General features: G+C 35.9%; 3 protein-coding genes and 1 pseudogene across 6 annotated transcripts in view; 2 read left to right on the forward strand and 2 right to left on the reverse strand.

The window, feature by feature from the left end:
• Window positions 1-579, forward strand: part of LOC146884253 (uncharacterized) — a 3,332-nt gene extending 2,753 nt beyond the window's left edge. The window contains exon 2 of the mRNA XM_085665918.1: window positions 1-579. This exon is cut by the window's left edge and continues 2,306 nt beyond it. Coding sequence (XP_085522044.1) covers window positions 1-579 — 579 coding nt within the window.
• A 17,012-nt stretch (window positions 580-17,591) lies between these two features.
• On the reverse strand, window positions 17,592-23,797 carry LOC146884254 (uncharacterized; annotated as a pseudogene).
• A 2,988-nt stretch (window positions 23,798-26,785) lies between these two features.
• LOC114194974 (uncharacterized) lies at window positions 26,786-28,435 on the reverse strand. The gene is made up of 3 exons (XM_028085374.2): window positions 27,942-28,435; window positions 27,203-27,779; window positions 26,786-27,094 (listed from the first exon to the last, which is right to left on the reverse strand). The coding sequence occupies exons 1-3, from the start codon at window positions 28,433-28,435 to the stop codon at window positions 26,786-26,788; spliced, it is 1,380 nt and encodes a 459-aa protein (XP_027941175.2).
• Window positions 28,436-34,846: 6,411 nt separating this feature from the next.
• LOC114193520 (sulfite exporter TauE/SafE family protein 3-like) lies at window positions 34,847-52,573 on the forward strand. 4 transcript variants are annotated; one of them, XM_028083351.2, is made up of 13 exons: window positions 34,847-34,958; window positions 35,186-35,431; window positions 36,182-36,341; window positions 39,538-39,738; window positions 39,815-39,879; window positions 40,680-40,707; window positions 40,783-40,862; window positions 40,943-41,029; window positions 41,121-41,171; window positions 41,550-41,771; window positions 51,288-51,381; window positions 51,491-51,631; window positions 52,253-52,573. In XM_028083351.2, exons 2-13 carry the CDS (start codon window positions 35,243-35,245, stop codon window positions 52,336-52,338), a joined length of 1,404 nt encoding a protein of 467 aa, XP_027939152.1. In that variant the 5' UTR covers window positions 34,847-34,958; window positions 35,186-35,242; the 3' UTR covers window positions 52,339-52,573. The 4 variants fall into 4 exon arrangements, with proteins under 4 accessions (XP_027939152.1, XP_027939151.1, XP_085521757.1 ...); XM_028083350.2 differs by lacking the exon at window positions 34,847-34,958 and having other exon boundaries at window positions 34,965-35,431; XM_085665631.1 differs by lacking the exon at window positions 34,847-34,958 and having other exon boundaries at window positions 34,965-35,431; window positions 51,524-51,631.
• Window positions 52,574-72,089: the final 19,516 nt, after the last annotated feature.

Consider the following 72,089-nt stretch of genomic DNA (forward strand, 5'->3'; position numbering starts at 1 on the left):
CACTCAGCAGATTTGGCAGAAGCCTTCAACGCTTTGCGAGCATACAACATCAGACTCAACCCCGAGAAATGTACCTTTGGGGTCGACAGCGGCAAGTTCCTCGGTTTCATGCTCACGCAACGCGGAATCGAGGCCAACCCCGAAAAATGCCAAGCAATAATCGACATGAGAAGTCCCACGAACGTCAAAGAAGTGCAACGCTTAGTGGGCAGGTTAACCGCTATCTCACGTTTTCTCCCCAAGCTGGCTGACAAAACCAAACCAATGATCAAGCTCCTAAAGAAATCAGCCAGGTTCGTTTGGGACGAAACCTGCGAACAAAACTTCAACACCTTGAAACAGCTGCTAACCACCCCCCCAATCCTCACTAAACCAGACCTCAGCCTTCCCCTCATCATATACATAGCAGCATCTGCGGGCGCACTCAGCTCCGCTCTCGTCCAAGAGAAAGCCAACACCCAACAACCCATATATTTCACCAGCCGAATCCTCCAAGACCCGGAAACGCGCTACCAGATGATTGAAAAAATAGCCCTCGCATTGATAACTGCAGCACGACGACTGCGCCCATATTTTTAGTCCCACACCGTCATCGTCAGAACGGATCACCCTGTGCACAAGATCCTCCAAAAACCAGATTTGGCAGGGCGGCTATCTTCGCGGGCTATCGAATTGTCCGAATTCAACATCCTCTACGAGCCACACGGCCCCATCAAAGCACAATGCTTGGCAGACTTCACCAACGACCTCCAGAACCACCCACCCACCCAAGACACTTGGTGGACGATGCATGTAGATGGCTCCTCAAACCCCCAAGGTGCCGGGGCAGGAATAGTGCTAGAAGGTCCCGGCGACGTCCTTGTCGAGCAATCCCTCCGCTTCAATTTCAAAACGTCCAACAATCAAGCAGAATATGAAGCCATAATAGCCGGCCTCAACCTAGCACGCGACGTTGGCGCAAAGAAGCTACTTTGCAAAACAGACTCCAAGCTCACAGTAGGACACCTCAATGGCGAGTATCAAGTCAAAGACGCCTTACTCTCACAATACTACCACGCGGTGACCGCCCTAATCGAACACTTCGAGGCTTTCAAGATCGAACACGTCCCCAGAAGTAACAACACCAAAGCCGACATTCTCTCAAAGCTTGCCAGCACCAAGAAGAAGGGGCGATACAAGTCGCTTTTGCAACACACCCTAAGCATTCCATCCATCAAGCAAACCAATCAATGCCTCAACATTACCACCTCCGGCACCTGGATGGAACCTTTTGTCACATACCTCGAAGACGGAACCACCCCGGCAAACGCAGACAAGGGATGGACCCGAAAAGCAGCGCGCTATATTTTAGTCGACGATGAACTATTTAGACGCGGCTTCAGCAGACCATTGCTCAAGTGCATTACCCGCGATCAAGCCGAATACGTCATGCAAGAAATACATCAAGGCATTTGCGGCTATTACTCGGGTCCCAAGACCATGGCCGCCAGAATATTGTGAGCCGGCTACTATTGGCCGACAATAGAGGGAGACTGCACCACTTATGTTAGAAAATGCGCTTAATGTCAAAAGCACGGCCCCGTCACGCACGTACCCCAGGAAGAACTCCACCACGTATCCTCACCATGGCCATTCTCCAAATGGGGAATGGACATAATCGGGCCTTTTGCACTAGGGAAAGGACAGGTCAAATTCCTGCTTGTTGCCGTTGATTACTTCTCCAAGTGGATCGAGGCAGAACCCCTTGCCACCATAACTGCCAATCAGGTGCAGCGTTTCGTCTGGAAGAGCATCATCTGCCGTTATGGTATCCCTCACACCATCATAACTGATAACGGCCGCCAATTCATAGACAAAGGCCTCACCGAATTCTACCGCAACTTGAAAATCACACACGTCACCAGTTCCGTCGAGCACCCCCAAACAAACGGCCAAGCAGAAGCCGCAAACAAAGTCATCCTCAGCCAACTCAAGAAGCGGCTTGACGGGGCAAAGGGCAAATGGCCAGACGAACTCCTCGAAGTACTTTGGGCATATAGATGCACGCCCCAATCCTCCACCCACGAGGCACCATACACCCTTGTCTACGGCAACGACGCCATGATTCCCGTGGAAATCGGACAACCATCCCTGCGCCAGCAACACCATAACGACCAGACCAATGACGATTGTATGAACACCCATCTCGACCTTCTATACGAAGCACGAGAAAAGGCACGCATCCATGACCTTGCGACCAAATTAAGAGCCGCTAGAAGATACAACTCCAAGCTCAAACCACGCTCTCTCCACAAGGGCGACTTAGTCTGGAGGATGACCAGCAAAGCAAGGAAACACGAAGGCAAATTCTCGCCAAACTGGGAAGGCCCATTCCGTGTACTAAAGGACGTCGGCAAAGGAGCATACCGTCTGGAAAAACTTTCTGGAGAACCACTACCCAGCACTTGGAACATTTCGCATTTAAAGTTGTATTTTAGCTGAACAATACTTGTAATTGGATGTACTATTTCCTCCCCTGGCATTTTTCCCTAAGGAGGATTTTGGCCAGGAAGGTTTTAACGAGGCATCCCCCACCAATATATCAAGAAATCCATTACTCAACATTGTCCTGTTGCAACTCCCAGCCACTACTCTAAGTGCCGCTGGTCGATATTAAAGCTAACACTCCCAGCCACTACTCTAAGTGCCGCTGGTCGATATTAAAGCTAACACTCCCAGCCATTACTCTAAGTGCCGCTGGTCGATACTAAAGCTAACACTCCCAGCCACTACTCTAAGTGCCGCTGGTCGATATTAAAACTAACATTCCCAGCCACTACCCTCAGTGCCGTTGGTCGATATCAACCACTAACATCCCCAACCACTACCCCAACTACTACTGGTCGATAGTAAAAACCAAACACTCCCAGCAGATACTCTGGGCACCGCTGGCCATTAACGTGCCCGGTTAATAGCCCAAGTATCGCTGGTCGACGTCCGTTCAAACTCATAAACAAATGCCTACATGCCGCCAGTCGCAAGCCGAAACAACTCTCCCACACCACCATCGAAAAGCCAATTTACTAAACAAAGCATACCCACCCAAGCGCATCATATATTGATTAAGCGAATCACGTCACCCCTTAACTAACCGCGTAAATACACATACAACAGATATCAACTAAGCAAGAAGTATAACAACATGCAGCGTAAAACAACATATGAATAAACAAACCTAACATTAATTTCCAAACAAGTTCCCATTACAAACCAATACATAGCGGCCCTTTACGATTAACACAATGCAAAGAGGCCCCAAACACAAACTAAAATTCAGTTCTCAAACATTACAAAATCACAAGATGTCGGCGTCCTCGCCCCCAAAAAACAAAACAAAAAACCTACTCCTCCCCCGCACCATTACCCCCATCAACAGCCTCGGCCTCGACCTTCTCACCCACCTCTTCCTCGTTGGAAGCACGATCATCACCAACATGCAGTGGAGTCGTCATTAAAGTCCCCTCCTCATCCCGCGCCACCTCCTCGCCCTCGGCAACCGCCTTCAGCTTGCTGATCTCTGCCACATCCAACATCTTGTTATCGTAGATGTCCAAATTTACGTTGAAACGGCAGTCGGTGACAGAGACCTCTTTATACAAAAACTCCGCTTGCCTCAGCGCCTTCTCAAAGCCCTTCACATGTTCAGTATACACGACCTGCTGTAGGCCGCTAATTTCGTCCGCCGCCTCCTCAGACTCCGCCTTCCTCCTCGCCTGCAACTCATCTACCTCCACCTGCTTTAACTTCAATTTTTTCTCTGCAGCCAACATGCCTACCTTCAACTTCTTCACTTCCGCCTCCAACTTCTTCTTCTCCTCATCCCACGTGCGCTGGTCAATCTCCACCTGCACTTTCAAAGCAGCCAGCTCGTCGGCCAAACTCTTCTTGTCACCTGCAGCTATCTCTTCCTGCAGCATGGCCGACAACCGACGCCCCAACACGAGCCCACGAGACGTATACTCGTTCCATGCCCTCATAATCAACCCAGGGTCGGCAGCCTCAACAAGTGCAACCTCCGGGTCTGTTAGCTTAATCGCCACTCCCTTCCTCATCTGCACCTTCTCCTTCTCAAATCCACCCAAGTCTGGATTGTTCGTTCCACCAAGCGCAACACCTCCCGTCTTAGCAAGAGCCCTTAACCTTTTCCGATCTTTACCAACCCCCTTTAGCTTTGAAACAGCCGGTCTTTTCGCAGCAGGACGAACCGTCTCCACCACAGGACCCGCCAAAGCAGCCGCCTTCGAAGAACCCTCCCCTTTCGAAGAAGCCGCTAACTGATCCCTGATTTTAGCAAATAAATCTTCAGAAGCCCCCACCTTCTTCGCGTAATGAGCCATCACACCTGCAAAAACGCAACATATTCAGATTAGTCCAACGAGAACCCCTATGGTTACAAGAGAACATACCACAAACATCTCGCCCCGGATCATCCGTCAAGTAGCAACACACTATCCACTTCCCGGGGGCCCTAGGCGGCAATCTCTCCAACACTTCTACAACTCGCCTACTGCTCGCATCCAACATATCCCTACTCACCACCTCCAACTTAGTAGGCGCACTCGTCCAATACAGCGGAAACCTCGCCACACCCGCCCCATCCAAGTACCACGGCTCATGCCCTACCTTCATCCGCACACGGAAGAACCCATCTTTAAAATTTTTGAAAGATTGGGTGAAGCCATCCAACACACAACTCCTTGGTCTGCCCACCAGCGACAACCAACTACACGGATCCCTCGGCCTCGTTACGTAAAAATACAAGAAGCTCTCGGCTGTCGGCTCCAACCCAAGCGCCCTACACAACAGTCTGAATGCTTGCAAACTACCCCAGCTGTTCGGATGCAACTGAGTAGGCGCCACGTTCAGAAGCTTCAGAACACCCATCGTAAAAGCATCAAACGGCAACCGGATGTGCAACTTCACGAACATACACGAATACATGTAAAAAAAGTCAGAAGAAGCCCCCTCTCGCCCATGGTAGACACACTCCACGGCACTCACCCGCTCCACTCTCATCGTATCCGGATCAAAACCCCTCTCAAAAAGGTATATACTATTCAGCTAGGATTTAAGCAGCTGAGACCATCTATACTTCGAATAACAATTCCTTACACCCTCGGCCACCCAAAAGTACCCGTCCCGCTTCGGCCATAGAGATTCGGCATGCTCGCTTGGCGGATCCTCCCGCACCTCCCGCTCCACCTCAATCCGCAAAGACGAGCTGCTGAGAAACTCCAACCTCAATTCCCCATAACTCGCGTCCGACTCCCCGGAATTAGAACCATGAGAAGAGGACGACATACCTTCACAATAAACAACGCGGCTAATTCACGCAACTGTGCTCAATTCTCTGCCGATTCCTCTCTTCGCAAATTCAATAACGCAGCTACTATGAGACCCAACCACCACCCACGAACCTTAAAAAACAAGCACGCACCCTTTCACACCCCACACCAAACAGTGCAAGCCCAAGGCCCAAAACCCTTCGAAAAACGCACCCTAGCGCGAAACAGTGCAACCCAAACGTCCCATCAATTAAATGCACCCTGACACCCCTACAACACATTCTGACAGCTACCTACAAACTCCCACTCACCCCTGAAACACCCAAACCGGCGCATACATAGCGGCCTCTCCGCAACAAAGCCCTTTCCAACCGTCATCTCGTAAGTCTTTACATCACTCCGTTTCCTCAAGACTGGGAGGCTGGTATAGCCATAACCGACAAATGAAAATTGCAAAATGGCACGACACCGGTAAGTCTTTTCGTCAACATCTCCTCAAGACTGGGAGGCTGATGTCCCAGCCCAAGTACACGGCCCCCAACGAAGCCTGATGGCCGCTTACTCCAAACCTGGGGCCGCTTACCCCAAGCCTTGTGACCAGCTCCCCAACCAAAGTCACGCCAACCTGCAGGCATTGACTAAGCACCCTCCCTAGTACACGGCCCCCAGCGAAGCCTGATGGCCGCTTACTCCAAACCTGGGGCCGCTTACCCCAAGCCTTGTGACCAGCTCCCCAACCAAAGTCATGCCAACCTGCAGGCATTGACTAAGCACCCTCCCTAGTACACGGCCCCCAGTGAAGCCTGATGGCCGCTTACTCCAAACATGATGCCGCTTACTCCAAGCCTTGTAGCCAGTTGCCCAACCAGTCATGCCAGCCTGCATGCATTGACCAAACACCCCCCCCTAGAACACGGTCCTCGGCAACCACCATACCCCACGTTTCAGATATCCCTCCACCAAATAGCCCAGATCCGCGACGCTGCCAGTCAACCCCCATAGATCCTCATAGCCGAGTATCGAATACCGAAAACCCCCAAAGGACCCTCTGGTAATTTCCTCCCGCAAGAAACACTGGATCCAAGAATAGCCAAAAAGGGGATGATTGGGCCAGAAAGCCCATCCCAGGTAGGACCCACAGGTAAAATAGTATAAATAGCACACTGTTCTATGCATTGATTACGCATTAAATTATTCAGATACTCTGACATCACCAGTGCTGACTTTGGCATCAGAGTGTCTTTTGCAGGTCACCTGCTCCGCCCCAGAATCACCCTGAAGCGACAGAAGAAGGACCGAGATCAGCCATCCGAAGCCCCCAAGTGATTTGTGAACTACAACCTTTGGCCTCGTAAGAACAATGCCAATTGTTTGTTAATTTAATTGTATGAGATTATATGAATTAGGATAATTATATGAATCTTTGGATGATTTGGGAATTAAGGGGGTTCATGTTAGGATTAAGGATGTGTAATTGTGGTCTCTATTGCGATTGGTGCGCTGTTTTCGTGGAAATGGTTTTATTTGGAATGAACATGAACTCTAAAATTTAGTTAGAACCATAAGGATATGCCAAAATATAAGTTGAATGGATGAGTTGGGGTTTGGGGTTCGCGTAGGTGCAGGAAAATCTGGGCAAAACCCAGAATTTGTATGCATCGCCTAGCGGCGTATGAATTGTCGCTAGGCAACACATTAGGTGCAAGCGGACACGCTGATTTTGATTCACGTTGGGTTTCTGAGTGAGGTTATCTAGAAATTTTGTACATAATATTGAGTAATTGGGCATGAGGTATGAAAAGGAAACATATGTATGTGAATAAATTAAGTATATGTGTGAATGTGTCATGATTGAAATTAAAAGAGGTTAAAGGTGATGTGATTCTGGAATGTGATGTGGTATAATGTCTGTTTTAGAGCCTTTACTTGTGTGCAATGGGTTGTAATTCATTGTGGCATGTTTATTTGGTAATAGATTATGTTTGAGAAAATTACATTGATAATTTATAATGGAATGATTGCATGACCTTAATTGTGAAATCAAGAAGGTGTGACTTGTGATCCAGTCATATGATTATGACTGGATAATTAAATTTATTGTGAATTGTGTGGGAAGTGCTTGAAGTGTTGACATGAGAAGTCAAGGTGGTTTGCTTCTTGAAGATTTGATGAAGATTGAATGAAGCTCTTTTGAACTATCTTGAAGCGATTACCATTGGAATGAAGCCTACATTGATGAAGGAAAGAAGAATTGATGATATCCATGGTGATCAAGGCTGGAATGTGTGCTCTCCATGTAGTTACATCATTAAGAAAGTGTACTTGTAGTTTGCAATTCATGTTGTAGACCTTAAAGCATTAATTACATGTAGTTTGGTCTTTGTTGTGTTTTTAATTTGTTGAATGGTTTTTCAATAGGTTAAAATGTCTCTTTTAAGCTGTTGAATGGGTTTTTAATAGATTAAAAGGTTAGTTGTAGTAGTCTTAAACTACAACAAATTCAATCAGTTGATTTAGTTTTTGATCGACTGATTTCACTTAAGTCAAGTGAAATCAACCGATTGATTTGAAAATCAACCTGTTGAATTTCGTAACAGTTTGACTATAAAAGTTGTGATTTTCGAAAGAGAGGTAAGTTGATCATTTTAGAGCACGATTTGGTTCTGGAAACTTGTGGAAACTCTCTCCTTCGTGATCATAAGTGTTGCAGTTGTTGAAGATTGATCTTGGATCTATTCTTGGAGCTTTTGGCTTGGTTTGAAGCTTGGAGAAAGTGGTTTGTGGTAGGCAAGGTTGTGCTACCACTAAGGTTTGATCTTTCTCAAGCTTTGTGTGTGTGCTTGGTGGTTTTCCAGGTCTGCAAGAGGGTTCTTGCTGTGCTGGTGTGATTCTTGTATATTCAAGAGTCTTTTGTGTTGTTTTTGCATATTTTGGAAGTGTAAGGGTGGATACTTTGTAAAACTTTTGAAATAGTGCAAAGTCAAGCTAAGGTTGCCTTGACAAACTGGATGTAGCTCAGGTTTGAGTGAACTAGTATAAAAATTCGTGGTGTCCTCTCTTCTCCAACCTTTCTCTCTTGCATTTTCATTTTAAAGTTTCAAGAACTTGTGCTTTAATAATCTTTTTCATGTTCTTGCATGTTTTCATGGCATCTGCAGCATTGAGCATGTTTGTATGATCATTTGGAACTGGTCTTGATCATTCTTGAGCATTGTTTTTGGTTTAAAATTCAAATTAGCATTTCTGCATTTTTCCTAGTATTTTAGTTGACTGTTTTTCAGTTTCAATTGATTGATTATACCAGAACAGAATCTGTTTAGTAAAATCAATCTGTTAACTCTGTTTTTGATCAATTGAAAGTGTATAGTTCAGTACTGTTTGCATCCTAACTTGGTGATCTATTTGATTCAATTAAAGGTGGCTTTTAGCTTGCAAAGATAGCCTAAATTTCTAACTAGCCAATTCAACCCCCCCCTTCTTGGCTTTTCAACCATTTCAAAACTAACATGAAGTTCATTAGAACTAGTGCAAAAGTGCCAAAAACTAGTACCATTGTTCTACTGGTATGGCGTCTGGCGACGTGGGACGAGCCGCCAGGCAATAAGGACCTAAAATAGTGGCAGTGACCACTTTAGGTTGTAGCTTGGTGGTTTTGGAAGTCTAGTGGAGTATGCGAGATTGTGGCTCATATAGATGGGTTTTGGAAGATTACCCTCCTCAGTGTTACCCGACGAGTTTGGTAGTCCTAGGACAAATACAAATTGTGGTTCATATTGGGGAACTCCACTTTGAGCTCACCCTATATGTGTGTGCATAGCGATGATCATATAACTCGTTACATGGGAGCAAATGTTGATGCAGGTGATGATGTGACCCCAACAAGCCCAAGCTCAAGTGCATCAACAAGCCCAAGCCCACATCAAGGCCCAATCACTAGAAGCATGATGAGAAAGATTCACATGGGCCTCTCACAAGATGATCAAGTCAATCATGGGCTTTTTACATTATTCACATGGGCTAAAGAAATCTCTAAAATATGAGATTATGCATGAAGGAAGTAGTATAGATTTAAATTGGGCCATTGTTTAGGCCTTGTTTTTCTAGAATAATAAGTCAAACATTGTGTAGTTAAATTGATAAAATTGGGCTTGACTAAGCCCAATAGGAGATTTGGCCATGATCTACCAAAGGTCAAAGGTAGACTAAGTGGAAGTCAACATTCCTTCCCACACCTCATGGATCATGCATTCCATGGAGCCAAGTCCACACTCCACCCATGTGCCTCCTTCATCCAAGGGCTAAGAGAGTGTCTTCTTTTCCAAGCCTTCATCCAAAGGCTAGGAAGATGCCTCCTTCTCCAAGCCACCATCCAAGGGTGATGATTAAAGCTTCTCCTCCAAGCTTAATCTAAGGGCCAAGAATTAGTCTAGCTTTTAGGCTCACATATAAAAGCCAAAAGTAGACCATTTGTCATTTTAAACTCTTGAAATTTCTAATAGAATGTTTGTGTTGAGATCACTCCACTCTTCTATTATTTTGAGAGCACACATGGCTAATCTTCTCCTTCATCTCCTCTAGCCACCTTCCATACCATAGCTTCACTTCTACTCTTCATCTTCACCAAAAACCTCCATTGCCTAGAGCTCTTCTTGCTCTTATCTTCATTTCCGCTGCATTTCATCTTCTTTTTGGTGTCTTCCATGGATCTCCTTCCTCTCCTACACCAAGGACGTCCATCAGGTGAGCCCATGGACACTAAGAGTTGGAGAGAGGCCATCCATGGGAGATTTTACATGAGATTTTTCTTTCTGGATTTTATATACTATTTTTTTTTGTAATCAGTCATTATGAATTGTTTTATATTTGTAAGCGTTGAACGTATTTATAGATTTTAAATTTTGGCGCGTATAAATCAAAGTTTTCTGTTTTCTATGTTTTTGGGAAGTACTTCAATAATAAAGGTAGTTACTAATATTTTTATTATTTTTAATTTAAATAAGTATTTTCCGACTAGGACATTACACATGACAATGGTGTGTCGTGACCTTAGCATTTTGTGCGACGAAGATCTGTTGGATGGTTAGCGAAGTTGTCGATCTGTGAGTGGCATGACGCTAGTTTCGCGGTTGTGCATGGTTTGTGTCGTGGAGCTTGCTTGATGAAGTACTCTGAATGATGGTTGGTGTTTTTTTGGGTTCATGAACACAGACCTGCTTCGTGCGGATGTCTATATCCTTCCTGGCGAGATTCGTGGTGAATGGTGGTGGCGACGTAGTGGCTGCCAACATCAAGGTTGATGTTGGTGTCTAAGGTTTGAGGGGGCGAAGATGAGATGACATGGCATGTTGTCATTGGTTTAGCTTGTTTACTAGTGGATAGATGACATGGCGTATTTTGGTTCGACAGTTTAATTAATGAAGGACTATCACATGGAATGATCTGGTTGAGTTGAGTTTAAGTGATAGGATGGGTAAAAATAAACATATTAGGGGGTGCATAAATAGGTATTGTGTGGTCCATTTGTTGGAAGAAGGGAGTGTATAAGTAATGTAAGGGGTGCAAAACAACATTTCCCAGAACTTGTTGTTTTTTGCCTTATTTTGTAACTTAGAACAATTCAATTTCACACCTTGAATGAACCAAACTCAACTTTAGTTGCATCAACAAACATTAGAACATCCAAGAATATTTTATGCAACTAAAATCACTTTTTAACCCGTTTTTATCTCGCAAACTCAATTAGGCCATTTATCACAAATCCTTTTAAGCACTAAAATTAAATTAAATCGCCAAATTTAAATATTAAATGAGGGCAACAATATGCACTCATCAGTCGTGTCAAGCCAAAGGTTGAGAGGAGTCATCCCAAGACGAAGATCATGATCTGTCGTCTTGTGTTAAAGGTCTAAACAGGAGGTTCTGGGATGAAGTTTGAGACGGGTCATCCTGAGCCAAAGGTTGAAACTGGTTGTCCAGTGCTAAAGTTCGAGACATGTTGTCCCTAACCAAAGGTCGCTGGCCGAAAAGTCGAAATTAGTTGGCCTAGCCCGAAGGACGAGAGAGGTTGACTTTAGATAAAGGTCAAAATAAATGGACCTGTGTTAAAGGTCGAGACGGACAGACCCAGATCAAAAATCGATTCGAACTAAAATTTTTTATTTTCATATTGATTATTGTTTATATATATATATATATATATATATATCCAATTATGTATTTTTAAAAAATTAATATTTTTCATATTTAAGAAAAAACTTTGGACTAATAAACCGATGGGACTTTTGTGAGGATTTTGACCCATGAATTTTTTAATAAAAAAAAAAATTTGATCCTGGGAATTTTTTTGTCCGTGCATATGAATAAGACCAAATATTATGGAGTTAACCAAATTGATAACTCTAAGATAAAAAAAAAAATTGAGAACTTGACCTTTACGATAACTAAATTCTCGACTACCAGAATGAAAGGATTCATTTAGGGAAAAAGTCTATTTTGTATAATTTCTCAAATTTTTTATACAGTAATATATTTAATCAGTCTTTTACCCACTCTATTATCATTATCAACTCAGAGGTACCAGGTTGCAAGAACTTTCTAGGTTTTATTTCCTGACTTGACTCGATGAGGGCCATGTTAACGACAATAGGTTGTGGTATGTGATTCCTGTCCTAAATTCCGAATATAGAGTACTAAGAATATTATCAATATAATATCCAAGTGGCAGCTTATGAAAAAAAAAAAAAAACTCAATTTTCCCAAGGTTGACGGCGATAAGTTCTTCACGTGGAGGTAGGGTTTTGGTCATGTGAGATGGAATGAAGATGTTTGGAAATTATAGTGGAAAACAAAATCAAAGGAATGAATGTTTCGAGGAATATGAACCAATTTGATTTTATAAGGTATTTTTGTATTGATTATCTTTTATAAACCATTTTCACAATAAGATAATTTCTTTATTTTTCCTGTAAAGATCGTGAAAAATTATTCTTAACATATTACGTTTTCAGGGAAAAATATTTATACTTCAAATTCATTATTAATTTTTTTTTTACAAAATAATGAACATTAAATATTAAATATTAGAAAAGTTATATTTACCTCTTATGATATACTAATAACACACCCTTTTTAAAAAAAAAAAAAACTAATTATATAAAATTATTCCTACTTTAAAACAGATAACAATTATATTTTTACAATGTTGATGTATACTTTGCAAAATCTTCTTAAAAACTTCAAAGGGTTCACGAACTTGGTCTCAAAGGGTATATGTCCTCTAACATCAAAGGGGGGAGGTGCCTTTAAAAGAAACTTGATAATGTTATCGTTGACACGATCAAATTAATATTACTTAATTATAATAACGTTAGTATTACTAAGATTGTAGTCAACATAATAGAAATGGTAAAGTAACCCAAAGTCGTCTCCCAACGAACACGGAATTGATTTTTAACAAATTAGTTGTTATAAAAACTATACAAAATGATTAATCAAACAAAATAAGGAATAAAGAACTTTGTAGATTTATTCCACTGCTTTTTCAAAATAGATTTAGATTTATTCCACTGCTTTTTCAAAATAGATCCATCATCGATTATCTAAAGATTATTGCTCAATTAATTATTGTTGTAGATTTACAAATTAATCAATGTAAATTCTGAATTAATTTGTTGGCGTTCTAACTATTAACCAAAGTAAAATCTTAATCAAAAGCTAGAACTTTGTAGACTAATCATAGTAAATTTAACCAAAATACATTCTCAATTCAATATTACTATCCTTAATCATGTCCATTCTTTTACCTCTCAAATCAAGCAAAAAGCTAATTAACCAAAGTACATTCTTGATTAATTCTAGTAAAAGTTTTCACCTATAATCAAAGTACATTCTCAATCATTGGTAAAAATCCATTCACTAACATGAAAGTTTCTAAATTTAATCAAAGTAAATTCTCAGTCAAAATTAAAAACCTTTGAACTCATATGATTGATATGCATATAGATTAAAACATATCACTAATTAGCTATGATGTAAAAACCATTACTTTTCACGTGATTCAAAGATAAAAGACATAGATGAATTAAAACTTCAACAATAATAAAAAGAACAAAGAAATTATTTCATTCTAACCTCAGAATCCATAATAAAATTACAATGGAATCAACCCAAGAAGTTTAGTGTAACATCCCGATAGGATATTACAGGTTTTAATTAATAAAATAAAAAATAAGAAAATAAAAATCACATTTATTATGAGTCCATTTCCCAAAACACGGGAAATTTAAAACTTTAATATAACATAATTCATATGTTCGCAATTACATTATTACAAAATCCACCAAAATTCAACATAATAAATTCTACATCAAAAGCCTAAATATGAAAATCCTTTCAAAAGCCCAGGTAGCCCATGCACTCCGCCTCTAAGCATCTCCTGACTCACCTGTCAAATCATCTGCTCCCGGATAACAAGTTATCGGATCATCGCCACACACACAGAGATAGGGTGAGTTATGCACAATATATGAATATATACATGAAATAAATATTCCACCATCCCAAAAATAACATGATTAAGTATTTCATTGTTTTCAAATTTCCCAACCATGATCTCATAGTCCTTCATGAGTCATATACATGAACTAGGTCTTGAACTTCAATGTGCTCCCACGAAACTAACTCATTCGTGGTCCAACCCTATGAGCCTATCCTGCTCATAATCCTACCCGACAGACTCCTCGTCTGTCGTAAAACATCCAAGCCTACCTCGCTCGGACCATGGCACGTACGTAATCACCATACTATGGACTCCTCGCCCAATAGCAGCCGACGGGAACATAACAGTTCCTTGCCCATCGTGCGCCCGACGCATGTAATTACCATACTAAGGACTCCTCGCCGACGGGAACTACACAGTTCCATGCCCATCATACGTCCAACCATCAAGCACATCTTAGACCTCTAATGGACTTAGTCCTTCAAGCCCAAACACCACAAACACATGCAAATAATTTCCTTAGCCTAGGAAACACCAAGCAATTCAGTACCACAACACATAAGAACCTGGCTCCTCGCCATTCTCGCTTAAGCCATGCATGTTTGCCCAAGCGATTGCATTTGTCTCACCCAAGCTGAATCACCTCACTTGAACGTGTGTGAAATAGTGGCCTCACCACAATATCTCGCTTAGGCGAGGTCTGTTCGCCTAGGCGAGGTCATCTCTCGCCCAAACACACAATTTTGTCTCGCCTGAGCTACAATGCAAGCAACACCTCAAACTTGATCATGATATCTCGCTTAAGCGAGACCTTCTCGCCTGAGCGAGACCCTGGTTCGCTCAAACCCACACAACTCCTCACCTGGACGAGGTTTCGCGCTCAGAACACCCAGGTCACTTTGCGACCTCGCTTAGGCGAGTGTCTCTCGCCTGAGCGAGAGACCAAGTCGCTCAACCCTGTCCTTGGTCGCCTAGGCGAGAAACGCGAACCAAAACTAAAAACGAGACTCTACAACTCTCGCTTAGGCGAGTTGGACTCGCTTGGGCGAGACTTGCAGGGTTTCGACTCTATTCACGCACACAATTAACCCAACCTTGCCCAATTCACACAACAAATCGTACCATTCAATTGAAAAACAATGCACAACCATATAAACATAACTTGGGCACAATTTGGTTCCCAAAGATCCAAGTTGAACCACCAACCCTCTGTACAGCATAGAAAATACTCACATTCATACAATTGATTGAGAAATTTTTTAAAGCAATTGTCACAGCACCCAAACCCCTAATCTCTATCATATATAGCTCGAATTTCATGGCATAAACCCATCAGAATTTTATACATATCCCAACAGTACGAAAAAATAGGATTTCAGCTCCCCTAACCTGAAATCTTGGTACCAAAGTAATAGGCTTTGAGGGTTCTTCTCCAATTTCCCAATCTGCCTAATTCTTCCTCTCAAGTCTTCTCCCAATAGCACTCAATTCTCTCCTCACACTCTCAGAATTCGTATTCTGCTCACAAGCCAATTAACAGCACTGCCAAAACCCATTTTTTTCCTCAAAATGACCTTTTATATGCGTCTCATTTAGGGGTTTAAATGTTAAAACGAAATTAGGCTTTATGGTGGGTTTAATTTCTATTAAAGAATCATTATATAATGGTTTCCAGCCCCCTCCTTGGCAGCCCCTTCTAGGCTTACTGTTGCCTTCTCATATTCCCTCCAAAACTACACTTAAAAAAATAAAGTTCTAGTTTTTTTCCCAACCATGTTTGAACCCACAACCCATCAATTAGCAAGCCAAATGCACAACCAATTCAACCAATTCATATTTGTGATACACTCCAATCAGTATAAGCTTACATTACGAATTCCATGCTCATACATATTATTAAAAATTAATAATAAAACAACAACACATAATTGGCATACATAGTACTCCAACCCAAGTCCTCTCACACAATTAAAGTACTCTCAACCACTTGAGCTAGTACTTTTCCACGTCACATCAAACAATAATTAATGCCATAAAGGTTCTTTCAACCCGCATTTATTAATTAATTAATTAATTTTCATGGGTCTTACATTTCTCCCACCTTTAAAAGTTTTCGTCCTCGAAAATAGGACTTACCAGCAAAAAGGTGAGGATAAGACTTCCTCATGACATCTTCCATCTCCCAAGTCATCTCCTGGGTTGCCTCGTCCCAAAGAACCTTCACAGTCCGAATCTCCTTCCCTCTAAGTTGTTTGACTTGAGAATCTAGAATTCTCACCAGTTCAACTCCCAACGTCAGATTCTCACGCACCTGGACATCATCCTGCTACAACACATGAGTAGGATCCGCCACGTACTTCCTCAGTTGTGATACATGGAAGACATTGTGCAGGTTTGCCAAGTGAGGTGGCAATGCAATCTCGTACGCCACCGGTCCAATTCGCCTCGTAATCTTATACGGCCCGATTAATCGAGGAGTCAACTTCCTCGACTTCAATGCTCTCCCAATACCTATTGTAGGTGTAACCTTGAGGAACACGTGGTCACCAGCCTCAAACTCAAGTGGCCTCCTCCTCTTATCTGCGTAGGATTTCTGCCGACTCTGAGTTGCACACATCCGATACTGTATTACCCTTACTTTCTCAGTATTCTGTTGTAAGAATTTTGGACCAAGTACCACAGACTCTCCATCCTGCTGCCAACACAAAAGCTGTCCGACATTTCCTGCCATACAAGGCCTCGTAAGATGCCATTCCAATACTGGAATGGTAGCTATTATTATAAGTGAACTCCATCAGCGGTAGCACATCACTCCATGTCCCGAGGTGATCCAGGACACATGTTCTCAGTAAGTCCTCCAGAGACTGTATGGTTCTCTTAGACTGGCCATCAGTCTGAGGATGATATGCCGAACTCATTCTCAACTGAGTGCCCAAGGTGTTCTGTAGCGACTACCAGAATCTTGATGTGAACCTCGGATCTCTATCTGAGATAATACTAGTAGGCACACCATGTAACCTGACTATCTCCCTGATATACAACTCTGCCAATTTATCCAGAGACATCTTCTGATTGATTGGTAGGAAGTGAGCGCATTTTGTCATTCTATCCACTATTACCCAAATAGAATCATGCCCCCTCACCGACCTTGGCAGGTGTGTAACAAAGTCCATGGAAATGTTGTCTCATTTCCACTGATGTATGTCAAGAGGCTCCAACGTACCACCTGGCCTCTGATGCTCAATCTTCACTTTTTGGCACAGTAAGCAAGATGCTACATAATCTGCCGCATCAGTTTTCATGTCAGTCCACCAGAAAGTCGCCTTCAAGTCCTTGTACATCTTAGTCATACCTGGATGTATGCTAAGACGACTCTTATGCCCTTCATCCAAGAGCATTTTCCTCAAAACCCGACTGCTGGGTACACACACCCTTTCTCTGAAACGCAGAATACCATCTCTGCCCATCCTGAAGCCCTTTCTCTTGTCTGTGCCCAACTCATTAATAATCTGCTGCAGTTCCTGATCCTTACCCTGTTCCACCCGAACCTCATCCAGGAACTCATTAGTGATCCTCAACATGCTGCACCGTATATGACCTGCCTCCATATCCGATCCCAAATTCATATCTCGCAACTTCTCGATCAGCTCCAACTACTTAATCATCATGGCCGACACATGAGCTCTCTTCCTACTCATGGCGTCTGCTACGACATTAGCCTTACCAGGGTGGTATAACAGCTCAAAGTCGTAATCCTTCAGGTATTCCATCTAGCGCCTTTGCCTCATATTCAGTTCCTTCTGTTCAAACAAGTATTTTAAACTCTTGTGATCGCGAAATACTTGAAACTGTACCCCATACAAATAATGCCTCCATATTTTGAGGGCAAAAACTACTGCACCTAACTCTAAATCGTGCGTCGGGTAATTCTTCTCATGTACCTTCAATTGGCGAGATGCATAAGCAACATGCCGTTTCTCCTACATCAGCACACACCCCAAGCCTTGATTTCAGGCATCACAATACACCTCAAATATCTTGGTTGTGTCAGGAATAGCTAGTATCGGTGCAGTGGTCAATCTCCTCTTCATGTCCTCAAAACAGACTTCACACTCGTCTGTCCAAGAGAAAGGCTGGTCCTTTCTAGTGAGTTGAGTTAATAGACTCACCATCTTGGAAAACCCTTCCACAAATTACATATAATAACCCGCCAGACCCAAGAAGTTTCTCACCTCAGTAACTGTCTGCGGTCTCTCCCATTTCACCACTGTTTCAATTTTCGCTGGGTCCACTGCTATTCCCTAGGCTAAGATTACATGGCCCAAGAACTGTACCTCATCTGGCCAAAACTCACACTTCGACAGCTTCCCATACAGTTTATGCTCTCTGCGAATTTCCAGCACCACTCTTAGATGCTCTGCGTGTTCATCCCGACTCTCAGAGTATATCAGTATGGCATCAATAAACACGACAACAAACTGATCCAAGTATGGTCAGAATGTCTTGTTCATTTAGTCCATGAAAATAGCAAGAGCATTTGTCACCCCGAACGGCATCACTACATACTCGTAATGCCCGTAGCGTGACCTGAACGCCATCTTCTGCACATCCTTCGGTGATGAGTCCATCTTCAAGAGTAAGGAAGCCAAGGAGAAGCCATGCGGAATTGATGAAACTTCCATGGAGAAGGATGAAGGTGAGGAAGTTAGAAGATGAGAGGAGAAGTGGTGCGACAATGGTGTTTGGAGAAGCTCTCAAGTGAGATTGGGCCAACACTCAAGGAAGGGGGCTAGAGGAAACTAAGAAGGAGAACTCTAGCCTAAGTTGATGCACAAAAAGAGAGGAGTCTAGAGTCATCTCAATAGAGTTTCTCTACTATATTCATGAATGAAAATACAAGGGTCCTAAGCTCTATATTTATAGTAGAAAAGGATAGCCAAGTGGTCTAGAAAAATGGAGGGAAAAAGGATCTAGAATGTGGTATTTGGAGCCAAAAAGAGAGCATGAGGCAAGTGTGACTTGCCACCTAAGCAAGTCACAAGGGACTTGCTTCTAGGCGCATAAGAGAAGCTTGGTCACCAAGCTTGGAGTAAGAAGGATCTAGATCCTCTCATAAATGCGCTTTCTCTCTTTGTTGGGCCAATTTCAAGCCCAACTCTTCTTTGGTCCAATTCTCTTCAAAGCCCAAAAACCCTCCAAGGCCCAATACATGGCCCAAACAAAAACCCTATTCTACAAATCCCAAAATACAAGGCCCAAAAATAAACCCTATTCTAATATTTACAAACAAAGAGTTTTAGGCTAGGTCTTCACATCTTCCTTGGCCCATGTAAAGTTCATCTTGGGCCTTGTATGTGCATTGGAGGCTCATTCCTCTTGTATCCTCCTAGCCATTGCTCTTGTTGTGGGTCCCTTGGTTAGAGGCATCTCATCATCCCCTCCCTCTTGAGAAGGATTTGTCCTCAAATCTGAAATTTCTGCCTCATCATTTGTACCACCTGCAAAAGGTATTAAGTCAGCAACATTAAAAGTGGCATGTACATCATATTCCTCAGGCAACTCCACCCTATATGCATTATCATTGACTCTTTTTAGCACTTTAAAGGGACCATCACCTCGAGGGCTCAGTTTAGACTTACTTTTCTTAGGAAATCTATCTTTTCTAAGGTGTAGCCACACCCAATCCCCTTCTTCAAAAATCATTTCCCTCTTCCCCTTATTGTTGTACTTAGCATACCTCTCAGTTTGTTGCTAGATTTGTCTTTTAATCCTCTCATGCATTTTCTTAACAAAATCAGATTTTGCCACCCTTTCTTTATGAATGACATCAAAAGATGTAGGAAGTGGTAACAAATCCATAGGAGTGAGAGGATTAAAGCCATAAACAACTTCAAATGGAGAGATCTTAGTAGTCCTATGAACTACTCTATTGTAGGCAAACTCAATATGGGGAAGGTATTCATCCCAAGATTTGTGGTTTCCTTTCAAAATTGCCCTTAGCATAGTAGACAAAGATCTATTAACAACTTCAGTTTCCCATCAGTTTGTGGGTGACATGAAGTAGAGAAATTAAGTTTAGTTCCTAGCCTTGACCAAAGAGTTTTCCAAAAATGGCTAAGGAACTTAGTATCTTTATCAAAATCTATGGTGCGGGGTATACCATGAAGCTTGACTATATCTCTAAAGAAAAGCAGAGCAATGTTGCTAGCATCATCCACTTTGTGGCAGGGTATAAAGTGTGTCATTTTGCTAAAACGATCTACCACCACAAAAATAGAATCAAAACCCCTTTGTGTTCTTGGGAGTCCTAAGACAAAATCCATACTTATATCTTCCCAAGGGGCTGAAGCAATAGGCAAGGGGGTGTATAATCCATGAGGCATTGTTTTAGACTTAGATTGTAAGCATGAGATACATCTATTACAATGCCTTTGGACATCTTTCCTCATATGGGGCCAAAAGAATTTCTCTTTTAAAAGACCTAGGGTTTTTTATACCCCAAAATGACTCATTAATCCCCCTTCATGTGTTTCTTGAACAAGGAGTTTTCTTTGTGAACCTTAGGGAATACAAATTTTTCCTTCTTTAAACAAATACCCCTCGTTCACATAGAAACCTCCTTGAGGTCTTTCCATACATTCAACATAAGTAGAGGAAAACTCTGAATCTTGATTATACATTTCTGGAATGTGATCAAATTCAAGAATTTGGGCTCCCAATTTTGAAAACAAGGTGTGCCTTCTAGACAAGGCATCGGCCACCACATTACTTTTGCCTTTCTTGTACTTTATCACATAAGGAAATTGTTCCAAGAATTCCATCCACATAGCATGTCTTTTATTCAGCTTGTGTTGGCCCTTCAAATATTTTAGCGACTCATGGTCACTATGAATGACAAACTCTTTGCATAGAAGGTAGTGTTCCCAAGTTTGAAGGGCCCTAACTAAGGCATACAATTCCTTATCATAGGTGGGATAGTTGAGGGCGCACCATGAAGTTTTTCACTGAAATAAGAAATCGGGTGCCCTCCTTGCAACAACACAACACCTATTCCTACACCGCATGCATCACACTCTAGCTCAAAGGTTTTTGAAAAGTTTGGTAAAGCTAGAATAGGTGCATTGGTGAGCTTTAACTCTTGTTGCTGAAAAGCAGACTCTTGTTAGGTACATCTTTCTTGACAAGTTCATTGAGGGGTGAAGCCAAAGTAGAGAAGTTAGGAACAAACCTCCTATAAAAGCTTGTCAAACCATGGAAGCTCCTAACCTCTCCAACACTTTTAGGAGTAGGCCATTCTCGGATGGCCTATATTTTTGTAGGGTCAACATGGACCCCATTTTTATTTACTACAAAACCTAAGAAAATAACATTATCTACACAAAAAGTGCATTTCTCTTTATTTGCAAACAAACTATTTACCCTAAGGATGGTAAGGACAGACCTCAGATGGTCTACGTGCTCATGTAAGCTCTTGTTATAGATCAAAATGTCATCAAAGTAGACAACCACAAACTTTCCTATGCACTCTCTAAGAACGTGATTCATTAGTCTCATGAATGTGCTAGGTGCATTAGTAAGCCCAAAGGGCATCACCAACCACTCATATAATCCAAATTTGGTCTTAAAAGTGGTTTTCCACTCATCACCTTCTTTGATTCTTATTTGGTGATAACCACTCTTTAGATCAATTTTAGAAAACATGAGGGACCCATGCAATTCATCAAGCATGTCATCAAGCCTAGGAATGGGATGCCTATATTTAATGGTGATGTTATTTATGGCTCTACAATCACAGCACATTCTCCATTTCCCATCCTTATTAGGTACTAACAAAACAAGCACAACACAAGGGCTAAGGCTCTTTTGAACCCAACCCTTCTCCAACAACTCTTGGACTTGAGACTCTATTTCCTTTGTTTCTTGAGGATTTGTCCTATAGGCTAGTCTATTTGGTAGACTAGCCCCAAGCACTAAATCTATTTGATGTTCAATTCCTCTAAAGGGAGGAAGCCCAATAGGCCCTTCCTTAGGGAATATATCCTCAAACTCTTTCAAAAGATTTTCAATTTTAGAAGGTAGATTCTTAAGCTCAAGAGCTGTGGCAGTACATGTAAGTGTTCCTTTACACAGTAGGAGGCATGAAGGTTGTTCAACATTGAGAACTTGATTTAAAGATTTCATGGTTAAAATGTTCTCATTTTGAATGACCTTGGGAGAAGGAACACTAATCTCTCCCGCCTCAGATTCATCTTTATTTAGATTTTGGACTTTTTGAGGACTTTTTTTTTTGTCCTCATCTTTCTCTTTTTCTCTTTTGTTCTTCATTTGAAGTTGATCCTCAACCACTTGTGATGGCAAAAGAGGATGAAGAACAAACTTTTTAGCCTTGTGAGTAAAGGTAATCTCGTTGGTGAGACCATTGTGCATGGTTTTCTTATCAAATTGCCAAGGTCTCCCCAATAAGATATGACAAGCTTCAATAGGTACTACATCACATAGCACACTATCTTCATATTTCCCTATGGAAAACTAGACCTTTACTTGATGATTGACTGCCAAATCCCCATCTTCATTAAACCAATGAAGTTTGTAAGGTTTTGGATGAGGTAAGACAGTCAAAGACAACTTGTCAACCAACCTAGTACTGCAGCAGTTACAACACGAGCCACTATCCACAATTAGAGAACAAGTGTTTTCCAAAATTTTACACCTTGTGTGAAATATGTTCTCTCTTTGTGTTAGTGCTTGTGGACTAGGTTGATTGTTGAGGATCCTTCTAATCATTAAAAGGTCCCCATCACAAGGGTGAGCATCTTCTATATTAGACTCGTTGGATTCCTCACTTTCACTCTCACTTTCATTTTCATCCTGGCTGCTATATCTACCAGCACCCCTAAGAATCATGGTCTTTTTTGGTGGGGCATTGAGATGCTATGTGACCTCTACCAAGACATTTGAAACATTTGATTTCACTTGTCCGAGTGTGTGATGATGCACTCCCCTCTTTACCTTTTCCTAGATTCCTAGGTGGCCCCTCCTTTTTCACTTCTTTCTTAAAATCTTTCTTAACATAAGAGTTAGTTTGAGCTTGATTTCTTTTTGAAAAAGATTTTCTCAAATTTTGTTGTTCTACCTTAATGCATATTTGCACCAAATCATTCAAATCTTGGAAAGGTAGAAGCTCAACTCTATCTCTTATATCAAAGTTTAAGCCACTTAAGAATCTAGAAATGGTAATGGACTCTTCCTCAATTTTTCCCGCCCTCATCATAAGTAACTCCATTTTCTGTCTATATTCTTCCACAGACATATTTCTTTGTTGGAGTTTTTGGAACTTGTTCATGAGCTCTCTATTGTAGTAGGAAGGAATGTGTCTCCTCCTAAGGGCTGACTTAAGATCATTCCAATATTCAATTGAAGGTTCATTACTTCTTAGCCTCTCTTAGACTATAGAAGTCCACCAATACATAGCATACCCTTGAAAGCTTAGGGTAGCAAGAGGCACTTTCCTTTCTTCACTAACTTGTTTGCAAGCAAAAAGTTGCTCGACCTTCATCTCCCAATCCAAATAAGCTTCAACATCATCCTTGCCTTGAAAGTGAGGCAAGTCTACTTTAACTTCTCTAGGAGTAGGGTCTTTTCTTTGTCTCCTAGTGTGGGAAGGTTGTTCATAATATTCTCCTAATCTTAATCCTTCCTCTTCCCCATATATTGAAGCTCCACTTCTAGACCCTTTGCTAGAATTACTCCTACTTTTTAGCTTATTTTGGATTTTCTCATCTCTTTTCTTTAAAGCTTTGATTTGTTCCTCCAAGAGAGCAATTTGGCCATCTCTTTCCAATTTATCTTTCACCTTGTAAATTGCCTCTTGTTGTCTCCATAGTTCAAGTGATTTGAGTTGTTGAGAAACATGTTTTAAACTATGAATTGAATCCTCATAATCACTTGCACTATGTAGGGAGGGTTGACTAGCCATGATTACTAAAAGCTAACTAAGAAATTCTAAAGAAGAAGTAAATAGCAAACTTCTTGAATTATCTTCCAGGAAAGAGAGGTGAATCACTTGGATTGCTTACTTACCAAGTCTTTCCTTGCCAAAGTAATTCAAAGAATATTACACAAAACTTCTAAAATAGAATTAGACACACACTAACAATTAAGCAACAAAAAACAAAAAGATTTGGAGTCTAACTATGCGGCCTACTTTGGTGAGGCTTGATGTTGCAAGACACACTCACTGTCTACAAGCGCTTTTACTATTTAAGAAGGTTCTAATTAAGAGATAAGAGAACACCTAAGGCTCCCCCAAGACACTTAATTAGTCCAGAGAGATACAAGAAAGAAAACTTGAACAAATACAACTCAAATGAATACAATCACAAATTTGCGCAAACTTTAAAAGTCTTCAAGTGTTTCACTCCACTCTTTTCTTTCTTCTTTTGTCTCACTCAAGTGTTTGCTTTGAATTTTCTCCTTTGTGAACTTCACTTGTAGCTTGGAGTTCCACTTTGGTTTCCACCTCCTAAGATGCTACCTTGAGTATTTGGTTACCTCCAAAGAAATCTTCCACCAAGAATGTAACACCAAACCAAAGAAGCCAATAAGGAAAAACAAGAAAAGCTTAAATGAAAGAAGAGCTAAATTGAAGGGAAGTATAGTTGAAACATACTCCAAGATTTAACAAAGAAAGACAAACTAGAAATAAGGCAAAGAAACAAGTTAAGCACTCAAATGAATTACCTAAAGAATGGCACTAGAATGGATTAAAAACAACCAAAAACAAGCTAGAAATCTGCACAGAATTTGAATTTTCAGCCATTGCCAGTCCAAAAACGTGAAATTCAGCCTCTACTTCAGAAATTTATCATTTTTTCATTTCTCAACATTTTTCAATGATTTTTATTTTCTTTTTTTTCGTCTATGTTTTAGCTACAAGAGGAAAAAATCAGATCTGGATTTGCAATAGCCAATTTTTTGTGATAAAACAAATACAGAAAGTGTGCAGACAGACAAAACTGGAACAACAGTAAAATGCAACAGAAAAATGCTCTCAAACTCAAGTGATGGTTGTGATTCTAGTGTACTTCTTTTTCCACTTTCTTTTGATCTTTTATTTTGATTATTTTTGGCACTTGCTTGTACTCTTTTTATGCTCTTTTTCTTTCTTTTTTTTATAGCTCTTACAGCAGCTAGTTTCCACCACAAATCTAGTTTCCACCACAAATTAGAATCACCACCACACTATGCTTGATCATTTGCATTTTAATAGAAACAAAAGAGAAGGAAACTTAAAGGAATCAAAAGAAGATTATGAAACTCAAGGAAACACAATGGAAATTAACTCTAAAAAACTTGCCAAGAACTAATTAACAAGTATGAACTCAAATGCGAAAATTAAAAGCACACAAAGCACACTAGAAACGAAAACTTAGGTGATTAAGCAAGCACAAGGAAAATTCCCACTAGACATTAAGATAACAAAGGTTATCTAGATGTGAAGGTTCATTTCCAAGGCTCCAATGGAGAAGAGAAGGTGTATTTATGAACCAAAAATAGCAGCAAAATAGTAGCAATACAGCAGCAAAACAACAACAAAATGGAAAGCTAAACAAAGAAATTTAAGACATAATTGAACTACACATTACTCTAGACAAAACATATGGATGAGAAAATTAAAATGACTCACATAGATGAAATAGAAAATGAATAAGACTTAAACAAAAATATAAGAGGCACACAAATTCACCATGGTTGAGCTCTTAGGCACAATGGTCGAATGGTTCCAAAGGAACAATGATAAGAACCATATAACCAATGAGGTGAAAAGAAGAAAAACAACAAGAAAATCAAAGGAAGTAATGAACAACACGGAAATTGAAAGAAAAACCACAAGGAAGATGAACTTATCTCTTGACGTCAAGCTTGATCAACCAAGGCTCTAGATACCACATGATGAGTACATCTTCAAGAGTAAGGAAGCCAAGGAGAAGCCATACGGAATTGGTGAAGCTTCCATGGAGAAGGATGAAGGTGCGGAAGTTAGAAGATGAGAGGAGAAGTGGTGTGGCAATGGTGTTTGGAGAAGCTCTCAAGTGAGGTTGGGCCAACACTCAAGGAAGGGGGCTAGAGGAAACCAAGAAGGAGAACTCTAGCCTAAGTTGATTCACAAAAAGAGAGGAGTCTGGAGTCATCTCAACAGAGTTTCTCTATATATTCATGAATGAAAATACAAGGGTCCTAAGCTCTCTATTTATAATAGAAAAGGAGAGCCAAGTGGTCTAGAAAAATGGAGGGAAAAAGGATCTAGAATGTGGTATTTGGAGCCAAAATGAGAGCATGAGGCAAGTGTGACTTGCCACCTAAGCAAGTCACAAGGGACTTGCTTCTAGGCGCATAAGAGAAGCTTGGTCACCAAGCTTGGAGCAAGAAGGATCTAGATCCTCTCACAAATGCGCTCTCTCTCTTTGTTGGGCCAATTTCAAGCCCAACTCTTCTTTGGTCCAATTCTCTTCAAAGCCCAAAAACCCTCCAAAGCCCAATACATGGCCCAAACAAAAACCCTATTCTACAAATCCCAAAATACAAGGCCCAAAAATAAACCCTATTCTAATATTTACAAACAAAGAGTTTTAGGCTAGGTCTTCACATCTTCCTTGGCCCATGTAAAGTTCATGTTGGGCCTTGTATGTGCATTGGAGGCCCATTCCTCTTGTATCCTCCTAGCCATTGCTCTTGTTGTGTGTCCCTTGGTTAGAGGCATCTCATCATCCGGTTTTACTAAGATCTGATGATATCCAGACCTCAAGTCAATCTTAGAGAACACTGCGGCTCCCTTCAACTAATCCAGCAAATCATCTATCCTCGGCAATGGATACTTATTCTTTATGGTCAGCTTATTCAACTAACGGTAATCAACACACAACCTCGAACTACCGTCCTCTTTCTTTACTAAGAGTACCAATGCTCACCAAGGTGATGCGCTCGGTCGGATGAACTTCTTCTCAAGCAAGTCTTCTATTTTCTTCTTCAACTCAGCCAACTCCGCTGATGCCATCCTATAGCGTGCCATGGATACTGGGCCAGCTCCAGGGATAAGATCAATGGTGAAATCTACATCCCTGCTTGGTGCCAATTCTGGTATTTCATCTGGAAACACATTCGCATACTCCTCCACTACTGGAATCACACTGATTTTCTCTGCGGTGCTATTCTTCTCTGTGTGAGCAATTATCATAAAATAGGTGGCTCCAGCTTCCACTTCATTTATTGCTCTCTAAGCTGAGATTAACTCCAATCCCTCATGTTCTTGGAATACCAAATTGTGTCATCCACAATCAATTATAATGTGATTGTTAGACAGCCAGTCCATCCCCAAGATTACATCCAGTCCCTCCAAAGGCAAGCACACCAAGTTCACCTTGAATCTGCGACCTGCCACTTCCATTGAACACCTAACGCAGACTGAACTGGTAGCTACTTGACCCGAGGAGGGAGTTAAAACAAGCACCTCACACCCCAAATCGCGTTTCACCAAATTCAATCTCCCCACACAAGCATTAGCAATGAAAGAATGCGTTGCTTCAGAATCGAACAACACTAATACTAACTGACCCAACAATAGACATGGCTCGAGGATAAGGTTACCTGATTTAGTAGCTGTGGAGGTCAAGGCAAAAACCCTTCCAGCCGCTCTAGCTCTCTCTGCTGGCGATTTCGCTGGCTTCTTCACACCCAAATTCTTCTTTTTTGGGCAATTGTTGGCAAAGTGTCCCGGTTTGTCGCATATAAAACACTTACGACAGTCGCTTGACCCTCCTACTCCACCTGTCAGCTGAGGACAATTTCTCTTCAGGTGGGTCCGCCAGATTGGTAGCAAGTGGGACCCTGAGATGCCTGAGATCGGCTGTAAGGCTTCTTCATTTGTCTCACCTCTACGACATTCCTCTAATGTCGGACAACTGGATTAGGGCCTTTCTCCAGATGTTCAGCACTTTTGGCTTGTTCCACCAAGACTGGGAACCTTTTCTCTCAGAGGTGTTACCACCTTCTTCAGCTCATGTTTGAGTCCTCGCTCAAACTTTAGACACCTTCACTCCTCGGTGATGTCCTGCGAGTAATACCTCACCAGATGCTCAAACTTGTTGACATACTCCTGCACTGTCATGTCCCCTTGCTGCAATGCAAGGAATTCAGCCTCCCTGTCCTGTCTAACTGTATCTGGAAAGTATTTCTCTAGGAAACGAGTCCTGAAGTTGGCCCAAGTCACCAGCTCTTCCCTAGTCCCCATCTGTTGTTGCATGCCTGCCCACCAATATTCAACATCCTCATTCAGCAGATAGGTAGCAAACAGCAGCTTCTGCTCATCTTCGCAGTTCATCACCTTGAAGATCTTCTCACATTTGCGGAGCCATGCATCCGCTTCATCAGGAGAGACTTTGCCAGTGAACTTCGCTGGCTTGTGGCGCAAGAAATCCTCCATAGTCGGCACCCTGACTGGTGCAATGGTTGTTCTGGGTTGCGCTGCTACAGGTACCTGCATCGCATCCACCATGCAGTGAATAGCCTCAGCGATGTCATCAGCACCATTACTCATTCTCCTCCTGTTAGCAGCCATAGCCTGAATACGCCACATTCAACTGTTGAGAATTCAATTCACTGGTTAAGCAAAGCTACTCACTCACTTACAACATTCAATTCAATCACACAAGCAATCAAACGACAAGCTCACTCCCCAAAAGCCCCAAATATTAAAAAAAATAGTTTTCAAAACTTTTGCTCTGATACCAAATGTAACATCCTGATAGGATATTATGGGTTTTAATTAATAAAATAAAAAATAAGAAAATAAAAATCACATTTATTATGAGTCCATTTCCCAAAACGCGGGAAATTTAAAACTTTAATATAACATAATTCATAAGTTCACAATTACATTATTACAAAATCAACCAAAATTCAACATAATAAATTCTACATCAAAAGCCTAAATATGAAAATCCTTTCAAAAGCCCAGGTAGCCCCTGCACTCCGCCTCTAAGCATCTCTTGGCTCACCTATCAAATCATCTGCTCCTGGATAACTAGTTATCCGATCATCGCCACACACATATAGGGTGAGCTATGCACAATATATGAATATATACATGAAATAAATATGCCACCATCCCAAAAATAACATGATTAAGTATTTCATTGTTTTCAAATTCCCCAACCATGATCTCATAGTCCTTCATGAGTCATATACATAAACTAGGTCTTGGGACTTCACTGTGCTCCCACGAAACTAACCCATTCGTGGTCCAACCCTATGAGCCTATCCTACTCATAGTCCTACCCGAAAAACTCCTCGTCTGTCGTAAAACATCCAAGCCTCCCTCGCTCGGACCATGGCACACACGCAATCACCATACTATGGACTCCTCGCCCAATAGTAGCCGACGGGAACATAACAGTTCCTTGCCCATTGTGCGCTCGACGCATGTAATCACCATACTAAGGACTCCTCGCCACTTAGCAGCCGACGGAAACTACACAGTTCCATGCCCATCATACGTCCAACCATCAAGCACATCCCAGACCTCTATTGGACTTAGTCCTTCAAGCCCAAACACATTCGTGGTCCAACCTCTATTGGAAACACCAAGCAATTCAGTACCACAACACATAAGAACCTAGCTCCTCGCCATTCTCGCTTAAGCCATGCATGTTCGCCCAAGCGAGTGCATTTGTCTCGCCCAAGTTGAATCACCTCGCTTGAGCGGGTGTGAAACAGTGGTCTCACCACGATATCTCACTTAGGCGAGGTCTGTTCGCCTAGGCGAGGTACACTCTCGCCCAAACACACAATTTTGTCTCGCCTGAGCTACAATGCAAGCAACACCTCAAACTTGATCATGATATCTCGCTTAGGCGAGACCTTCTCGCCTGAGCGAGACCCTGGTTCGCTCAAACCCACACAACTCTTCGCCTGGACGAGGTTTCGCGCTCAAAACACTCAGGTCACGTCGCGACCTCGCTAAGGCGAGTGTCTCTCGCCTAAGCGAAAGACCAAGTCGTTCAACCCTGACCCTAGTCGCCTAGACGAGAAACGCGAACCAAAACCAAAAATGAGACTCTACAACTCTCGCTTAAGCGAGTTGGACTCGCTTGGGCGAGACTTGCAGGGTTTCGACTCTGTTCATGCACACAATTCACCCAACCTTGCCCAATTCGCACAACAAATCATACCATTCAATTGAAAAATAATGCACAACCATATAAACATAACTTGGGCACAATTTGGTTCCCAAAGATCCAAGTTGAACCACCAACCATCTGTGCAATTGTCACAGCACCCGAAAAAATAGGATTTCAGCTCCCCTAACCTGAAATCTGCCCTCTCATATTCCCTCCAAACCTACACTTAAAAAAATAAAGTTCTAGTTTCTTTCCCAACCAAGTTTGAACCCACAACCCATCAATTAGCAGGCCAAATGCACAACCAATTCAACCAATTCATATTTGTGATACACTCCAATCAGTATATGCTTACATTACCAATTCCATGCTCATACATATTATTAAAAATTAATAATAAAACAACAACACATAATTGGCATACATAAGACTCGAACCCAAGTCCTCTCACACAATTAAAGTACTCTCAACCACTTGAGCTAGTACTTTTCCACGTCACATCAAACAATAATTAATGTCATAAAAGCTCTTTCTACCCGCATTTATTAATTAATTAATTAATTAATTAATTATTTAATTTTCACGAGTCTTACATTTAGCACTCCATGAAATACAAAATAAAATAAAAATAGAAGAAGAAATGAGAGAGAAAGAAATAAGCCCCCCCCTAAGGGTTCCTAAATTCCGAAGTGTCGAGCTTGTCCTCTTCTTTTCTTTGGTCTCTTTATATAGGCCTTGATTGGACTTGAATCTTATATAATCTGGTGCTGAAATCTTTTATCTTTTGATATAACATCTCTAAAATAATTAACAAATTTTATGAGTTTCTAAAATATTTGGAAGATTTTCTTTGTTGATAATTTTGAGATATATCAAAGATAATTAATAAAAAATCTTTAATTAATTCTTCAGCAACTTAATTTTGGTCCAATTTCCAATTTTGCCCTTCTTGTAATCTCCTCCAATTATCTTCTGAATAATCTAATATCTTTAAGATATATTTGTTTGTTGTGGAGATCTAGAAAAATTCAAGAAGATCTTGTCATATTTAAAAAGATTTGGTAGTTATTATCTTTTGATATTTTATGACATAATTAAATAAGATAATTATTTAATAATATCAAATAAATTATCTGAAGATATATTTTCCCAAATTATCTTTTATCATAAATATTTATGAATTATCAAAGCCTTTCTTTTGGACAAAGATAAAGAAAACCGCAAGGTCCAATTTTTGTTGTTCATTCCCTCTTATTGGCTTAGCCAAACTTCTTCACTTTTTCAAACTTGTCTTGTCGTGTTCATGAAATGCTTGGCTTGGATTTTTGTGATTTTGATAATTTCCTATTCTTGATTTATCTTTAAGGTGTTATGAAGCTTTAATCAAATTGTTTTCACATCTCCATGAGCTCAACTTAGCTGCAGCTGCACTAACACACGTCAAAATATTGAAAAAAAAATATTTATGCAACTAAAAAGCTATTTTTAACATGTTTTTGTATCTTATGCTCAATAAACTCAATTATAAGAAATCCCAATTTAATTAATATTTTAAGCACAAAAATCGATTAAAATTCCATTATTAAATACCAAATGAGGGCATAAATATGAACTCATCACACCTCCACATTTATCCTTTTGCACTTCTGGGCAAAATTTAGTAATTTCAAAACTTGTTCTGAGGTCTTTTATTTCACACATCAACACCGGATCAAAGGAATGAACATTATTGAAATAAATCAATCTTCTATAAATCAAGTTATCATGTATATACAAATGGAAAAGTTATATTTTTCACACATGAGTTAATACTTTGAATTTACAAGAAAATCAAATATGAAAGATATTACTTAAGATAAAATGTATATTTTCTCTCAAAAATTCGCTCAAGTGTTTTGGCTTGTGTTTCACTCAAAATACTCATGCAAGTAAACACTCATAATACTTAACAAAACTTTAATATTCACGAACTTTTAGAAAATATGCATTCAAAGATCATAAGGACTTTTCACAGGTTATAACGAGGCCAAGGCAAAGGTAGGAAAATTTTAGGAGTTTTGAGTTTTTGAAATAAATATAGAAAGAATAATGGAGCATAATTCCAAAAAAAAAAACTCTTTTTTTTTTCTTTTATTTCTCTTGTAAAGCCCTCTTTATTTTCTACCCTTATTTTAAAGGCACACCCTAAATCAATTGGGCCTAAAGACTGGCCCATAGGGTGCCAAAGACCCTAAAACAACCAAAAACACTCTCATTCAGCTTTCACTTTGCCAACAACCCCCTTACACTCTCCTTGAACTGTTTTCAGAAGCTCTGCTAGGGTTTGAGTGAGCTCCCCTATTTTTTCCTCTCCGTTGAACTATTCCCTCCAAGTAAGTTGAGTTCTCTACGTTCCCTTCTTTTCTTCAAGCTTTAGTTTCACGCTAGTCTCTGTCATAGATCATTTTCATTCATCTCTCATTGTTTTCAATTTCGTTGTTTGCTTCCACTTTAGGTGCTAGTCCGCTAAGGATCTCATTCGCTTAAGTTAGCATTTTCTTGGTAAGGGAAGCTAGTGTTTATGTTTTTTTCAAAGTTATTTTGCTGATTTTTGATCTGTTGTATGGCTGTGATGCTTGAATGAGGTTGTTGGTCGAATAAAAATGTATGGTGTGCGAGTATGTTTGATTGATGTGACGCTACTCTTTTTCTGCACTGCGCAGTTTTTGTAAAATGAAGATTTCTACTACGTTAACCGTTGGATCGAGCTAAAATTTTAACAGCTGATCCTTAACAAATAATTCTTGACTTTGACTTGCGGATCTTTAATCGGAACTCTTTAGTGAGAGCAGTTGTTATCGCAAGGTCACTGTAGTTTGATTGTTGACAACACTACACACTTTTCATAAAATGAAAGTAACTACTTCGTTAACCGTTGGATCGAGCTGATATTTTAACAGCTGATCCTCAGCACATAATTCTTGACTTGGACCGGTCGGATCTTTAATAGGATCTCTGTAGTGAGAGCAGTTGTTATCGCAAAGTCACTATAGTTTGGTTGTTGATAGCACTGCAGACTTTTCGTAAAATGAAAGTAACTACTTCGTTAACGTTCGATCGAGCTGATATTTTAACAGGTGATCCTTAACACATAGCTTTTGACTTTGACCGGTCCGATCTTGAATCAGAGCTTTGTAGTGAGAGTAGTTTTTTATCGCAAGATCACTGTAGTTTGGTTGTTGACAACATTGACCTTTGTTGTTTGTTTGGTGTACAACTTTCGTTATAGTTATTCAATTAAGTTGGTTCTTGTTTCATTTGGTCCTTGATTCAATCATATTTAATTTGAATATAAATACAAAATTTTTGGAGCTTTACACAAGCTGCAGTTTTATTTCTAAAATCCCAAAATTGTTTGCATTGTGTTGTTAAGTTGGATTGCTATGTTAAAGCATGAGATGAGTGAATATGCATGAGTAAAGATGGTTTATGGGTGGTGAATGATGAGTTTGGCATGATCTTGATATGGAATATACATGAATGGTTGGTTATATATGTGCTCATGAATTCAGTATGAGCAATAATGTTACAATGATGGTTGGAATCATGGTTTTGGTTGGGTTAGAACGTAATTCCACGATAATTTCGTGGTGGTGCCTCATTGGTTAGGACGTAATTTCATGAATCTCTAGGTGATACCTCATGGTGGTGCCTTAGTTGGTCGGGACGTAATTCCATGACCCCTGTTAGTGGGAGTTCATGGTGGTGCCCCATTTATATAATTTAGTAAGGATTCAAGGTAAGGATTGCATCTAGACGCTCTAAAGAGTCAGTTAGTCTCACATAGAGCGTACTGACTCGAGTGGTGAGAGTAGCAGGAGGCCTGAAACACTTTAAGGGCTAACCTTGTGTGTGGGGGAAAGAAACACTGTAACAATTAGCTCGATAGAGTAGGAAAGGCCATCACAAGTGCAAGCATCCACTGAATCCGACTAATTATATGTATCTGGATGAGTCGTGTCTTGAGTCTTAGTGTATTGTTTGAAAAGTCATAACATGATTGGTTGACATATGCATCTTGAGTCTTACCCTTTCTATTGTATGTTATGTGTGTGTGGTTTTCTCTCCTTGCGATGATCATCAATTTATTGGTGTGAGCAGATGCGAGAACTCCTCGTTGTCAACAGGGAAATGGTGATTCCGCTGCTTAGTCATCTGGAGTTGGCTCTACTCGTTATGTCTTCTATTAGGGTTGTGGCCCATGTATTGCATTATTTTAGAACTGTATTTTGAATACTTTAGATCTTTTACCCTGTTTTGTATTGGCATCGTGGTGTGCCTCGATTAATGTCTTCTAACTACCTTGGATACCTATAGGAGTGACGTTATACTCCTTGACTCAACTTCTTATATTATTCTGTGTAATGTTTTCATTTAATTATTTTATTACTTAAATGGGACGTTACATCTCTTTTTGAAGAAGCAATTGTTTTTATACATCTTTGTTTTTTTCAAAACTCTTTCATCACTTTTTTCTTCCTTTATGCAATTTTCAATATTTTGTGGGTGAGGTGGGTGAGATGAGATGACTTTCTCGTTGGGTAAATACAATTATAAGTATAATATGTTATGAATCTAAATAAATATAACATATAGAAATAATAAATTAAATAAAATATAATTTGTAAATAAATGATATTACTAAGCCGTAATATGTTAATCAACGATATTAATAAATTAATGCTTTAACGATCTACATGTCTTTATAAAAATAACGCATTCTCCTAAAAAATACACATTCAATCTAACATACTTATGTATATTTATATTTTATTATATTTTTATTGACTTAAGTTATGGGAAGAAAATTCCAAGCGCAAAGAATAATTCCTCTGCTTTTTAAAACCTGAAAATTGGCATCCACTCCTTTTCAGCTTATCTCCCTCCGACCTCGAAACGTGCACTCTCTTATGCATTAATATTGTCAGTGTCTGTCCTGTTAAGAATCTAAAACCTGCATCTGCTCCTTTCTTTTGAGATACTCTTGCATATTCTCCTGTTTTTTCCTCATATTTTATTTTGTTTCCCTTTTTGGTTATTATAATATTACTATTTTTCTTTGCTTTTTCCTCTTCTAACGTCTTACCACCTTTCTTAATTAAATTTTAATCAATTTCTTTCACGGTCTTGGCTATTCTGTTGGCATCAAGAACCAAAAGATTTGGGAGTGGAAAAAAGTTTTCTTAGGAAGAAATAGAAGAAAAAAAATGAGGTCGAAGTGCATGGTGATGATGCCGCTTACGTTACTACACTTTGCATCGGTTTTGGTGCTTGTTTTGGGAGAGAGAATGATTATGAAGGTGGAAAATACGCAGAAATATGGAGGCAGTTTCCTTAGCAAAGCTATGAACTTCTTATGGCAATCGGGGGAATCAGGTTATCAACACGTTTGGCCAGTAAGCTTTTAATTGTATCTTTTCTCTTACTTTCTTTCATCTTATCTCTCTGTTTTTCTTCTAATAATTATCTATCTAGATTCTGGATTTGAATTTTCTTCAAGCTTTCGTTCTTCAATTCAATCTATCATTTTTAAGACTTCTTTTTAAAGGATTCCAGATTACAATTATGTTTTTATAGAATTGATATTTTTTTTTCATTTTAGTTTCATATATGTCATGCTTTTTTTTTTTTACAAATAGTAGTTTTATTCTTAAGAAAAAAAATTAACTGATTTTTTCTAAGTTTTAATAAAAAATCAATTTTTTTTTTCTTAATTCTGTCTCCTACAAAAACTTACATCAATATTACAAATGAAGATATAATATATATATATGTTTTGAAAAATTAAATTTCTTAGTACTGACTTAATGTATTTTTGTTCTTGATGTATTTTAAAGAAAATCTTAAAATGCATTTAAAGAGGAATGATAAGAGAAATATTGCCCATAGTTTCTCTCGCACATTCTCTCCAACATTTCATTATTAGTCTCCTATTCAAAAATAATTTAATGGGACCCATACTATATTTTATTTTTAATAAACTTTAATTTATATAGTTTAACCCATAATTATTGATATATTTATATACATATATATATATAATGATTTTTTTTTAAATGACCAAAGAAATATGCCAGGTGGCTGATTTTGGAATGACTAGTTTGAAAACTAATAGTTGGAAATTAACATGAAGGGAAATTTTGCAGGAGATAGAATTTGGGTGGCAAATTATTTTAGGTACTATAATAGGATTTTTTGGAGCAGCATTTGGAAGTGTAGGAGGTGTTGGTGGTGGCGGCATATTCGTTCCTATGCTTAGCCTTGTTATTGGCTTTGATTCAAAATCCTCCACAGCTATGTCCAAATGTAAGATCTCCCACCACCGTTTATTAACAGCTTTATGATTTGTTTTGCATTTTTTATCACCATTTCTATTATCTTCTTATAACTTTAATTGCAAATTTTATCACTCAAGATCATTATTTTCCACAATTTTATCTCCTAGTTTGTTTTTTATTTCATCATGATTTTCAATTTTTATGTTTTTTACCCATTCATTAAATAATTTCCAAATGATAATATTTTTAAAACACTTGACAAAAGGTCAATTTATTTTGTTTCCAATTGCGTGTTAGTTTAGTACACTCTTACGCGTTTAATAAATAATAGAATCTGAGAAGATTGTAAAGTATAATAGGTCATATTTGAAAAAGATAGTTGGATGATAAAATATTAATTAATCTTCTTTTGTATTATGAGGAATTTACTACTTTCTATCTTTAAATTTTTTCAAAATTTTCCCTTGTTCTGTATTCAAAATTCCTAAGTTTTTCTGGTTAACGACCTTGGTAGACCAGGGAATTCGGTATCATAATACATGACAATACATGGAATTTATTTGTAAGAATAGTTGCAAGATTAAAATACAATTTAAAAATAAACATTTTTACTCGATTTCTGTTTTTCAAAAAATGGATGAGTTTCATTTTTATAAAAGCATATTTATTAAAATGATGTTAACTTCGTTCAAAAATGTTACAGAGCAAAATTTGAGTCTGGTATTGTCAAAATTTTAGTTATCTTCTATTTTAAAAGTGTTGCTTGTAAAAATTAAAAGAATTTTAAGATAAAATTTAAATTTTGACATGTAATATTTTTAAAAGGTGTTAACACTTATTTAACGAAAGAAATTGTATTAAATATTTTTACAAAAATAAAGATTCGATTAAGTCAAAATCAAATATAAAAAATGAAATAAATTAAAAATTTTAATTATAAAAACCAAATTATTTATTAAATCTACTATAAATAATAATAAAAAGTTCGCTCACCTGAAAAATAAATTGTGATAGAGTAAACATTTTACACTGAGAACATTTTATTAAAAAATGAAATTATAATATTTATAGATTTGAATTTGTAAGATAAATTCATTATTACCTTAATTATTAAAATTAAGATAATTAAAAAAAAAAAGTAGTGGAACAAAAAATTATTTGTCGAAGTTTATGTTGTCTATCTCTATCCCCATTATGTTGTTTCAATTACGTGTCAGAGGGATATATGGATATGAAAATGTGAGGGTCCATATTTGCTACTTGCCAACCGGAGAATTGAAAAGACAGCATGAGTAGCCCCAACCATAATTGACAGGATACATTGGTCTGGTATATTAAGAATCTCATCAGGATGAAAGCAATCTCATCATAATTGGGCATTTTTCTATTTAAAGAGATTAATACATAATACTAGTTTCTTAAGAATAATTAAAAAAAAAACATATCAAATATAATTTTCTTTGGATTTTTTTAAAATTTTTATATTTATTAATAGAATCTAAAACAAAATATCTTGTAACACTTGATAAAAAATATTAAAATATAAAAGATAATGTAAGAAAGAATGACATCGACATTTTTCTAGCGATTAGATTTTATCTAAATTTACATTTAGTTTCAATTATCACTTTAGTGCTTATTTCAAATTTATATTATAATCACATTTCACTTGTAAAACAAACATTAATAAAATGTACAGTATTATTGAAAATTTACTAAGAAAACTACAAGATTATTTAGAAATCTACATCACAAAACACCAAGCCTAGTTTTTACAAAATTAAATTCCGAAATGAAAAAGGATATATACCTCCTTGTGTAAAGCATACTTCGAAAAGGAATAAAAAGAATTACGAAAACATATTCCCCAATGTAGAAACTGATTTCATGAGAAAAACTTTCATCTATTCTTAACAGAGTTCTTGAAAAATAAAAAGATTATTATAATTGATTTAGACAGGTTACCTTTGAATGTTAACAAAAAAAAATACTGTGATATAAGACAATGACATGATTCTCATATTTTTACTCTCTCACCTTATTGATTTAGTATAAATTATTGATTCTTTTAAAAAAAATATATTAATACATTAATCAATAATTCACACTTATACGATATGACTTAGTATAAATTATTAATTTTTTTTAAAAAAATAATAATACATTAATCAATAATACATATTAAATCATGTCACAAAATGAAAAAAGGGAATAAAAAAAAGTTATAATTTTTTTTGATTTAAACTAATATAGATATTATGTGATCAATTACATGGTTCGTATTTAAATATGAACCGCCTAATATATTATTTTATTATACAATCTACTATGAGCCAAACTTATTTAAATGAGATTCAAATGATTAATTATTACTTAGAAATGATTAATAATCTAAGTCATAACAATCGATTATAAAATAGAATAATTACTTGTAACATAGGATTCTTGATTATATAAAAAGATACTACATTTATACATATTTTTATAATCCCAAATATGTTTAGTTTATCAAATTGTACTTGGAAAAAAAAAATTATATTTGTGTACTATTTTGAATGGTTGCTCATTATTTCAGAAAACTACAGTAAGCAATACATGTTTTTTCTCCCTTTTCCTCCTTTCCCTCGATTTGTCTTGTACTCATTATGAATAATAATCCATCAGAGTCTAGATAGCCTATCTGTCATTACTTTGTCATGTGTGCACATGGTGGTGTCATGTCAAATGTGGTCGACATTCAGATAAAAGATTTCAAAGATCCAATTGAATACATTTTTTTTCTATTAATATTTATAGGAAAAATTAAAAATAAATGTTTATGAAATAAAATTAGGTTATGAATAAATTCAAAATTAACGTTTTTTTTAAATGTAAATAAACTGACCAGAGTCTCTAACGAATGGAAAAAAAATATTTAATTTTGTCTATAAATATTTATTTTTATTTTGTTTTATTTTTCCTATACATAGTTATGCAGAATTTATTCTACAAATACCTAAATTATTCTCTGATTTTTCTTTTTCATAATATAAATAGACTTAGTTGGGGTTGTTTTTCATCGTGCTATATAATATTTATTTATTGAATCCAACCAATGTTGTAATCCAAACTTAAAAAAAAAATGTGAAAGAGATTTTCAAGAAGAAAGAGGAAAAAGAAATTGTTAGTTTGAAAGAGTAAGAGGGTCCCACTACATTTGAAGTATGATGTTGTGTTTGTGTCAGGTATGATCATGGGTGCAGCTTTGTCAACTGTTTACTATAATCTTAATCTAAGGCACCCAACACTGGATTTGCCCGTCATCGACTATGATTTGGCACTGCTCATTCAACCAATGCTTATGCTTGGCATTAGCATAGGAGTGGTCTTCAATGTGGTAGTTGCTGATTGGATGGTTACCATGCTCCTTCTAATTCTCTTTTTAGGTAATGCTTTTGCTTAATCCACACTTTCTTTACTCATTTTTCACAATTAACTCTTCTTCCTGCTTTTTCTATGTAGGAACATCTGCAAAGGCATTCTCTAAGGGTGTTGAAACATGGAAAAAGGAAACCATAGAGAAACAGGTCATATCTCATTCATAAATACGCACTAGCTTTCACTACTTTTAATTTTAATACATTTTACCATTCCATTTATTTTACATATTTTATTAATATTTATTCAAGTTTAAACATTATAGCATTATGTTAATAGTAAAATGGCTTCATTTTTATATCAAAATTATGACAAAACGAACTTATTTTTTAAGAAAATTATCAACCCTTTGTTTCTCATTATTATTAGTTTGTTAAAAGGTATGAAAATTGAAAATAGTGGTAGTAAAATGTCTCTGACAAGGATTGTAATAAAATTTAGAAAATCTATGATAAAAGGGTAAACCGTACATAAATATATATTGTTGAATTGATATATTTTATTTGTAATATACAAGGAAGAAATATTATTTAAATTTTGTTAATAATTAAACGCAACTAAATACGTCTTTGATTTTAATAATAATATAATTTTATTTTATAAACATGTAATTAATATCAATGGAACTTACAAATTTTATTTTATAAATTTAAAATTTTTAATAATTCTTTCAAAATTAATTATATATGAATGTTAATTTTTTGCATAATAAATACAAATAATATTTAATAAAAATCAAACACATATTCAATTATTTCAATTATTAACTGAGTTCAAATAAAATTTATTAAAGTAAAGTTGTTATAATATAATTTTTTTCTTAATAAACTAAAAGCAACGTATTACATATGTTAATATTTATTGTCATACATACACCGATTATTTACTAGTGATAAAATATGTATAAATTTTGATTGCTTATTTTCTGACCACTATTTTTCCGTTACAGGAAAATGCTAGGAAAGAAGACTCAAATGGTGAGTTAATAAACATAGTACATTATCATTTTGGTTTTTGCAGTGGGAAAGTGTTTACAGTTCTCTCTGTGTCAGGTTTTGGGAGTGAAGTAGAATACAGACCAATTCCTAATGAAGCAGACAATGACAGTGCGAAAGAAACGAAAAGAGGAGAGGTGAATACGCTCTAGTTTTTACTTTATGATTGGAGTGTGGTTTTCATATCTGACTGCAAATGTTTATTGGAATATTGAAGGTCAATATACTTGAAAATGTGTACTGGAAGGAGTTTGGACTTCTCCTTTTTGTTTGGCTCGCATTCCTTGGAATCCAGATTGCCATGGTCGGTTATTTTTCAGTAAACATTTTCTTCAATACACAATTGGAATCTTTCTAATTTCACTCTTAAACTTTTCTATTCACAATGCCAACAGAACCAAACAACCAAATGTTCTACAATATATTGGGTATTGAACTTCTTGCAGGTAAAATTCTTATCACAACATGCCTCACATCTAATATCTTTTGCTTTCTCCAGCATTAAATTTACAATGGAAATATTTTATTAAGCATAAAGCTATATTCTTAATTTATCGAAAAAAATTATTATACTTTTAAATTATTAGTTATTTACATATGATTCTACAATTATTTATGTTTATATTTAAGTTTAAATAAATTGCAAATAAAATCTTTCAAACAGACCTTTTTAAAAGAATTGTTTAACATATAATCCAGAGAAACAAAAAGAGATATTCTAAACAAGTTCTATCATATTTTTCAATATATATTAATCATACTTAGATAAAATTCAGATGTTAATAATCTTACTGTTCTGAAAATATTTGTGATGACTTATACAGATTCCAGTTTCAGTTGGGGTAGCTGGATATGAAGCAGTTTCCTTGTATAAAGGAAGGAGAGCAATTGCTTCGGTGGGAGATCAGGGCAAAAGTTTTACTATTCCGCAGCTAGCTCTATACTCTTTCTTTGGAATATCGGCTGGAATTGTTGGTGGCTTGCTGGGAATAGGTGGAGGATTCGTTATGGGGCCTCTCTTTTTGGAGCTCGGAGTCCCACCTCAGGTGACCTTTACAAATTTTGAAACAACAAATGTGCACTTCCATAGAAAAGACAACCATTGATTATGGACTATGAAAATCCAATCTAAATTCACAAAAACATAAATTTATTTTAACTACCTCAAGTTCAATTGGATTTTTTCCCTTTAATTTAAATTAGATTTTCCATAAAATATTTAAATTTTTATTTAATTAATCACGATTAGACTTGACTCATCTAAGAGCCGATGAATCAGAATGGATTCGATCCTATTAGATCAAGTATAATGTGAGCTCACCATAGTTTGACACAACCTATATGGATTTTGGATTTGACCCAACCTATCCTTATTTGAGTTCGCTCCAACCCAACTAAGTTTAGTATGAGTTGGTTATGGTTTGTCTTAGTTTGACCTAGAATAGGCCTAATCTGACACAAGTTTGACTTGACTAGACATAAATTGACTTGTAACTCAATTTGAATTGGATTTTTTTTCACTTTAATTTAAATTTGATTCAATTTTTATCAATTTTTTAAAAGTATTTAAATTCAAAGTTGAATTAATCCCATTAGATCAAGTGTAATATGAGCTCGCTATAGTTTGACCTAGTCTTTCTAGACTCAACCCTACCTATCTTTACTTTAGTTTGGCCCAATCTAACTAAGTCTAATCTGACTTAGCATGGTTTGTCCCATTTTGACCTAGGATAGGCCTAACCCAACCCAACATGAGCTCAACTTGACTAGACACACACTGACTTGTAATGAACCTAATTCGATCTCAACCTACTACCTGGGTCCAACCCAATCTATTTCTACCTAATCTCACTTAACCTAACATGCATATGCCTAGCTTAATTCAATTTGACTTGAGCTCAACCAAGCCCAACCACACATCATTTAACTTAGGTCTATCCAACCTAGACCTTGCCCAAATTGACCTAATATGGTCTCTGACCGAATTTACCCACTATGAACTTGGGTTGATTTGAACCGACATGGATTTGACTTGACTTGGTCTACATCCAACTTGATTGGACATGATTCTGCTCCAACCGGACTTCATGTAGACTTGGTTAACTCAACTAGTTTTAAGCCCAACCCAACTTAATCCGATATAGACTTCGGCCCTCCAGGCACAATGTGGAATTGGGACGATTGACTCCACCTGTGTCTTGTCTAACTCAACCTAACTTAGGTCCAATTCATTCCTGCTCAATTCGAGCCTAACCAACTTGGCCTAACTTGGTACTAACCCAATTTGGCTTTACTTGTCCATCCCATCTCGATTTGATGTGCACTGGACCTGGTTGACTTAGCTTAACATACGTTCAGGTTGACTTACCCTGACCATTTCTCGAGTCCACTTAACTCAACATGGACTCAAGCCGACTCAAATTGACTAAGGCCTTACCTGACTCTAAAGAAACTTGGTCTTAACTTGATTTGTCCTTGGCCCAATTTGGCTAATGATGGTAAGCCAATGCGTGCCCTCCACTTAGCTTGACAGAAACTTGAGTTGACTTTTAAACTAAGCCTAAACCAATTCATCTTTAAGTGATATGATCTTACTCAACCCGACTTGCACTTAAACTTACTCGACTCGTTATGGACCAAGCCCACTAAGCTTGAATTCGACTCAAACCAACTTGCTCAAGTTGTCTTAGCATAACTTGTGCCTAGATGACTTGGTTCTTAGCTTGATCTAAGCATATAACAAAAATAATGTTGGCTTGACTCGACTTGGAGCAAGCTTAACTTGATCTAACACCCAACCTAACTTGAATCTAACTCAACCAACTAGATATAATTTTGGTATAGCCTAACTTGACTTAGGTCCAAACATGCTAACCATTATTCGACCTAACCCAACATGACTTAAACTATACCTGTTTTAAGGTTGGGCTACAGGTCTAGCTTGACCATCCTAATTTATGTATGGCCCAACCTAGGTTGACTTTAGTTTGACCCAAAATAATTTGTCTTAGACCTGACCCAACCCAATCTTCCATGACTTAGGTCTTACTTGATATGACTTTCATGAGTTAGCCAAATCGAGCCTTGTCATGCTTTACCTAAGCTTGACTTGACCTAACATTTCATAACTTGAACCAATCTAGAACTACCTTGAGTTTAGACATTACAAATTCAAAGAATTATCTAATCTATATCAAATTCAATTCCAATTAATTGGATTAGAATTAAAGTACAAAATTACCTTGAGTTTATACATTACAAATTCAAAGAATTATCTAATCTATATCAAATTCAATTCCAATTAATAAGATTAGAATTAAAGTACAAAAATTACATATTTTGATGTGAGATCAATGCATCAAAATAATTTTAAAGTAAAATAAATTTGAATAACTATGAATTAGAGGGAGACTTTGATTTTGTTTCCTACCTTAACCATACCTCCCAAAATTAAAGTCAGGCTCAATATGATGGGACACTAAAAAATATTATGAAATTCTATAATTATAACGGTGAAATATATTATTTTTAAATAAATATTTTAAAATAACTATATGTCTTTACATTCACAAAAATTTAATACATAATTTATTTCACTACAAGAAAATTCTTAAATAATAATCCATTTCAGTGAGAAAAAATTGTTAGTCTCTATAGTAACCAATGCAGATACTAATCTAAAAAATAAAAAATGATTGGTTACTAAAATGGTCACTATTATGTATAAAAAATTATAATTGGTCGTTAAATTGATTAGTAATTAATTAGAAGCTAATTTAAAAACTAATTCTTTTGGTAGAAAAATCTCTGTTATAACTAATGTTTAGTGACCAATTTAAAAACTAATTCCTTTCATAGTCAAAATCTTGGTAACTAAATTTTAAAGACCAATCTAGAAACCAATTATAATTTTTTATTTATCTATTTTAATAACAATAATTTTTATGTTGTAAATTGGTGACTAACGATCTATTATCACTAAAATTAGTTGTTCATAAAAGATGTTCTTTTATATATATATATATATATATATATATATATATATATATATATATATATATATATATTAGTCAAAAAGTAAATCAATATGATAATCTTGGGTTATCTAGAAAGCCCATTATAATCTGCATCATCATTTGTCAATGTACAAAATATAATCATTGACATAAAATATATATATATATATATATATATATATATATATATATATATATATATATATATATATATATATATATATATATATGAATGAAAGTTTATAATTGGCTTATAAATTATAGATGAAAGTTTAATATAATAAAAAATATTCCATAAGGGCTTGTGAAACATATTTTTGTTTCTAAAAAAAATAAAATATTAACCAAATTTATCCAAATATTTATGTAGTCCCAAAGTAAATTGATACGATAATCCTTGGGTTATCTAGAAAAACTATCATTTGTCAATGTATAAAATATAATCGTACATGGACATAATATACATGAAAGTTCATAATTGTCTTCTTGATAAAAAAATATACACTTATATTTTTAGTATAAATGATAGATGAAAGTTTAATCTAATGGAAAATATTCCATAAGGGCTTGTAAAACATATTTTTGTTTCTAAAAAATAAAATATTAAGCAAATTTATCCATATATCTATATAGTCTAAAAGTAAATCAATATGATAATCCTTGAATTATCTAGAAAAACCACTAGGATCTGCATGATCATCTATCAATGTACAAAATATAATCCTAGCATGGGATCAAGTAAAAAAACAAAAAGGTTAGTTAATAAAATTAAATCAATCTACAACTGAAACATAAATGATACGTAGGTGTGTTTTAACACATCTATCTCATATCAAACAAATAAAATAAGAAAGTGTGTCTTGCTATATATTTATTTTTCTTTAAGACTAGATACCGGATGCTACCTTAGGAAAGTTAGTTCACCTCCAAAAGTAAAACTACACCAAATATGATAAGCAAATCAAAAGAGGTCAAGAAATAAAGCAAGAATTAAAATCTCAAAATTAAGGATGCAAAACTCAAATGGATGAAAATCATGACATACTCAAAGATAGCCAAGGAATCGACAAGCAAAAATTAAGGTATAGAAAGAAAGTAAGCACATCAAAATAAGTACCTAAAGAAAGGTTCTTGACTGGATTGACAAATTAAACAAAAAAATAGAAAACAGAAAGCAAAATCTAATAAACTGCAAAAATGCTTGTTCTAATCTCAATGTTAGATCCAAAACAAGTGAATTAATCCATCTTCATTAAGGCCAATTGAAAATAGACTAAAACAACCTAAAAATGCACTTTAATATGATTTTTCACAATGATGTTAGCTAGAAAACGGAAACAAATGTCTTCACTTCAACTATTTATCATTTGTTATCTTTCAACATTTTTCTTTGATTTTTTTTTTTTGTTGTATTTTTCGTGAAGGTCTTACACAATTGCGGTTAAAACAGTTCTGAATTTGCATCTCAATTAATTGTGATAAATCAAACAAAATAAGTGCGTAGTTTAGAATAGATTACTGGAATAGTAAAAAAAATGCAATGGCTAGTGATGATGATTCTAGTGCACAATTTTGGCCACTTTCTTTTAATTTTTTTGTACCTTTCTTTTTGGCACTTTTTCTTGGCTCTTTTAGTGCTCTTTTCTTTCTTTTATCTCTTTTTACAACAATATTTTTAGGCACTACAACAAAATCATCACTACCAAAGCTTCATCATGTAACATGTAATTGAAAGCTAGATAGAAGGAAACTTAAGCAAGCAAAATTACGAGTAAAAAATTGAAACAAACACAATAGAAACCTAACTTTAAGCAACTTGCTAAGAACTAATTAACAAGTATGAACTCAAATGTGAAAATTAAAAGCACACAAAGCACACTAGAAACCAAAAATGAAACTTAGGTGATTAAGTAAGTACAAGGAAAATTCCAATCGGACATTAAGATTACCAATGTTATCTAGATGTGAAGTTGCATTTCCAAGACTCCAAGAGAGAAGAGAAGGTATATTTATAAACAAAATACTGCATCAAAAACAGAATAAAAAAAATTCACAAATGGAAAGGCTAAACAATGGAATTTAAGACATAATTGGACTAAACATTACTCTAGACAAAACATACAAATTAGAAAATTAAAATGACTCAAAATGGATGAAATAGAGGATGAAACAAGACTCAAACGAAACATAAAAAGCACACAAATTCACCATGGTATAGTTTTTAGGCACAATGGTTGAATGGTTCCAAAGGAACAATGATAAGAACCATATAACCAATAAGGTGAATGGAAGAAAAAGAACAAGACTACTAAAGAAAATAATGAAAAAACACAAAAATAGCAAAAGCAAAAGGAAGGACAAGGCCTTATCTTTTGAAGCATCTTCAACCAAGGCTCATGATACCAAATGATTGCCTTCCTCCAAGCGAATCCATGAAAACGCGAGGTGGAAGTTCCATTGATAATGTGAGGTTGCGCAAAAGCCAAGGGATGGAAGGGAAAATATCTCGGTTTGATGGTGTGGTGTGATGTGGTGTTTAGTGAAGGTTTTCCTAAGATAGGTAATGCCAACTCTAAGGGAAGAAGCTAGAGTGATTCCAGAGAGAATTCCACTCTAAAGTGAGCTCAAACAAGAGAGTTGCACCAAATTTAGCAACATTTCATTTCTAAAATTCAAGCTAGAAAATACATGAGTTGAGACCTCTATTTATAGGAGCAAGTTGTCTTAAACCTAGATGAGTAAACCCATAAAAGAGGCATTTTGGAAAACTTGGAGAGTAAGCTAGAAATCCTCTCTAATGAGAGGTGGATATGTGGCCACTATATGAGAGAATCCTCTCCACTCACGGATGACACATGACCACTACTTCTTGAAAATCCTCTCCATTAGGAGTGTGACACATGGCCACTACTCCACTTATGCCTTACTCATCAAGTTTCAAGACTTATTCTTTTACCCATTGGTTAACCATCATATGTGCTACCTTCTAGTCAACCTTGGGCCATGACCCAAGTTGACTTTGGTTGACCCACTTTCCTATTTTATTTTGGCCCATTATACAAAGTCGAAAATGAAATTTCCTATACTATTTGACCCAAAATATAAGGCCCAAATATTACTTAAATATTTACAAGGAATCTTAGACTAGGTCTTCATAAATTCCTTAGCTCATATAAACATCAATTTGGGTCTATTTAACTTAGTTGAAGCCTAATATTCTATGATCCTTCTGGCCATGACTCTTGTGGTGGATCCCTTAGCTAGGGGTTTGCCATCATTTGGGATCCTTGGAACGTTTTGATAAGTTTGTCTTCATTTTCTACTATCCACATTTAAGCTTGGAGATCAGTAAATGCTCTTCATACAAAATTAATTGCAAATATCTTCTTCAAGTATCACTTTAATATACAACATAATACATCAACCTAAGTTAGAGAACTTTTATCCAAACTATACTAAATTTCAAAATTGTAAACATTTTACCCTATGGACTAACAACAAAAAAGTTTAACACTCCTAAGCCTACATAAACTCATGACTCAATGTCATCAAAGAACTAGAGCTCACTCATGATTCTCTATAAAAGATAATGTGTTCCTTAAAGTTGTGTATGATTTTACACTTTAGTCTAATTTGGATAAAAGCTAGATGACCTAGGCTTGAGAAACTATGTTATGTTAGAGTATTACTTGAAAAGAAAATATAGAATTCATGTTGTACGAAGAGCATTTAATGCATCTCCAAGCTTGAACTATGACAAATGCAAGATGAAAAAGAGCACTTATCAAAACCTCACAATGACTCTAAATGATTTGTAACAACTATTTCTTCCCAACATCTATATATAGCAAATCACTTGAAGAAGAAATATTGGCGAGATACAATAATAAAAAACATTGTTTACGTCCAATAGCAATCTAGGAGAGTGGACTTCATTTGTGTTGTATTCATCCTAGGACATTATCTTTTAATAAGTGATTTCTACGATATATATATATATATATATATATATATATATATATATATATATATATATATATATATTATCATACTTGCTTATAAATCAAAGATAAGAGTGACTATGTTTCCAATTTTGAAAAGTTTAAAAACTATCTCTCTTTATATGTTGTCTAAATGACTAATTATAATTTTATCACTTTAAGGATTTTAACACTTTTTCATATGCACATCAAATTATTGACTTTGTAATAGAACCTTAGTTCTTACATTGTGTTTCCTTATATAAGTGTCTAAAAATTATATAAGTGGCTAAAAAGTGAGTCAAATCTTTTTTATATGTTTATGATCAACTTTTGACATCCTCTAACTTGTGTTATGGTAATGTAATTAAATCAAATGGAGATAAGATTGCAAGGTCCATTTCACCATTTTTTAGTTTAAACAACTTAAAAATGTTGTCTAAAGTAAAAAAAAGAAAAACGTAACCTTAAGTTTAGACAACAATTTTACCACGATATTCCAGTTGTGGAGTATGCACTCGTGGCCATTGCTCAAAGACATCAAATTTTATTCCTAAGGCCATAAATTTTTTGAAAAGCATTGTCTTAGAAAAAAATAATAGATCACACTTTTTAGCCAACACTATTCATAGTTTTACACAACATTTGAAAATGTTGTGTATTCTTTAGGCAATGATTATTTAATTATTGCATATCAATAAGCCAAAAGTTATAGCTAATAGTTAGGGTGCAAATCTTTCTACTTAAGATTATAGTAATCAAAGTATCATGATCTGATTATGACTTGGTCCACCTACCCTCCACCATGAGACAATTGATGCACCTTACACAAGTTTAATTATTATTTGGTCACATGATGGTAATTAAAAATATTTGAAGTTAAATTATACAATTTTAAATTTTGGTCTAAACTATTCATATTTTAACAATTGTTGTCTATAACTATCAACATTTTCTACTGTATTGCTTAAAACAAATAGCCAACATTTTTGGTATGCTATTTAGGTTTAAGGCAAATAAAAATCATTATATAACCAACACTAAAAAACTGTGACTTATTCTTATTTTACGCAATGATTTTTCAGTTGTTGTCATGTCAACGTTGCCTAATCTATAGATATGAAGAAGATTCATAGTGTATATTATAACTTAGAAGAAAACAATAAAATAAAGAGGTAATAATTTTATTGTTTTACCCACATTTTTTGTCGGCAACATTTAAAAAAATGTTGTCTAAATAATCAACAATTTATAAAATGTGGCATTTAGTAGTTTTATGCCAAAGTTATATATCTGTGACCTTTTTTGTGTTTGGGCAACAATTTTATACATATAGGCTAGTTCAGTTTGTATAAAGTAAAAAATGGTGTAATGATCTTGAAATGTCTATCGATATTAAACGAAACATTTGCATATATTGAGATTGATATGATATTAAAGATACTTTCATGTTTCCATTTGTTTTAAATGTGGTAAATCAAAACTACACAGTATAAAGATTTGTTGATCTTTTCTCTAACATTTACCTCGTTCTTTCTCTCTCAACTAGACCACCAAGTATAACTTTAAGAGAGGATGATCTCTCTCCGAGTGTTTCTATTTTATGGCTCTTACCTTTTGACTTGGTTTTCTAATGATAAAACTACTAAAAAATTTCATATTATATGAGATTTTTCTTGGAAATTTGTTAAAAAAATTTGTAAGAAAAGACTTTTTTTCTGCCATTTTTTCTAAGAATTTAATTGGCAGGTAATTTCTTCGTGGGTAATTATTTCCAACAAAATTATAAAATTTGTAAGTATTTCCTACAAAATTTGTTGCGAAAAGTGTTTTTACAAAATATTTTGCAAAAAAATTGGTAGCAATTTCTTGCAAATCCTTTTTAACAATAAAATTTGTAAATATATCCTACAAAAAAATTTTAAAACAAAATTGACAGGAAATATGAGTTTTTTAGTAGCGTAAGTTAAACTCACCTTCAACGTTGTGTAATCATCAAGTAGACATTCAATTACATCTTTCCTTGATGTAAACACACCTTTCTTCTTCTTTTTGTTCATTCACAAGTTAGATAAAATTCTTATGGAACCAAAATCTATATGTATATCAACTAAAGAGGTTTTTCTAAAAAAATTGCGTCCTTGTTTTGAAAAGACACTTTTACCTATTTGTTATTATTCATGTCTCAGGAAGATAGTCTTAAATGACATATAGGTATCTTCTTTTTCTACTCTAAAATTATTCTCAAGTTAGTATGACCACACTTTATATACTACACTCATTGATTTTGTTTAAGGATTTTTCATGAAGAAAAATTCAAGCATAACACTAACCTTATGTATCTTTTGAAGTCTACCAAATTTAACCAATTCCAATTCATATTTGATCACTGTCCACTTAGTTATTATTGTGCTTTCTGTTATGAACTTTATAGTTTTATCTCTCTCCAATGATCCATGCATATGATAATAATGGCCAGATGGAATATATTAATTGATGAAGCCATATGAATTAATTTCACTTCTTGTATTAATTGGCTTCAATGTTTGATGCCATGTGTTATCAGGTTGCAAGTGCCACAGCCACCTTCGCCATGGTCTTTTCATCATCTATGTCCGTTGTAGAATACTACCTGCTGAAACGTTTTCCAGTTCCTTATGGTTTGTGTTTCATAACTTTCACCTCTATATATATAAATTTAACCCATAACATTGATAATATGGTTTAATTTATTGCTCTAACCCATGCATTATGTGGATTGTTGCACAGCCATGTACTTTATTGTAGTAGCTGCTATTTCAGCCATTGTAGGGCAGCATATTGTGAGAAAGTTGATCGATATACTTGGGAGAGCTTCTATTATAATCTTTGTTCTAGCCATCACAATATTTGTCAGTGCTGTTTCACTAGGTAAGCCTTTGTGATTTTCTCTCAACTTTCTTTGGTTATGTTCATATTTTTCTAGTACATATATGACTTTAATATATTTTTAGTCATTTAAATTTAAAATAATTTTACTATTAGTTTATCAAATTTAAAATTAATCTTTTTTACTTTTATAATTTTAAAAGGTTATTTTTATTCCTATGTAAAAAAAAAACGTGAATAGATTGTAAGTAGTTTATATAACAACTCACTTTTGATATATATATATATATATATATAAAGACACATTCAAAGTAGAAATCACCACACACTATAATAATTTTTATTTTCAGTTTTACAAAATTAAAAAAATATTTAATTTTAGAGGGCCACAAACCAGCTTATAACAAATTAAAGTAATTAAAAAACATTTAACCTATGTTATTATAGATATTAAATATGTTTCGTTTGTAATCTGGATAATATTAGTTTTTACTTTTTAGTGTCTTAAAAGATTGTTATTGTTAAGTAAATAAAGACTACACACCATGTTTCCATTAATGGATCAAAAGACACGGGCTTTGAGAGACTAAAAGTAAATATTATCTTATTTACATACACTGAACCTATATTTGAATCATGAAACATTTTTCGTATATTTGTTAGGTGGAGTTGGCATTGCAGCAATGGTCAAAAAGATTGAAAATCACGAGTATATGGGATTTGATGATCTCTGCAAGTATAATTCATAGCCCACTTCGTTAACATATTTTGTTGTTCTTTTTAAGTTCCTAATAAAAGAGCCAACAAAACCTATGTCGTCAAAATTGAATTATGGTATGTTTGGATTCATTTGAATGTGGAGCAAAACGTATTTGTTTCTACTTATTTGTTTTTAAAGTGAAACATAAGTGTTGGGTATTATTCCAAACACTAACTTTCTTTGTTGAGAATTTGAATTACACTTTTAATATTCTTTATCTTGTAGCTTTTGCTTATAGTTTCTTTCTTTTGTGAAAAAATTGTCTAAATCCTTTCTTGTGTAATACGAGTAATATTGTTTTCTAATCAAAATTTTGAAATAATTTTAGTTTTCTTTTTATGTCACGTGTTGTGTTCAATAAATTATTTTAAAAATTTAATTTGTTTTTATTTTACTATCTTATACGATCAATTGATTTGTTATCATTATAAAAGAATGAATTTAAGCGACCACCATTTTCAATAGTTACAATGTTTAAATTAGTCGCTGAACTATTTCGTGATAGAAATATATGGTAGTGAAAATCTTAGTTACAAAAGTTTTAACTGATACGATTGTTAATTCGGTCGCTAAATAAAGACTCACATCTTTTAGTTGTTAATGAGTGATATTTTTAATTTAATTTAAATAATTTTCGCTGATTAAATTGGTTGCAAAAAATAAAAATATTTAGTGACTAATAATTTTCAGTCATAAAATAATAAATTCAAATATTTTAGTCACCAAATTTGACCTAATTTTAAATAATATTTTGGCTTGGTTATAAACAATTTTCTAAGTCGTTTATAAATGCTAAAAATGTAATAATGCTACATATCATTAAATTTCCTTATAAAATGTAATAAAAAGTAATATAAAAGTGATAGTTACATATATGTTTTAACTTCTTGAATTTTGATGTGAAATTAGAATTTTTCTTGTCCGAAACTTTAATACATTTTAATCCTCAAACTTTAAAAATGAATGGATATAATCATTTTAATTCAATTACATTTAAAGTTTCTTGTCATGCTAAACCTGTTTTCAAGTTGTCATTAAAACAAGAACATGTCAAATTGTATAAATAATTCAAATGTTAGCATGAAATATGTTTAACTCGTCATAAAAATTTAATGCAATTTGGTTAAAAGGATTATATCCATTCATTTTTAAAGTTTGAGAACCAAAATGTATGAAAATTTCGGACAATGACGAATTCCAATTTCGCATTAAAGTTCACAGACTAAAAACATATTTTACCCTAAAATTCACGAATATACATATTACATGATCCAACATAAAACAATAATGGAAATAGTTTTTAATATATATGTAAACTTTAAATTCATCATACAATTAAACATACAACTAATGGTCCTCTGGCCTATCTTAACTATTATATGCTATAAAATAAGTTTCATACATCTTATTGACAAATGCATTCATTTTGTTACTCATGATTTTTTTGCTTCAAGTGTCTCTCAATTGGACTCCTTGCCATCCTTTTTCCATAGAAGGCTCAATGTTAGAAAAAAGGTTAGACAATTAAATTCAATACTATATGACATATGCTAGAGTTTCAAGAATCATTGAGTAGCATGTATTTATGCATATTAAAATAGAGAAATATTGTCTCTCTTAATACGAAATTTATTATTTATATAGATGTTATATTGATATTTGTTATTACAAATGACTTACAAAATTAAGTATTGATATTTATATTAAAATTTAGTTGCAAAAGTCATAAATAAAAAAATGTAGGCTAATAATTAAAAATATATATAATGTTGTAACGTTATTCTCAAAATAGAAACAAAATTTAAAAAAAATTTTGAAAAAAAATTTAAAAATTAGAAAAACCATAGGCTGACACGTGGCACACCGTTAACAGCGTTAATAATTTTTTTCTGAAAGGGACCTAATTGATGCACTTTTTCAAAAGTTGAGACGTAATTGAAACTTTTTTAAAAGCGGAGACCAAACTGAAACATTTGAACGAAAGTGAGTACCATCCAACTAATTAAACCATAAAAATTTTAAATTTTATAACTAATGTTTTCATTATTAATTTTATTTTAAATTATTTTAAAAGATAATAACAATATTATTAATAGTTTTACCATATTTAAAAAATGAATAATCTAATATATCATATAATAAGTAATCCCCTGCCAATATCTTTAATCACATAAAAATCTCTACAAATTATTTGAGTTTTTTGTTGAAGGCTCACGACTGTTGGCATGGGATGGTGTGGTAAGGTGAAATGTTATGGTCCATTCTATAAATAATGTTTCATTTATCACATTCTTCACCAAGTTTTTAGTTTTCTTCTATTCCTGGTATCTTTCTACGAACTTCGTGCCAAAAATACAAGAGACTTAGTTACTCTAAGGTATATCATTCAATGGTTCTAATGTGAATGCTAGTGAAGAGCTGGGTAGGAGCCGGTCCTTAGGGATGTTTGACGAATCTCTATCTAGGGTGTTGGGGGTGACTATGGAGGTTACCAAGGAGTGTAAAGAGTATCATCCTAAAGAACATGCGAAGAGTTCTCTTCCTAAGAGGACTGGATATGACAAGGTTCATGAGGAGGCTCAACTTGCAACCTCAAAGTTCAGGCAGTCACAATTGTTAACGTCTTGGCTTAATGATATATATGTTTCTGACCAGGGAGTGAGTCTCGATATAGTGTCTCTTAGGAGGTTAAGCGACATAGATAGTGTATGTCGTGGCTGCAAAGGGGATAAAGACGAATTCTTCTATGCATATGTGGTCGAGGCCGCTCAAGAGGAGGGGCGGGCCAATGTTCCAAACTTGACTCAGGCCATTATGGAGACTCTCCAGCCTGAAAGTGCTATGAAGAGGCTTGCCTGTAACATCCCTTTTGAGATGTCACGTGTAAGATCTTTTTTTTTTAAAACATGAAGCACAACCTTTGATACCATCGTAAAAGATAGGAATTTTCACAGTTGTTTTTATCTTTAAAAAACACCTGGTAAAAGATTCATCCAAACCTCTTTATTCATCAAAAAGAAAACATAGTTCATATAATCAAATAACTTAAACCGTTCGATGAGATTTAATATCAAATCCTTCAAGTGAAAACTCGAAAACTACTACACTATTACATTGTATTTCAAAAGAACATTTTCAAAGGTCAAAATAAAACTTTCCAAAGCTTCCCTATGAACTCCTCACATCTAAGCTTCTCCAGCAGTATCTGCATCAATATCTACTCCTGTATAACGTTAGTCATACGATCATCGCAGGTGGAAACCACATCCACAAACATGCAAGGGTGAGCTAATCATGTATGACATCATATAACACGCATATTAACATGTAACTCATGTAGAAAATTATAATGTAACATAATTCATTCATAAAAAAAATTAGATTAACAAGAATAAAACAAAGTTCACTCTTTTACAGCTTAGTCGATTCAAACTCAGAACTTTCTCGCTTTCTGAATGCATCTACCTAACAATAAATGCACAATAGCATTAACAACCTCTAATTTGCTATACAATGCATTCATGAGTTCATATTTGTTTCTTGAAATAAATATGTAGAATTTACATAAAAATATGACCATTCATTAGTCGTACTCGTCACGAGTGCCTCACTCTTGCAGTAGAAGATTCCCTACATTAGGCCTATGGCGACAATAGGTGAGCACCTCTATAATTGACTATTTTCAATAAGATGTTGTTAGCAAAGAGGGAGACAAAAAATGTATAATTTTGACGGTGATCGAGTTAGTGCGCTTCATAAGTACTAGCGGGGTCACGAGTGATGAAGGTCCACAATACAAAAAAGGAAGATAAAAGAGCTGCATGCATTTTGAAAAGATGAAGATGAAGGAAGAATTGGGATTGTGTTTGGAAAAGATCAAGAAGGAAGAAGGGGGACTACCTATGGAAAATAGAGCATTGTGTGAGAGGGAAATAGAATTTTTCATCCCAATATTACAACGGTTGACGACACAATCTATGTAATAATACATTTGAATTAGAATTTCACACTGATTCATAATCCAAACAGTGTAGTAGAGGACCTAATAAGCTATCCTGCACACTATCAAATTAACACTACTTGACCAAAGCAATTTCAGTATTTCCATGTTAGTAGTTAACAAACTAGAGAGGGTTAGGTTAACCCTGAGTTATATCCTAAAAAATACAAAAATTGATTTTCAACAATTAATTCTTATGAAATCCTAAACGAAAGATTAATAAAACACAGTGCAAATAATAAGGGATAAAAATAAAAAATCTAACCTAATGAAACTAAAATTAGTTACTATGAATGATGTGCAAAAATATGCTAAAGATATTATGTTTAAAAATGCACTTAAGTAATTAAAATGCAAATGCTTATGATATGGTAATATAAATATGGCTAATACTATTATGGGGTTTTGCTAATAAATTAAATTAAATAGCAATTAAATAAGAGATTGTAAAAAAGCATGATAGTAAAACAAGTTAATTCCACTACTTTTTTCAAAATAGATTCATCATCATTTTTCTAAATATTATTGTTCAATTGATTATTGATTTAGTTTTTTAAATCAGTCAATGTGACTTCTCAATTAATTCATTGGCGCCCTAACTTTTAACCAAAGTAACTTCTCAATAAAAAAAAAGAATTTTTTATATTATTCATAGAAAATTTAACTAAAGTAACTTCTTAATTAAATATTATTATGCCTAATCATATCTATTCATTTTCCTTTATTATCAAGTAAAATCTAATCGATCAAAGTAACTTACTGATTAATTATAGTTAATTTTTTCCCAAAAAATTATAAGTAACTTCTCAATTATTGGCAAAAACTCATTGTAAGGCCCATTTTTTCCTGCCCTAAAACTTTAAGGGCTGCCCTTGAGCTATTGGGCCTTAGGGTTGGCCTAAAAGATAAAGCCACCCAAGTCTGACCTAATTCCACACCTTTCAGATTTCTGCTACCTTTGTGCTTAGAGCCGCAGTCGCATTTTCTGTTAGGGTTCCGCTGTGTTTTCAGTTGGCTTTCAGTTGGGCTCCGTCCTTAGTTCACGTAAGTGCTCTTCGACTCGTAGTTTCCTTCTTTGGCCTGTTTTCGTAGTTGTTGTTAGGGTTCCGTAATGACCCACTCTTACACTATTTTTCCATCTCTGAGTCTGTTCCTAGAAGCTGTTTGTGCTCCACAGTTTGGGTGTCCAGGTTTCCAGCTAGCCTTGCCCAGGTACGGGAAGCTAGACTATTCATGTGTGCCTGATAAAGCGTGTGGTTTGTTTATTTGTGCGTGCTTATGATACTATTGAATGTATATGGACTCGCTGTTGTATGATTGGTATGAGGGTGCGCTGTATTTGGAGTTGCAGATGTCGAACAGTGGGAGGAACCTATTATTTTCGCCCAGGCGAGCTCATCTCGCCTAAGCAAGATTTATAGGTCCTCGCCCAGGAGTTTTTTCTCAAATACTCGCCTAGGCGAGTGGATGGTGTTTTGAGCGAAAGTCCATCTCGCTCATGCGAGATGGCCTCGCATTAGCGAGCCTTCACGAAGCTCCCAGGTTCCTTGACGCAGTCTCGCCTAAGCGAGAGCCTGCTGCTTGAGCGAAGGCACTCCCCTCGCTTGAGCGAGGGTCTCTGGTTTGAGCGAGACCCGCTGCGGTGCGCGATGTTTTGCTCTGTTTGGTGACTGTGAATTGTTTGTAGTATGATTCTGCCCTAATTAAAGTATGAGACTTGTAAAGAGCATGGGAAATCTGTAGATATTGAACTGTATGTATGATTTTGGTATGAGATGAGTATGAAACTTAACGAGATGTTGGTACTAAAGGGACATGGTTGTGGTGTGATGATGAAATTCTGTAATAGTGCTCCAGGAGGAGTGAGATGATATTGATTCCACTAGGATATATGAATAAGTATGAGTTATAAAGGTTGACCTGAGGTTACATGCATGATGAGTCTGTGTTGATTGATTCTTGTTATAGTCCGTGTCAGTGCGTAATTCCTTGGAGTCTTTAGGTGAGACTTTTAAGGGTCGTGCTTCAGTGGTCGGGACGTAATTCCATAGCCCCTATTAGTGGGTGCCCATGGTGGTGCCCGATCTGTATAACTAAGTAAGGATTCAAGGTAAAGTTGCATCCTGACACTCTAAGGAGTCGATTAGTCTCACCTAGAGCGGACTGACTCCTGTGGTGAGGGTAGTAGGAGGCCTGAAATTCATTATGGGCTAACCTTGTGGTGAGGGAAAATTGATCCATTGTAACACTTGTAACACATAGCTCGGGGGTGAGCAGAGGTATCCACCACAAGTGCAAGCATCCGCTGAATCCGACTAGGTTATACGTATCTGGATGAGTCGAGTCGTGTCGTAGTGTATTGCCTGAAGGTTCATAACGTGCTTGTTTGATATGGGTATATGATATTGTGAAATTGTATCTGATGGTATGAATGAAATTTATTGTGCTCTAGCTTACCCTACTTTTATTGTTATGCGTTCTGTTGTGTGGTACTCTCCTTTGTGATGATCATCAACTTGTTGATGTGAGCAGATGCGAGGAACACCCGCGGACAACAGGAAGGTGATGGTTCCGCCTCATAGTCTCCATAGGCCGGACTTTATTCTCTTTCTTATGGGCTTTCTTTAGGGCTATGGCCCATGTATTGTCTTATTCTTTACTACTCTACTCTCGTATGTTAGACTTTTATCTGATTTTCGTTGGCCTCGTGGTGTGCCTTGTTTTGTAGGGGTTGTGTTAAGGACCCCAAGACTGCGCTGTTGGACTATCGTTGTGTGATGTTTCTTTTAATTTCGCTTAATAATTAAATGGGACGTTACACTTATTCAATCATATGATTGTATTTCATATATATATTTAACATCATCATTACTTTTACTTATTTTATAGTTAAAAGACATAGAAGAAAAATAAACCATAACAATAATCAAATAGAACAAACCAATTATTACATTCTATCCTCGAAATCCATTAAGAAATTATAGTGAAATCAAAACTAAAAGCTTAACACTCCATGGATGGGGTGGTATACATGATGAGTGTAAAGTAGTTTTGAAAAAGAGTGGAAACTGATGAGTGCGTATTTTTTCCCTCATTCAATCCTTAATTCTAAGTATTTAATTGAATATGTGTGCTTAAGGAGTGATTTAATTAACAATTCTGATAATTAGGCTATTTGAACTTGTGCGATAAAAATGTGCTAAAAATTGATTTTTAATTGCATAAATTATTTCTTGGATATTTTAACGTTTGTTGATGAAGCTGAAGTTAAGATTAAGCTCATTCAAGGTGGGAAAATAGATTGATTGAAGTTACAAACCACCTTTAAATAAGGCTGAAATTAGCAAGTTCTGGAAAAATTACTTCTGCACCCTTAGTTTTTACTTATACATTCTCCTCTTTCTAAATGGGTCTCACCAAAAACCTATTATGCACCCCCTAATATATCTATTTACATCCACTCCTACCACTTAAACCTAACTCACTCAGATTATGCCATGTGGCAATCCCCACCTTTCAAATCAGGCCAACCATATGCTGACACGTGTCATTATCCTTACAAACACATCTACACCAATTAGAGAGTGACACCTCATCATCTTCTTCCCATCTCACAAACCTGAAACCCTAACCCAAATCTGCCACCCACGGCAGCCACCACTGAAGCTTCTATCAGGACCATCACTACCACGCCTCTTCATCAATGCAATCACCATTCACGCACCAACAACCATCATCTTCACAAAACCAGTGCAGGTCTCCTCGCAAACACCATCTTCATTCACGAACACAACTGCAGTGTGCCTCCACACGAGCTACTGTAGCAGCGTGCCTTCTGTTCGAGCTTTCGTGAAACCTGCAACGATCGCTGCAACGCGCAAGCAGCCACGCCGGAAAACGCAGCTGGAGCGAAGCCACCGTGGTCCACACCATTCTCTCACTTACAGAATACGCAAAAATAGAGTGTCATCACCATTGCAACGAGAGCAGCGCACCACTCACCTGGAAGCTTAGCAGCCGTCATTCACAACCACAAGCATCTGCGAAACCGTAATTTTTGAGAGGGACAGTCAAATGGTCAACTAGTCAAACTCTGGTCAAATATTCAAATCTGGTCAAAGACTGGTCAAAGACTGGTCAAAGGAGAGAGACTTAAGTGCAAATATTTATCTTTTTGGATTTTTCAACAAATTTGAACTATAGGATTAAAAATGGCTTATTGAGAAAATTAATGTAAATATTATTTGTTAATAATTTATTAGATATCTTTAAATAATTAATTTATTTAATTATATCATAAATTATTAACGAAACTATATTTTTCAATTAGTTTAGATCTCTCCAAATATCTTTGAATATTTATCTTTATCTTTATTTTAAAAGATATTTGAGAGGTTTTAGCAACCGAAAAGCCCAGTCCAAGTGCTATATAAAGAGACCAAGGGAGTAGAAGAAAAGAACAAGCTCGGGACTTCAGAGTTCAAGAACCCTTAGGGGGGCCTAATTTTGTTTCCTTTCTCTCTCACTAGTGCAGAATAAACTTTTTACAGCGCCTAATATGCACTGGTTCATGCGCAAACGAGGTATATGAAGACGCGGTGACACTTTTGTAATTTTTTCGAACTTTTATGCCTCGGTTGTACATGGAACCGAGGCATAAACCCCCCAAAATTTTTATTTTTTCCGCTGCTTTGATATTTTTAAACAGGTGGCAGACTTTTATGCCTCGGGTCAAATCTAACCAAGGTAGATAGATGTTTATGCCTTGGGTCTCCTATAACCGATGCAAATAGATGTTTATGCCTCAGGTCTCTTATAACCGAGGCATATTTGATTGCTTTTCGAGTGGAATATGCCTCGGTTTAAAATCAACCGAGGCAATAAGTCTTCTTAGGGTTAAAAAGAAATCACGACACTGTTCGTCTTCTTCGCATTAGTAGCAACATTTTTTCTCTCTTCCATTTTCGAACACAAGTCCTTCTCTTTTTTCGTTGCGTTTCTTTAATTTCGCTTCCTTCTTCATCCTCACAATTCATCGCGTCTTTCTCAGGAATCCTCTTCTCGTTCTTGATTGTTGTGTCATCGTGTCGCGTGGTGGACGTCGAGTGCGTTTTCTCTCTCTATATTGTTTTTCATTCGATGCTTAGGTTTTACTCGACTATTCTTTTCTTTTATTTATTTTATTTCTCTCTTGTGGTGTTTCAGCGGTTCGGGACATGGCTGAAGTTTTCCAAGTGATGGCGTTCGGCGTTCGGTCTCTTGACGCAAAAGACGTCGATTTTGCTTTCATGGCGAAGCTCGCTAAGATTGCTACCGCTGAGCTGATATCCTCTAAGGTGCTTTGTTTTCTGTTTTCTTGCGGGAGTGAGTAGCGTGATTGGAGGATGTTGCTGAGATTGCTGACGTGGTGTGCGGCGCCGGAGTCGGTGAGAGGAAACCCTAACTTCAGAGAGGGAGGGTGGGTCAGAAAGTTTTTTTTTTTTAAATTCGTGATACCCATTAGGCCTCGGTTCCCTCCAGAACCGAGGTAGTAACCCTCGCATATGCCTCGGTTCATAACCGAGGCATAAACAGATCTTTTTTACCTCGTCAGTATATGCCTCGGGTGTAAAACCGAAGCCAAAAGGTCAAAATAACCGCGGTCAAATCCCCTCCCTGCACTAGTGTCTCTATTCTTCTCTCTATTTTTATTTTATTTTGTACTTCATGGAGTGCTGAACTTCTTGGGTTGATTCCATTGTAATTTGTTAATTGGATTCTGAGGTTAGATCAATTAATTTGTTTGTTCTTTTGATTCTTGTTGAGATATTTTTTGTCTGTCTTTTGGTTCTTAATTTAGTAAAAGTAATGATTTTTACATTGTAGCAAGTTAGCACGGTGTTAAATCTACATAACATAACAATCGTATGAGTCCAAGGGTTTTTAAATTTTAATTGAGAAGATACTTTGATTAATTTTAGAAACTTTCATATGATTGAATGAGGTTTTGCTAATAATATAAAAGTTACTTTGATTAAAGGTGAAAACTTAGATTAGAATTAATCAAGAAGTTACTTTGGTTAATTAGCTTTTTACTTGATACAAGAGGTAAAAGAATGGACAAGATTAGGATTAGTAATATTTAATTGAGAAGTTACTTTGGTTAAATTTACTAAGATTAATCTACAAAGTTCTTGCTTTTGATTGAGAAGTTACTTTGATTGAAAGTAAGGACGCCAACAATTTAATTGAGAAGTGACATCGATTAATTTGAAGTATTAAACAAGAAATCAATAACAATAATCTTTAGGAAACCAATGATGAATCCTATTTTGAAAAAACAGTGGAATCGACCTATTTTTCTTTACTATTTTTTCTATCTTATTTTATCTTTTTATCTTTATCTCTCATATTTTTATTTGACTAACTCTTTTGTATAGATTTTATAAGAACTAACTTGTTAAAAATCAATTCCGTGTTCGTTGGGAGACGACTTAAGGTTAACTTAACCCATACTAGTTTTTTTGGCTACTTTCTTAATAATACTGAAGTTGTTATAGATAAGTAGTATTAATTTGATCACTTGACGACAACGTTATTACAATCTTGTGGTATCGTGGTGAAGACAATAGTATGATTGAATTTCATTTTTCTTGGAATTGTGATTTTTGGCGATAGAGAAGGAAGCCATTGGGATGTAAATTGGTTGGAATTATTATAGCTTTGACATGTTGATTTTTTGTTGTTAAAAGAGGTGTAAGAAAATTACATGGAGCATGTTGGTGTAAATTTAATAGTAGTAATTTTGATCGCTATGAACTTTAGCATATGGGAATTGGAACTATTTTTTTAATAAATTTTGTCAATGACAATTAGGGGAATGATGCAAGAGGGAAATTCATTTTTTATAAAGAATGTTATTGAGTTGAGTTGATAATGGTTTTGGGATTAACTTTGGTCATTTTGGGTGAAAGGTTTACACAGTGAATATGGTTTCAGTGTGTGCAAATTATCTTGGATGTTTGGTGCAGTAAAAGTTCAATAACAATAAAAATTCATGAGGTGGTGTCAATAATTTGTTAAGTGTAGTGTTTAGTTTGGTGGTGTTGATGTATTGGTTAATTGTTTTGGTGCTCAAAATAAAAGGTTGAAAAGGTAAGTAAAAAAGGTTTAATGGATGGTTAAAAGTGGATTAATAGTGTGCAGTAAAATTTTGTTGTGTAAATTCAAAGTTGGATGCGATGAAATTTGTAAAAGAGGATTAGTGATGGGTGTATTTTGCTTTCTTGAGTTAACTAAAGATGATAGTACATGTTTGGTAAGGTTGTGCATGTTTTGGATGCTTGGTATGAGTGAAACTAGTGGCTTGTCCATAAAAAAATGTTGTTTTTCGTATTTTTGCGCAGCAGGGGCCGCTGAGCATTGGCTTCCTTCTTCCAGGCCCTGAGTCTCGTGTTTTGGGGTTGCCTAGTGCTGCTCTCCTACCGCCAAGCAATAGGTCTCGAGTTTCTGAGCGTTGGGTGCCAGGTTCTCGGCGTCGGGCGTCATTGTTTTTCTAGTTTGCGTAATTTTCATAAAAGTGTGTTTCTCGGTTCGTTAACTATTCAATTTAACTGAAATTTTGACAGTTGGTGATCTTTCTTTGGATGTCTATAGTGGGAGATATATGTTACATATGATTGTTGGTTTTTCATGGTTGTAATGTGCTGATATTTTGTTGTGATAAATAATGATATACTATGTTTGAAGTATATTGGATGTTGGGCATGATGAATGATGTATGTTAAATATAATGATGAGGATTGTATGATTTCAATGTTTTGTGACACATATGATGATGAGGCCTTGATGTGTCTATGTGTTTATGGATCATGAATATAGATAATCATGTGATTGTTAATTGATGTGTGATCATGATGAGATAGTTTATACCTAGATATGAAGGTAATGAATGGTATCTCTACGTAAATTGTACTGGAGGTGCACTTCATCGAGGCTTTCGATAAGAGTAATGGGAAGTTGTGCACTTCACCAGGGCTTAATAAGTGTAATGGGAGATTGCATATCTTGCCCGAGCTCTTGATATGAGTAATGAGAAATTGTATACGTCATCGGGGCTCGCTGTGAGAGTAATGAGAAGTGACATATTTGGTAAATTGCGTATGAGAATTGGTTGGATGGTTAATTATGGAAGTTGTATAGTTCGTCGAGGCTCTCTATAAGAGTAATGGGAAATTGTGTATCTTGTCGGGACTCTTGATATGAGTAATGGGAAGTGGTATACTTCGTCGGGGCTCGCTATGAGAGTAATGCGAAGTGGCATCTTTGGTGAATTGGGTATGAGAATTGGTTGGATGGTTAATAATAACGTCCATTTTTACCATTTTTTGTGTGTTTATTGTCATGAACAAATCAATTATTTCCTAGCTTCTATCTTGTTATACTCTCAAGTTTAGTGTGCTTTTTATTATTTTATGTTTTAGCTATTTTCTGCTTGCTTTACCTCTAATCTCTCCTTTAAGTGTGTAAATAAGTGAATATAGAACAATCCTAGTGGATGAAAATAAGTAAGAACTCAAGGGAGCATGTTTTGGACAACAAAAGTTTGATTTTGAAGCAAATACTCGCGTTGGGTGCCATTGGAATCATGCCCAATGCTTCAAATACAAAATGCTATCAAACTGCACAAGGTTCAGCGGTGGAAAAGTAAGGCTGAGCACCCACAAGGCTAATCGGTAGAAAGTGGGGCTAAACGTCAATTGTAAGACCCGCGAAATTTAATTAATTAAATAATTAATTAATTAATAAATGCGGATAGTTGGAGCCTTTATGACCTTAAATTCTAAATTGTATGACGTGGAAAAGTACTAGCTCAAATGGTTAAGAGTACTTAATTGTGTAAAAGGACTTGGGTTCAAGTCCTATGAATGTTGTTATTGTGTTATTTATTTATTTTTGTATTGTTATATATGTGATCATGTTTTGGAATGATATAATACCTGAATTATATTAGTTAGCATGGAACATGAATTGGTTGAGTGGTTATGAATTGACTTGGTAGTTGCTTGGTTATAGGTTCAAACCTTGGACAAAACCAAATTAAACTTTATTTTTACTAAGGTTAGTTTTGGATGGAATTAGAAGGGTTAAAGGAAACCCTATGGAAAGCCATTAAAAAAACACTAATTCAATGAGCATTAAGTGGAATAATGATAATTTTTCGTTTTGGCCATTAACCATAATTAAGAACCAATTAAAGTGACCAATTAAAGGGAGAGAAAGGTTTTTGGTTGGGTTGCCATTTGAGGTATCCGTGTAGCAGAGTATTCTGAGAGAAAACACTGCATTAGTGAGTGAGATAAGGAGCTAAGAGGAAGAGAAGGGCAGAGAAAAAGCCATTGTTGTGCTAAGGAAGAGAGAATCAAAGCTTTAATCAAGTTTAAGCAAGGATTTCCAAGTTAGGGGAGTTTTACACATTTTAATTGATTTTAAGCTTGAATCGCATGCTATGCCTTATGAATAATATGAATGTCATCTGATTCTACTTAAATTTTTGTGTTTCTGGAACCGCCTGAATGTCATCTGAATGTCATCATGTTTGGCATTTCTGGGTTCCTGGAGAAGGAACCGCCTGACGGCACATTCCTGACCGCTAGGCGCACATAGCGATGTACCCAGTTTTCTGGGTTTGGATGAAGCGCCTGGCGGTAGCGAGTGACCCGCCAGGCAACACGAGCAAGTTTTGGCTCGAATCAATGTTTTTGTGAATTGGGTTGTTTCTGATCAGTGGAAAAGCTAACTGTAGTTATTAACCAATGATTTTGATATTGTATGACGTATAATTTTATGTATTAGCAGGAATGAGTGAATGAAACAGTGGCAAAGTGTCTTAGGGTTGGAAATTGGGGTTTTGTTATCTTAAGGAAAACTTGGTAGTTTAGTTGTCCCAAAAAGAGTGAATAAATGAGTTGTAATGGGTGTCGTATGCTATGGAACTGTCAAATCTATTGAAATGGGAGTTGTGTGCATAAATCAAGGTTCGCAGGGCATGGGGAAAATTGGTGGTTCATGGAAATTGCAGGAATCGCCTGGCGGCACTATGGTTGCCGCTAGGTGCCGTATTAGAATGCAGATTGGTGGGTTTGAGTGTTGTGTGTGGTCGGGAAACCAAATTGGGTCGTGAGTGAGGATAATTGCGGGATTGAAAATATAGAGAAATTGGACCTAACTGAAAATTGGTAGTAAAAGAGAGGGAATTAGACCTTGTGAAGTTAAGGGAGAGAAACTATTGAAGATGTCCAAGTGTTAAAGTGAAATGGACAATTAAAGGAAGAGATTTTCTTGGTACTCGACTTTATGGTATGAGATGTGGTGCTCATATGATTTAATGAAAGGTTAACACTAAATTAAGGTTGAAAAGGAGTAATGATTATAAATGTGATGATGAAAAAGGGGATACCTTAATGTAGGGAGGATTTGTTCAACATGTACCATAACTACTGGTTATAGGCAATGAAATGACAATTCAATGGTTAAGCACAAATGATTAGATATTCAAATTGGTGGGGAAGGTGACTTCCTTAAGAGGATAACAACCTTATAAGTGGTGAAAGATAATGGTTAATGCCTAAGGGTACGAATATAATTATTTTTACAAGTTTTTAATTTTAATTGAGAATATACTTTGATTAACTTAAAAACTTGTTATTGAATGAGTTTTTTCCAATAATTGAAAATGTACTTTATTAAATGTGAAAACTTTAACAAAAAATAATCAACAATATATTTTGGTTAATTAACTTTTTACTTGATATAATCTACTGTTGAAAACGTACTTTGGTTAAATTTACTATGATTAATTAACTGTTGCTTTTAATGAGAATGTACTTTAGTTAATAGTATGAATGCCAACAAATTAATTGAGAATTTACATTCATTAATTGAAAATTTAAGACAAAAATCAATCGAATAACAATCATCTTTAGAAAATCAATAATGAATCCTAATTTGAAAGAGTAGTGAAATTAACCTATTTTCTTTAATATTGATTTTATCTCCTTTTATATTTTTGCAATTTAATATCTTTCTTTGATTTATTGTTTTGTTATTTTATTTGATTATTTTTGTATGTTAACTTTTGCAACTTAAATTTTTCATGTGTTTTTTTTTTTCCTTTCAATAGTTATAGGCGTGATTTTTATCTTTAGGATATTAGTTTATCATTCTTGTTATATTTTAATATTTTAGGTAGTTTATTCAATTAGGTGATTTGTTTGTTTCTTGCATTTTGTTTCTATTTTAGGAGATTTATTTTATTTTATTGTTTTTATTTTATTCTTTTGTTGCTTTTGGTTGTTATCTTGTTTTATTTGATCTTTTAATTTATATTTGTTTTTCATTTTATTTATCTTTTTGTTTTTTACCTTTCATTTATTTTATTTTTCTTTATCTTCTTTTATTTTTTTAGTTTGTTTTATTTTAACCAAAAAATCAATTATGTGATCATTAGGAGAGGACTATGTATTAGTTTACCCATACTAATCTTTTTGCCTACTTTATTAAGAATATTGAAGTTGTTACAAGTAGCATTAATTTGAACGCTTAAATGACAACTATATCACGCTCCCTATACTACCTTGGTTAGTAGGATTCTTTGGAGACAAGGTGTGTATAACATGTTGTATGAACTGAACATACTTGAATCTAAGGACTATGTGAAAGAAAGAACTGTTATCAAGAAAAAGGTCTTCTCAACAACCAATATCAAGCTCATGCATTTGCAAGTACCTTTGAGTATATAAATCTTGAGCCTCTTGGAAGAGTTGGGGGTACAAGATAGAAAATAGGCAACATCCTTATGTAGGAGTATTTGAATGCTAAGACACAAGTTATACGATCATCGTAGGTGGAAACCACAACCACAAACATGTAAGGCTAAGCTAATCATGTAACATATCACATAACAATGTACATCAACATACACAAGTTAGAGAGAATGGTATGTAATTTTTCCTTTCCTTGAATAAATTATATTCATTGCCTATTATCTATTTTTGTTCCTTTATTTTCATCTTTTATTTTAGTTGTGAGTACTTGTTCTAGTACTCTGATACCCAACAGTGGTATCAAAGCTATTGGTTCGTATGATTATATTTTGCTGCTATTTGAATTAGAATAGTGTTTTGATAGTGGATAAGGTGTGGTAGTGTGAAAGTGCATGTCTAGGCAAATTATGGCTAGGAAAGACTTGGTACTTAAGCGTGTCCATTAGTGACCCACCTCTCTTTCCTGGGAATTACCTGGTGAACTGGTTCACGGTCTGCCTCCATTGTTCCAGTAGACAGTACTATTCATAGTGAGAATTGCATAAGTCAATTTTAAAGCCATGGCAACAAGATACGAGATAGAGAAGTTCAATGCGAAAAATTTCTCATTGTGGAAACTAAAGATGAAGGCAATTTTGAGAAAGGACAATTGTCTAGCAGCAATTGAAGAAAGACCTGCGAGCATTACAGAGCAAAAGTGGAAGGAAATGGATAACAATGGTATAGCAAATTTGCACTTAGCATTGGTAGATGCAGTTTTATCCAACATTATGGAGAAGGACTTGGAACTAGCAAACAAGGATTTCAGGGATGCAAATTCACCGAGACAAAAAAGATAGGAAGGTTTGGCTTTCTTAGAAGAAATACTTACTGATAATCTTGTGGCACTTCAACATGCAAGATTTCAAGTTGACCCCATTTTCTTCCTCACGTATGAGTCCTAGCAGTGAAACGGAGAGGATGGAGAAGTCTCGAGTATCGAGTACATCAGTGGTGGACAACCTTATGAATGTTATGATGTGTACAAGACCAGACATTGCACAAGCAATGGGAGTGATTAGTAGGTTCATGGCAGGTGTGGCGGAGAGTAGTGAAGTATTGACAACAGGTCCTTAGAAGGAACCTTAGGTATTGCATTGCGTTTCAGAGGATCAGAATTATATGTCAATGAAGTCTACGTGGATTCGATCCTACTGAACTCTATCAGAAGAACAAGCAACATGAAGGCAGAGAATAAAGCATGGTGGGAGATTGTGAGAAAAGAAGTCTCACATCGATGGGAACTTACTTAGGGGCTTACTTTTAATGTTATAAAAGGGATCCAGTGTTTCCTTAGGAAATCATCCCAAAGTCTCTCCCTTCTTATTCCTTTTAGTTTATTTGCTTGAGAGAAGAATTAAGAGAGAATATTAGTTTCTCCTTTAAGAGAGAAGGTTGATTTCTCCTTTAAGGTTCTTCTTGTATTAGTTTTTCCTATTTCCAAGAGAGGGGTTGTCATTGTTTTCTCCTTGGGATTAGAGAGAATGGTATGTAATTTTTCCTTTCCTTGAATAAATTATATTCATTGCCTATTATCTATTTTTGTTCCTTTATTTTCATCTTTTATTTTAGTTGTGAGTACTTGTGCTAGTACTCTGATACCCAACATAGCTGTTAAGGGGTTAATTAACATCGCACATATCATGTTTGCATCATTCGTAGGGGACTTAGAGATTTTTCTTTAAACTAATGCGACTTTAAGGTTTAACGTGTCAAGCTATTGTGTTCTCTTCTAGTGTTTTGGATAGGAAACTCTTGTTTCTCTCGTGTTGTGCATTCCTTTTGGAGGTTTGAGTTGGATGTGTCCAATTCGATGTTATGATGTTCCATTACCCATTCTGAATTCGGGGAGTGTATCCTGGAGGATGTTCTAATGTGATCCCAATAAGCCTAAGCCAAAAAAATCTACAAAATATAAATTGATGCATGGAAGGTTGTAGATTAGATTTAAATTAGACCATTGTTTAGGCTTTGCTTTCAATAAAAAGCTAGAACACTTTTGGATCAATTGGGTCGATCCCAATTTGCTATCTTGGCTGAGAATCATATCACTTGGCATCACCAAGACTCAGCTCCTACATCACATGGTCTCCAATCAAGCTTCTCCTCCAAGCTACATTTGCATTTCATCTTTGTTGCATTTTCTTCTCATTTGGTTGGCCATGTGCCTATAAATAGAACTATTCAACTATTGTAATGGTAACTCTTGAATTGCTAATAGATGCTACTGTTTGAGATCACTCCACACTTCTATTAATTTGAAAGCATACATGACTCCACTTCTACTCTTCATCTTCACCAAATCGTCCATTTTCGAGAGCTAGTTACATCTGCTTCTCAAAATTCCGCTGCACTCCAACTCCTCCTAATCATTCTTCATGGATTTCCTTCCTCTCCTCCACCAAGGACGTCCATCAATTGGTATCTAGAGCCATCCAAGCCTTTGCTGCATCCATCCTCTTGGTTTGGGTAAGGTTCTTGGTCCATACTTGTGTTTTGTTGCCAATTTATGTGTTGTTCTTCTTCTCCATTGTTTTTCTTCCAGTTTTTGCTATTTTTTCATGATTTTGCTGCTCTCCACCGTTTGACATTGAGGCTACATGAATCTCCATTGATTCATCTTGTAGTACTCCTTGCTTCATTAGTGTAAATATGTTTTAGGTTCCATTTTCGTTTTCCAACACTTGTTCTTTTATTTCTTGCTATTTTTCTTCATTTCAATCGGTGCATCTTATAATTTTTAGTTCCTTATGTTGTGTTTTGTCTTAAGTCATGTTTAAGAACTTTAATTCATCTTAATTTTTGTTCATATGGCTGAATTATGCACTTGCTTGATGAGAACCAAGTCCTAAATCACACAAAATGAGCTATGAACTTCAAGTGATGCTTGTGGATGTGTAAGGCAATGGTCTCACTATTTTTCGTCCATTTCACCGATTGGATTGTGCTTTTGAGTGTTTAAGATGTTCTTCTGTGATTTATACTTGATATTAGATCATAATCAAGTTCATTCATCTTGAATTTTCATAGAACATCTTACAATTTCCGTGAGCAATTCTGCTCCAGTTTGTTTTTTCAATTTTCACTACACACACACCTATTGTTTGAGATTTTTCATTACTCACTGCCTGGTCCAAATTTTAATCTGAATTTTTCCTCATTAGCTAACATCCTGACAAACAATACAAAAAAAGAATCATTCAAAAATGTTGAGTACAAAAAAATGAAAAAACACGCAATTTGAGGCTTATGTTTCCGTTTTCTAGCACTGCAGTTTTCGAAATTCACTATTTCATTGTTGTTTTGTGCGTGTTTGTGTGTTTTTAGTGCTCGTTTTCACCTGAATTTTGGCTTGAGTATGTACCCTATATTGCTTCATTATTGATTTGCTTTGAAGTCAATTCATCATTTCATTTGCTACTGCTTTGCAATGAGTACTTCAGCCATATTTTGAGTACTTTTGTTTTGCTGTTTTTTTTTTGTTGTTTTCATCTATTCTAGTGCATTTCTAGGTTCCTTTTGTGGTGCTTGCTTTTATTTTCCTTTAATTTCTTGCTTGTCACTTCTTGAATCTCCTTCTAGTCATGTTTCATTTCAATTCTCTTTTGGTTTAGCATTTCTAATTAGTTTTTCTTACTTTCTCCTTTGTTTGGGTTCATATACTTGAGTCTTGGTTATTGGTTGTGATTGATGATGCTATGAAGTTTAGAATGGTTTCTATGATTTGGTAGAATCTTAGGTGGTGGATATTGAAGTAGAATTTTAGCTTGTGGGCTTATCCTTTTCCTCACCTATTGAGAGTTTTGGACCTATTCAATTGAGAGTGTGTGTGTATGTGTGTGCTAACTCCATTGCTTGGTATAGTTTTCTTGTTGTTTTATTTTATGGTGCAGGTTT

The sequence above is a fragment of the Vigna unguiculata genome, chromosome 8 (assembly GCF_037176805.1).
Source record: "Vigna unguiculata cultivar grain cowpea cultivar isolate G323 ecotype 2 chromosome 8, ASM3717680v1, whole genome shotgun sequence".
Lineage (NCBI taxonomy): Eukaryota > Viridiplantae > Streptophyta > Magnoliopsida > Fabales > Fabaceae > Vigna > Vigna unguiculata.

Excerpts from the sequence above, each read along its gene's own strand:
- LOC114194974 (XM_028085374.2), bottom strand. The coding sequence starts at position 28,435 with ATGGCTGCTAACAGGAGGAGAATGAGTAATGGTGCTGATGACATCGCT. Across the intron at positions 27,780-27,941 it reads AAGTTTGAGCATCTGGTGAG|TTGTCCGACATTAGAGGAAT; the intron begins GTATTACTCGCA and ends GCCCTAATCCAG. Across the intron at positions 27,095-27,202 it reads TGCCTTTGGAGGGACTGGAT|AGAGCAATAAATGAAGTGGA; the intron begins GTAATCTTGGGG and ends ATCTCAGCTTAG.
- LOC114193520 (XM_028083351.2), top strand. The coding sequence starts at position 35,243 with ATGAGGTCGAAGTGCATGGTGATGATGCCGCTTACGTTACTACACTTT. Across the intron at positions 36,342-39,537 it reads CTCCACAGCTATGTCCAAAT|GTATGATCATGGGTGCAGCT; the intron begins GTAAGATCTCCC and ends TGTTTGTGTCAG. Across the intron at positions 39,739-39,814 it reads CCTTCTAATTCTCTTTTTAG|GAACATCTGCAAAGGCATTC; the intron begins GTAATGCTTTTG and ends TTTTCTATGTAG.